Genomic DNA, 72,089 nt, shown 5'->3' on the forward strand with positions numbered 1-72,089 from the left:
TTCGCTGCTTTTGTGACTAGAGTTGACTAGAAAATTGTTTAGGCTTGGGCAGATTTTTATAATACAGCCTACTTGCAACTGTTTCCACCTCCAAAACTACAGTAAAAATGTCAACACACACATAAATCATGCGACAGCTCCCCCTTTTGGCCAGTGTAGATATTGCCACGCTAACTTCTCACTGACTCCTATTTTCTTTAGCAAAAAGGAACACTTGAATGCTTTTGAGATCATATTTTTTTATTTCAAAGATGAATACACTTCATAACAACACTAACAAATACACACGTAACCAAATACACACAGAAACACAAGGACATATATGCTTTTCATTTATAGTTTCAGAAGAATTAGCATAATCTCCACTCATCTCTTCCAGCTAATGTAATGAAATATTTATTCATTCATTCCTTTTTTTAGATTAGATTTCACACAACACCCCCAAGTGCTCCTCTGTGTTTTTAAAGTCCACGCAGCTTCAGCACGGGGGCGGTTGGATGGGGTGAAAGAAACGCATTCACTTTTTAGCCAAAAACGAGACTAAACCAAAGTTTATATTTCAGAAGGCTTGATTGCACTAAAATGTGTACAAATATACGTTTTTACAGTGAGTGCGCTCTCTTGCATCTTCGCAAACCTGACTTGTATTTGTTCCGGAGGAGCCTCTTCCTGCCCGTTTCCATGGAGATGTTGTTCTTTTAGCGATAATATTCCGCAGTATGACATTAAACCACCTCTAGAAAGACACATGCTGACTAGATAGTGAAATACTAACTCACTACTAAAAAAATCAACCTTCAATTTACGAAACCCAAAATGCGATTCAAAACTTAAAGTATTTGAACAAGTGCATAAAGCCCGACACTTTGAATAAGACAAACGGAGCAGCGAGGGAAGAGAATGTCCTGCAGTTTGCGCACACGAGGTCAACAATCCCACAGAGAATCTCCCTCTTCCTCGTACAACACAAGCACTTAACGGGAACGGGATACATATACTTTTTTACTTCAACAAAACTGCAGTAGTTTTGTCAGACTGTATAACAAACACTGTTAGCCCTGAACATGTGCAATACTGACTTAACCATGTGCAATTCTGACTTAACCATGTGCAATACGTCATATTCATGTGCATTTACTGTCGTACTCACATGCAATTAAGGCCATATTCATGTGCATATAACTGATGTAAATAAGAGTGTTTACTTATCTTTAGTATTAGTGTTATTTAGTCTTATGCTAGATATTTTTACTTTACTTTATTTTATTATCATCTTTTTTTCCCCCTAATTCCCTATTAAGATATGAGAGGAGTTTTGTTAATAAGAGTTTTTTGTTTTGTTAATAAGCGTTCTTATATTAAAGAAGTTTGTCCTATCTGTCCTTTCCCCCTGTATCTACGGCGTTGCAACAGTGAAATTTCCCCATGTGTGGACAATAAAGGATTATCTTATCTTATGTAACAAATGGCTCCATTTTATACAGCTTATGCACTGATTATACGGTAAATGGAAAGTGAAAGTAGTTTCTCTGCTGCTCCTGCCACTGTGCAGAGCAGTTAGCTCGATTGCTAACGGGGGAGACAAAGGACACTTCAACTTTACCTGCAACAATTCATTTCCTCAATAGACAAACATCTTATTTGTGGACAAAAGCGTAGCTGCAATGTTCCTGTTATATTTAGTTTTCTACAAGTGTTTACTTAGTTGGTACAAACTAAATACTTTGTGCTGTAGACTTGTGTGTTTGCGATAGACTGCAGTGGCGCTCGCACACGCTGAAGGTGTCAAATCTGGACTCAAACCAAGACTAGACCAAAACTAAGACTTTATGAGTAACACATTTGGTGCTCATGCGTCATACAGTTTTTTATGTTAAAGCAGCGGTTTGCACTCCAGACTCACAGCAAGAAGGTCCTGTGGCGACGTGGGGTTTTACTGAGTGGAGTTTGCATGTTCTACCTGTGTCCGCGTAGGTTTCCTCTACCACAGAACACATGTATACTGGGCCAGAGGTGGGACCAAGGCCTCGTTTTGGGGTTTGCAAGTCTTAAGTAAGTCTCAGGTGATTGGGCTCAAGCACAAGTCAAGTCCTAAGTCAATGGATCACAAGTACAAGTCAAGTCCTAACTCAATGGATCACAAGTACAAGTCAAGTCCTAAGTCAATGGATCACAAGTACAAGTCAAGTCCTAAGTCAATGGATCACAAGTACAAGTCAAGTCCTAAGTCAATGGATCACAAGTACAAGTCAAGTCCTAAGTCAATGGATCACAAGTACAAGTCAAGTCCTAAGTCAATGGATCACAAGTACAAGTCAAGTCCTAAGTCAATGGATCACAAGTAAAAGTCAAGTCATGGTCCTTTGCTGTTTAAAGTCAATCAATCAGTCAAAAAATATAGCAACGTTTGTACAAAACACAATACAAAGTGCTTTACAGACGGTGAAAATACATCAAACTCATAATTCGAATGCATTAAAATCACAACACAAGTGAGTCCTTTCAAGTCTTTTCAAGCTTGTATTTTTGTTAATTTTGAAACTTCTTCTACTTCAAAAAAAAAGTCTTGGTCACGAATGTAAAAGTGAGGAAGGACAGCACAATCGAGCACTGAAAGTTCACCAATCACCTGAGCAGAGAAGAGACGCACCGAGTCATCGCAAGTCCTGTCCCAAGTCACTGTCCTTTAAGTCCAAGTCCTGTCCCAAGTCACTGTCCTTTAAGTCCAAGTCCTGTCCCAAGTCACTGTCCTTCAAGTCCAAGTCCTGTCCCAAGTCACTGTCCTTCAAGTCCAAGTCCTGTCCCAAGTCACTGTCCTTCAAGTCCAAGTCCTGTCCCAAGTCACTGTCCTTCAAGTCCAAGTCGAGTCCCAAGTCTTAGTCCATTTTACCAAGTCGAGTCCCAAGTCCTAGTCCATTTTACCAAGTCGAGTCCCAAGTCTTAGTCCATTTTACCAAGTCGAGTCCCAAGTCATCAGAAGAGTGACTCAAGTTCACACCTCTGCACACTATCCTGGTAAAAAGCCCCACGGTGAAACTATTTTCCAGAGAATAGACTAAAATACGGAATGTTTTTATTTTGAACGGTTTTATTGCACCAAAAATGTATAAAAACCTGCGTCCTAACGTGAGCGGGCTTGCATCTACACAAACCTGACTCTTACTTGGCCTCCTCCTGCTTGTATCCATGGAAATGCTGTTCCTTTGGCTGTAACATAAGACTTATCCACCACGAATGTTCTGAAGCATTGTTTTAACTTTCTATTCCCAATGAATAATGCAGAAAGTCACACAAAGGTCAATAAAACGATATCAATGTTCTGAGCTAAAAATTGTTCACTACTGATGATCGACACCACCGATTTTCTATTTGATCCGATACCAAGACTCACTAAAATGCATTGAAACTCTTATTTTACGTTGCCCATCATTATTTTCGTTCAACCTCTGCTTGAAACAATCTGAAAAGTGAATAAATGTGCAAAAAACCGCATCGATGTATTTGCGTATTTGAGTATTAATACTTTTTGATACCTCGGTCAATATCGATCTATTGATATTTGGTTTCGATCGGCCCATCACTAATGGCTTTAATACATAACCGTACGATAACTATATTTTCATTGCTTTGAATAGACTTTTGACTTGTTTTTACACATTTTAAGGCTGTTTTATCTCAGTTATTATTAGCGTTAGTTTTATGGGAATAAATAGTCGTCGTGACACTTGGAAATGCGCATACTTTCCGCGTAGACCTCCTTCAGACGCTCCTGCTCGGGTCTTATCAGCGCCGGCCCAGTGTCTGTCGTTGTGCCACTCTTGAGCGCGCACTAACATGACTGATGGCCGCGGCTCCTCGGACGTTCTCTGCGCGATAAAAGCTGTGCATCTGGAGTCGATTACGGCGAGAGCAGCCGGCCCCTGGCTTCCTCCGCAGCTCCGCCCCCTTGAACGTACGGCCCGGCGGAGCGCGGGACCGAGCCTGCAGGGGGCGCTGGGCTGCGTCAAAGAAAACTGTAAGGGTTTGAGTTATGACGCGAGAAAGAGAGCGAAGAATTCAACCTTTGAGCGCTCTCAGCTAGCTTTTTTTTTTGTGAAATACAATTAAAGGACACATATTCTGCATTATTCGTATTTTTACTGAACATTAAACTTGCTCTTGTTCCTTTGCTTCGGCATCTCATGTTTTAGAACTTAAAATGATGTATCTACAGAAAGCACACTCTACTTTCTATCTATCGGGCGTTTCTACATCATCAACTGACTGAAGAAAGATATATCGTGCAGACATTTTAAAAAAGCTAGCTTCCCCCGGCATGCAAATGTGAGCACACAGTTGTAATTGACGTGATTTGAGGCACAACTGCTCAGAACTCTAAACCTTTGACGTCACAAATCTGGGACATTTGAAACTGAGGCTCAGCGGGAGAGGACTTACTAAACAAGCGTGAATGAAGCTAAACACAACTCCAGATAAGTGTTTGACGAGGAAACAAAGAGAAAATGAATCAAGCATATGTGTCTTTTCAGTTAAAGGAATTATGGAGGATTTTTTGACGCCAAATCTGAGTCTCATTTCCTCGTGGCGTGGACAGCCGAGTAGCTCATTCACATGTCAATCATAGGACGCAGCGTCTGCACACCTGCAGCCTCGTTCTGGCTCGTCCCCAGGAGAGCAGCACGTTTCCCTGGCTGCGCATGCGTGGTTGACATGCCGGTGTGTGTCTAAGCGCATGGATCTATCATAATATAGTTCCCTCAGTGTACAGGACAAAATGGAGACGGAGAAAGACAGTTCGAGCTCAGAAGAAGACGGAAATCTACGGGAGACGAAAGATGCGATATGATCCGTCGCGCTGGAAGTTTGAGTTCTCAAATCGGCGAAAAATCCTCCATTATTCCTTTAAGAGGTTTGCTACAAAGTCAGGACATGAGCTCGTTTTTGGTGAAAATGAGGTTGACAGGAACCGACAATCGAGGACTGGACACTGGACAACTTGGACAAAACAAATAATGACCAGACTTTGTGACAAATGGTACAAATATGCAGAAATAATGAACGTTTTATGACGCTATCTACGCTTTGTATTGTTTCGTTGTTTCGTGCTCTGTGCCCTGTTTTCTGTTTGTACTGTAAATATTCGGAAAAAAAGTAAAAAATCATAAAAAGGAGGGGAAAGAAAATTGCCCACGATGTTTCAGCGTCTCCTTCATTATTCTCAAATGGCGCTCATATTAGCCAGCGCTGGATGTTGTTGCTAATGTGAACCAGCGATACGGCGAAGGTCGCGTGGAAAAGATGAAGAAGACAAGGGGGCGGGGCTTTGGCAGCCTTTGAAACACAGGCCGGCAGGTCACGAGTGCTCGGCCCCAAACGGCTGTGTCTATGACGCAACATCAGACACGACCCGCTCTGGAAACAGATCCATCAAAAAGAAACTCCAAATGTGTTTCTCTCCGTTTTTAAAAAAGAAAAAGGGGATCTCTAGTCCTGGTTTAGTCTTGTTCTAGTCCTGGTTTAGTCTTGTTCTAGTCCTGGTTTAGTCTTGTTCTAGTCCTAGTTTAGTCTTGTTCTAGTCCTGGTTTAGTCTTGTTCTAGTCCTGGTTTAGTCTTGTTCTAGTCCTGGTTTAGTCTTATTCTAGTCCTGGTTTAGTCATGTTCTAGTCCTGGTTTAGTCTAGTTCTAGTCCTGGTTTAGTCTTGTTCTAGTCCTGGTTTAGTCTTGTTCTAGTCCTGGTTTAGTCTAGTTCTAGTCCTGGGGGGGGGAGCAAGCTTTTCCTGAACCTGCTGGGAACGGAGCACCCTGTAGCGCCTCCCGGAGGGGAGGAGGGCAAACAGTTGGTGGCTGGGGTGAGAGCTGTCTCTGACGATGCTGCGCGCCCTCCGCAGGCACCTCTTGCTCTGGACAGTCTCAATGGAGGGGAGTGAGGAACCTGTGATGCGTTGGGCGGTTTTCACCACCCTCTGGAGTGACTTCCGGTCCGCAGCAGTGCAGCTGCCATACCATACTGAGACACAGTTGGTAAGGATGCTCTCGATGGTGCAGCGGTAAAAGTTCACCAAGATCAGAGGAGACAGATGGGCCTTCTTCAACCTCCTCAGGAAGAAGAGACGCTGGTGTGCCTTCTTGACCAGGGTTGAGGTGTTGAGAGACCAAGAGAGATCCTCGGAGATGTGGACACCCAGGAACTTGAAGCTGGTGACACGCTCGACCTCCGTCCCGTCAATAAGGGGTGTGTGTGCAACTCTTCTTCCTGAAGTCCACGATGAGCTCTTTGGTCTTCTTGGTATTGAGAGCCAGGTTGTTGGCGGCGCACCACACTGCCAGATGCTGAACCTCTTCTCTATACGCCGTCTCATTGTTGTTGCTGATGAGGCCAACCACCGTTGTGTCGTCTGCAAACTTGACAATGGTGTTAGAACCATGTACAGGTGTGCAGTCGTGGGTGAAGAGGGAGTAGAGCACACAGCCCTGTGGGACGCCGGTGTTCTAATCCTGGTTTAGTCTTGTTCTAGTCCTGGTTTAGTCTAGTTCTAGTCCTGGTCATGGCGACGAGGGTGAATGTCATGGCGACGAGGGTGAACGTCATGGCGACGAGGGTGAACGGAGGGTGAATGTCATGGCGACGAGGGTGAACGTCATGGCGACGAGGGTGAACGGAGGGTGAATGCCATGGCGACGAGGGTGAATGTCATGGCGACGAGGGTGAATGTCATGGCGACGAGGGTGAATGTCATGGCGACGAGGGTGAACGTCATGGCGACGAGGGTGAACGTCAGGGCGACGAGGGTGAACGTCATGGCGACGAGGGTGAATGTCATGACGACGAGGATGAATGCCATGGCGACGAGGATGAATGCCATGGCGACGAGGATGAATGCCATGGCGACGAGGATGAACGTCATGGCGACGAGGGTGAACGTCATGGCGACGAGGATGAATGTCATGACGACGAGGGTGAATGTCATGGCGACGAGGGTGAATGTCATGGTGACGAGGATGAATGCCATGGCGACGAGGATGAACGTCATGGCGACGAGGGTGAACGTCATGGCGACGAGGATGAATGTCATGGTGACGAGGATGAATGCCATGGCGACGAGGATGAACGTCATGGCGACGAGGATGAACGTCATGGTGACGAGGATGAATGCCATGGCGACGAGGATGAACGTCATGGCGACGAGGGTGAACGTCATGGCAACGAGGATGAATGTCATGACGACGAGGGTGAATGCCATGGCGACGAGGGTGAATGTCATGGCGACGAGGGTGAACGTCATGGCGACGAGGGTGAACGTCATGGCAACGAGGATGAATGTCATGGCGACGAGGGTGAATGTCATGACGACGAGGGTGAATGCCATGGCGACGAGGGTGAATGTCATGACGACGAGGGTGAATGCCATGGCGACGAGGGTGAATGTCATGGCGACGAGGATGAACGTCATGGCGACGAGGGTGAACGTCATGGCAACGAGGATGAATGTCATGGCGACGAGGGTGAATGTCATGACGACGAGGGTGAATGCCATGGCGACGAGGGTGAATGTCATGATGACGAGGGTGAATGTCATGGCGACGAGGATGAACGTCATGGCGACGAGGGTGAATGTCATGGCGACGAGGGTGAATGTCATGGCGACGAGGATGAATGCCATGGCGACGAGGGTGAATGTCATGGCGACGAGGATGAACGTCATGGCGACGAGGGTGAACGTCATGGCAACGAGGATGAACGTCATGGCGACGAGGGTGAATGTCATGACGACGAGGGTGAATGTCATGACGACGAGGGTGAATGTCATGGCGACGAGGGCGAATGTCATGACGACGAAGGTGAATGTCATGACGACGAGGGTGAATGTCATGGCGACGCAGGCTGATTACACTGAGTCATGTGATTATTACTAGAAAAGCTAGTTTAGTAAATAAAACGGTGGCTAAGTAAAGACTCTGGTTTAAGAGAAAAATCCACTGAATCTAAAGAAAGGCTTTGATTAAAAAACGGGAGAATTCAATGTATCCTGGTGATGCACAGATACATAATTAAAAAATATGAGCATGATATCATATTCAATGCTTTAATTAGCCTTAATAAATATGAACAAATACTTACTTTATGACAAACAAATACACGGTCTGGTCAAAAAAATTGTAAAAAAGTTTTTAAAAATGTCGCCACTTGGATTAAAACTGTTGGATCGTCTTTCAGCTGCAACACAGTATTTCAACCCAACTTTCTGAAACAACCACGCGGAAAGACGAATCCCGCGGTCATGGAAACGGTCAGTGTGTTTTTTAGTGTATTTGTGATGTAACAGAGGCACAGCTCCAGCCCGACACGCATTCTCAGCTCGGTCTTTTATGGACTTTATTCTTTTCAAATCTTTTCTTTTTATTTACGTCCAAGTATTTACCCCCAACAGATTGAGGAATGGTACAAATGACACTTAATGATGCCACGTTCAGTCAGAATATCATGCAATGTGACAAATCAATGTGTTTGTGAAGAGAGTTTGGTTTAAAAACATTGACTTTTGTATTTTACATTGTCTGTTTATTTAAAAGGACATTTTGATGATTTTTGATGAAAGAAAAAAACAGTTTTTTAGGTTTAACAGAACAAACACTCACAGAAACTAGCTTTTAATTTTACCAACAGATATATCAAAGATTTTACCACAAATTACACTTTTATGTGAAGTTCGATTACAAAATTGAGGCAGGAAACGTGTACTTTTCCATCCTTTGCCATAGAAAAGCAAACTAACTGACATTTATATCCCGGAATATGGAAACGGTTGCTTATTTTTGTTGTTATAAAGAAGTAAAACCATCAGATCTGTCGTCAGTTTATGTTTGAAAATGTGTCTCAGGCGTCTACATTCTGGAATTCTGCGCTTTCTCACAGCATAACTCATTTTAAAGGTACTATTGTAAATGTGTACTTCAAACATGGCACTCTTAAAGATACTCTCACCATCAGTAGCTCGCCTTTGTACTCGTTCTGTCTCTTTGTGTTTGGAATAACGTGTCACACAAACGAAGACGACGTCCCCTGCACAGCTCTGGTCGAGACAGGAAGGGCATCTGGTGTGGACGGGGACATGGGCAGCAGACTTGGTGCCGTCCCGTAGTGGCGGAGGTGTGATTTACAGCCGCGGGGGCCGGTCGGTGGCTCTTTACGGGGCCCCGGACTCCTGCTCGGACCTCACACCTCTGGAACGTGGGTGGCCTCGTCCTCGTCCCTCGACCCGCCGCACTCGACGCTCAGACTGCTCACAAACCGGCCCCGGGGCCCCACTGCGTACTTTAGGGCCTCGGTCACACAGTGTGAGGGGGACAGGAGCGGGGCCGGTGGTGGAACGAGAAGGCTTCCTCTTTTACACGAGCGATAAAGAGTGGTTTAGGTTCACGTACGTTCGTTTTATTTGAGAACAAGTGTAGTACAAATACAAAAAGCGCAGTACAAATACAAAAAAGCGCAGTACAAATACAAAAAAAGCGTAGTACAAATACAAAAAAGCGCAGTACAAATACAAAAAAAGCGCAGTACAAATACAAAAAAAGCGTAGTACAAATACAAAAAACCGCAGTACAAATACAAAAAAAGCGCAGTACAAATACAAAAAAGCGCAGTACAAATACAAAAAAGCGTAGTACAAATACAAAAAAGCGCAGTACAAATACAAAAAAGTGCAGTACAAATAAAAAAAGGGCAGTACAAATACAAAAAAGTGCAGTACAAATATAAAAAAGCGCAGTACAAATACAAAAAAGCGCAGTACAAATACAAAAAAGCGCAGTACAAATACAAAAAAGCGCAGTACAAATACAAAAAAAGCGCAGTACAAATACAAAAAAGCGCAGTACAAATACAAAAAAAGCGCAGTACAAATACAAAAAAGCGCAGTACAAATACAAAAAAAGCGCAGTACAAATACAAAAAAAGTGCAGTACAAATACAAAAAAGCGCAGTACAAATACAAAAAAGCGTAGTACAAATACAAAAAAGCGCAGTACAAATACAAAAAAAGCGCAGTACAAATACAAAAAAGCGCAGTACAATACAAAAAAGCGCAGTACAAATACAAAAAAGCGTAGTACAAATACAAAAAAGCGCAGTACAAATACAAAAAAGTGCAGTACAAATACAAAAAAGTGCAGTACAAATACAAAAAAGTGCAGTACAAATACAAAAAAGCGCAGTACAAATACAAAAAAGCGCAGTACAAATACAAAAAAGTGCAGTACAAATACAAAAAAGCGCAGTACAAATACAAAAAAGCGCAGTACAAATACATTTAGAAAGCATCCTGGACGCGCTCGTCATTGGCAGATCTTTCCATTGGATTTGGTGGAATCTAATTATAAACCTGATTTATTCACGTTTTAACTCCAAAGATGAGGAAATCAAATCAGTCAAATCTATGCAATACTCAATAAATAAGAAATACAAAATCCCCTCTGTATTTTTTGTATTTAAAATGTCGACAAAATCAAGCAAGAAACTTGAAATTTCTTGCTTGATTTTGAAATTTCAATTTTGTTTTACACTTAAAAGGCCTTATTTCTATAAGAAAACATTACACGGTGTTAAACCTCCTTTATTTTTACATGTAGTAAACTACACCAGATGTTTCAAAGTGATTTCTAAATCATGTTTTACCCTGATCTCCTGCCACACGCCCTGGGGCAGAGTGTCAGAGTGCCACACACGCCCTGGGGCAGACTGTCAGAGTGCCACACACGCCCTGGGGCAGAGTGTCAGAGTGCCACACACGCCCTGGGGCAGAGTGTCAGAGTGCCACACACGCCCTGGGGCAGACTGTCAGAGTGCCACACACGCCCTGGGGCAGAGTGTCAGAGTGCCACACACGCCCTGGGGCAGACTGTCAGAGTGCCACACACGCCCTGGGGCAGACTGTCAGAGTGCCACACACGCCCTGGGGCAGACTGTCAGAGTGCCACACACGCCCTGGGGCAGACTGTCAGAGTGCCACACACGCCCTGGGGCAGACTGTCAGAGTGCCACACACGCCCTGGGGCAGACTGTCAGAGTGCCACACATGCCCTGGGGCAGACTGTCAGAGTGTGGCTGCTGTTCTCTCTGACCACAAACAAACACTTTAAGTCTGGAAATGAAATGAATTCAAAGTTAAAATGTCGTAGATGTAAATCTCTGGATTCATTGAAATAAAACACTTTTTTTGTTTTGTCTGTAACGTTTGGCCGTAAAGTGCTCGTCTCTAACTCTAGAATTATATATTTAAAAATACATGATATTTTTACTTGAAGAAATCGGATCACCACAACAACAAAAACATAACATTTCAAATTAGTTCTAAAATTCTGTCTATAAATGGTTTTAAACTAGTCAAAACTGAAATGTACAAATATAAGTCATTTATTCCTATTTTGCAGTGTTTATTAAAGGTGCACTATGTAACTTTCCTGCTTGTCTCCATGGAGATGTCATTGTTTTGCCTTGAGTATAGAAACAAACTTTTCTATCTAATATTTTTTTTTTGTTTTTATTGTTTATTGTTTTATTGTTTTTTCATTTTGCTTTATTTCCTCTCGGTTCATTTATTTGTTTGTCTTTGTTTTGCCGTGTTCTGTATATTTATTATTCCATTTATTCTTTATTATTTCTATTGACAAGGATCTGAAAATAATAACAAGAAATTCACATTAAAAAAATTAAAATAAATAGTCAATCACAAATGTGAAAGGAGTGGCCCTTGGTGAAATAGCACTGTTTTGGTTCAGGGCCCTGCATGCGAGGGCCCAAACAGCCACCGTGACTGCATCCAGGGCCCGAGGGTCTTTTCCTGTTGGCGGATCTCCCACCGCCTCAGCAAATGAAGCCCAGGTACCTCGGTCTGGGTCGGGAAGGGGCCCCCCGGTCTGCGTCGGGGGGCCCCTTCCCTCTCACCGCTCCCTGTGTGGTTCTCCTGCTGCCGGTGGTGATCCTATCATTACAACCATTATCATGTTTACACCCAAAAAAAAAAAAAACGCAGCCAACGCCATTTTGGCCCCCAACACCTCGGGCCCTCTGACACCTCATGTGGACCTCCATCTTTCCTCCGCCTCCTTCTGCAAAACCAAAAAAGCGGGTACAAATTGTCCGCGTCGCAACGTGGCGTGCAGTAAATCTTTTTGGGACCACCGTGCGCGGAAGGGGAAAGACCACCAGACCGGGCCCCTGGAGCGGCAGACCGAGGGCAGGGCTGGGCAGGGGGAGGCTCTCGGGGCAGGGGCCGGCGTGGCATGTTTTTGATCAGGGGACACACACATGAAAGCGGGTCAGAGCCGGACACATGGTCAGTAATAACGCGGCGTGGGGCTTTAAGTGCGTGTTTGCAGGCGCAGCTGCGGGGCCCTAACACCATTAGGGCGGCGTGTGACGGGACGGGGACTAATGGGCCGGCGCTGGCGGGAGGCTTGGGTGAGATTAAACGTGGAGGACAACACACCAGAGGCCTAAATCAGGACCGGGCCAATAAAATGAGAAGTGTTTTAAACTTAAAGGAGACGTATGAGGCTTTTCCCCAGGTTCTGAGCAGTGAAGTCCGACTTATATACGAATACACACGAATACACAGAAATACACAGAAATACACACGAATACACAGAAATACACAGAAATACACACAAATACACAGAAATACACAGAAATACACACGAATACACAGAAATACACAGAAATACACACGAATACACAGAAATACACAGAAATACACACGAATACACAGAAATACACAGAAATACACACGAATACACAGAAATACACAGAAATACACACGAATACGCAGAAATACACAGAAATACACACGAATACGCATGAATATACAGGAGAGACGAGACACTAAACCTCCATCAGGGGCCCGGAGGAGAGACGAGACACTAAACCTCCATCAGGGGCCCGGAGGAGAGACGAGACACTAAACCTCCATCAGGGGCCCGTAGGAGAGACGAGACACTAAACCTCCATCAGGGGCCCGGAGGAGAGACGAGACACTAAACCTCCATCAGGGGCCCGGAGGAGAGACGAGACACTAAACCTCCATCAGGGGCCCGGAGGAGAGACGAGACACTAAACCTCCATCAGGGGCCCACGAGCCAGGCCCCAGCAGCCACAGCCAACCTTCGCCCCTGGTACAGAGGGCCCCTCAGAGGAAACACTGGAAGATCCTAAAAGTAATATTAAAATAACAACAAATAAATATAATACAAAAACATAAACAACAGAACTTCAATCATCTAAAAATATTATCAAAAGATAATAATATAATATAATTATGTATTGACAGATTCTCACGTTCTCAATCCCACGACGAATACACACGAATACACAGAAATACACACGAATACACAGAAATACACACGAATACACAGAAATACACACGAATACACAGAAATACACACGAATACACAGAAATACACACGAATACACAGAAATACACACGAATACACAGAAATACACACGAATACACAGAAATACACAGAAATACACACGAATACACAGAAATACACACGAATACACAGAAACACACAGAAATACACACGAATACACACGAATACACACGAATACACACGAATACACAGAAATACACACGAATACACACTAATACACACGAATACACAGAAATACACACGAATACACACGAATACACACGAATACACACGAATACACACGAATACACAGAAATACACAGAAATACACACGAATACACAGAAATACACAGAAATACACAGAAATACACACGAATACACAGAAATACACACGAATACACACAAATACACACGAATACACACAAATACACACGAATACACAGAAATACACACGAATACACACGAATACACACAAATACACACGAATACACACGAATACACACGAATGCACACGAATACACACAAATACACACAAATACACATGAATACATACAAATACACACGAATACACACGAATACACAGAAATACACAGAAATACACACGAATACACATAAATACACAGAAATACACACGAATACACAGAAATACACAGAAATACACACGAATACACAGAAATACACAGAAATACACACGAATACACAGAAATACACAGAAATACACACGAATACACAGAAATACACAGAAATACACACGAATACGCATGAATATACAGGAGAGACAAGACACTAAACCTCCATCAGGGGCCCGGAGGAGAGACGAGACACTAAACCTCCATCAGGGGCCCGGAGGAGAGACGAGACACTAAACCTCCATCAGGGGCCCGGAGGAGAGACGAGACACTAAACCTCCATCAGGGGCCCGGAGGAGAGACGAGACACTAAACCTCCATCAGGGGCCCGGAGGAGAGACGAGACACTAAACCTCCATCAGGGGCCCACGAGCCAGGCCCCAGCAGCCACAGCCAACCTTCGCCCCTGGTACAGAGGGCCCCTCAGAGGAAACACTGGAAGATCCTAAAAGTAATATTAAAATAACAACAAATAAATATAATACAAAAACATAAACAACAGAACTTCAATCATCTAAAAATATTATCAAAAGATAATAATATAATATAATTATGTATTGACAGATTCTCACGTTCTCAATCCCACGACGAATACACACGAATACACAGAAATACACACGAATACACAGAAATACACACGAATACACAGAAATACACACGAATACACAGAAATACACACGAATACACAGAAATACACACGAATACACAGAAATACACACGAATACACAGAAATACACAGAAATACACACGAATACACAGAAATACACAGAAATACACACGAATACACAGAAATACACACGAATACACAGAAACACACAGAAATACACACGAATGCACACAAATACACACGAATACACAGAAACACACACGAATACACACGAATACACAGAAATACACACGAATACACACGAATACACACGAATACACAGAAATACACAGAAATACACACGAATACACAGAAATACACAGAAATACACAGAAATACACACGAATACACAGAAATACACACGAATACACACAAATACACACGAATACACACAAATACACACGAATACACACAAATACACACGAATACACAGAAATACACACGAATACACACGAATACACACAAATACACACGAATACACATGAATACACACAAATACACACAAATACACACGAATACACACGAATACACACGAATGCACACGAATGCACACAAATACACACAAATACACACGAATATACACGAATACACACGAATACACACAAATACACACGAATACACATGAATACATACAAATACACACAAATACACACGAATACACACAAATGCACACAAATACACACAAATACACACAAATACACACGAATACACACAAATATACACGAATACACACAAATATACACGAATACACACGAATACACACAAATACACACAAATACACACGAATACACATGAATACACACAAATACACACAAATACACACAAATAAACACGAATACACACAAATACACACAAATACAGGAACAGCAGCAGGAACAGGAACAGCAGCAGGAACAGGAACAGCAGCAGGAACAGGAACAGCAGCAGGAACAGCAGCAGGAAACCTCCTTTTCTAATGAGACTCGTGTATAATCCTCACACAGGGAGGGCTCACACTGACACCTAGCGGACAGATGGAGGTATTACACATGTTTATTTCTTCCTTGAAACGCTGTTCACACAAAACTGTTCGTTATCGGATTTCTGGATAAATCGGATATTTGAAATGTCATTTGAACAGTTACATCTGATTCTTTCCGATAAACTAATATGGACGAAAAAGACAAAAAATGAAAGAGAAAATGTTGAAGTTTGAAAGAGTTATTATAAAATGTATTCTACTTTTATCTGGACGAAATTACAAAATCACAAGGGACTGGAAAAACATCTTTGAGAACTGATTTGTCCCCACTGCTGTTGTACTTTTAAATAAGAGTCAATTATTTAATAACCGCTGACATCTCACAAGATAATGCTCTTTTTTTTGGAGCCTATCCCAGTGACTTCGGGCCTTAGGCGGGGTACATCCTGGACAGTGGCCAACTCGTCGCAGAGTATTTATTTATATTTTATTCATTTATATTTGTATTTATTTATATTTGTATTTATTTATTTAATATGGACATGGCATTTACATTGGACGAACCAGATGCAATGTTTTAAGTGTTATAGCAAAATAAGCTCATTTTCAACACCCGTCCATAGGAGACTTTTAGAATTAAAACAATACCAAAATGTACAGACTATATTCAATACTGATATAACAATAATAGTTTTTAATCTGATTAGTGCTCTCTCTTCTCTCTTGCCACATAAATATACCCACACTTGCTATGTTCACACACTCACCAAAATCTGAGTATGATCTGATTTGGACCGACATGCAAATGACGACCTCTGACGTGAATAAGCAGTTTAATTTAGTTATATATTTAATTTAGTTTATATAGGGTCTATACCTGATCAAAACAAAATCAGGCGATCGAGCTGCCATTTTGTCCTCATCTCATAACTCCAACAACATGACAGTAATGTGATCCTAATGATGGTAATTAGCTCCCTGAAATGACAGTGTTGGCTAATCCTAGTGCGGGAGCCTTAGTAAATCCTCTAAATTAAACTCCAAACTAATTCACACATTTGTTTTTTCATCTGGGTTTAGTGAGAACTTTGAAGAGCTTCCTTCTGTCCCAGGTGGAGGCCATTACTGAGCTCTTTATCTCTTCTGTGCACTGCCCCCTGCTGATTGTTTCTTCAATGTCTAAACCATTGCCACATTTGCTCCCAGCACAAGAGCCTCACCGCCCTGGACTAGAAGATTGCGCTGCTGATTACCCGAGCCTCTCCGTCTGATTCGATTGGGCGGTAAACACGGTGCGGTTGCTGAGGATTCTGAGGATTTCACTCCCACCAAACGCACATTGTTCCCAGACTTGTGAGAATGAAGCGTTGCAGGCCTCGTCCGCTCTAGTCTGGACCTCCCAAGTATCACAGGGAGACTTTAACTCCAGACCAGAGCCAGGTTCTTGGTCAGGATCTGAGGCTGGAGTGTTTAGTTTGGGAGAAGAGATGGAGAACATGCAAAATGTGGAGGGAAAGTGAGCGAAAAGGCCCAACGCCGGCAGTTCAGAGGCGTTTACTGCAGGAATCAACCAAATTCTATTGCATTTCTATTCTAAATTCTAAAATAATTATATTGCAGGAATTTAAGACATTTATTCTATTGCAGAAATGTATTATTTATTTATTATTTTTATTTTAGACATTCTAATGCAGGAATTTATTATTTATTAATTAATTTATTATTTTTATTTTATTTTAGACATTTATTCTATTGCGGGAATTTATCATTTATTTTTATTTTAGACATTTATTCTATTGCAGGAATTTATTATTCATTTATTAATTCATTATTTTAGACATTTATTCTATTGTAGGAATTTATTATTTATTTTATTTTAGACATTTATTCTATTACAGGAATTTATCATTCATTTATGCATTAACTTATTTTATTTTAGACATTTATTCTATTGCAGGAATTTATTATTTATTTATTAATTCATTATTTTAGACATTTATTCTGTTGTAGGAATTTATTATTTATTATTTTAGACATTTATTCTATTGCAGGAATTTAAGACATTTTACTTTTAGAATAGTTTTCAGTCTCTCGTCTTCTTCAGACTCTTGTTTTGAGTCTTTTGAGTAAAAGTGTTGGTGACACTTCCCACTGAAGCTTTACGTGTGCAACATTTGATCGTTTGTTTCATATGTCCTTTTTCTCATTTATGTGTCGATCCGTTGAAAATACCAGATGCTGTGTATTATTCTGTTTTGTTGTTCAAATGACTCAGGCTGAAACGACTAATAAGTCTTAATGTACTTATAAAAAACATAAAAACAAGACCTTTTTATAACAAAGACAGTGGTATTATTGAATAAAAACTTCAAAAAGGAATGAACACACTATTTTCATCAAGGAAACACTTAATTGTAAATATCCTCCATCTAGAAGCCTGTATTTGGTTTATTAAGCGTTCATAAAGTCTCAATGTGCAATAGAAAAAAACTTTAAGTCGACTAATCAAAAAATAATGCTGACAACTAAAATAAAGGTTAGATGCATTAACTTTAAATTATAAGTTTAATATTGCGTTCAGTTACTCAAGTATAGCAGTTTCCTCAAATACTTTTTACTACTGCTTTGTACTTCTACCACCGCCGCCATTTTCACCTTCATTTCCTCCCCCGTCCCTTGTATTTAGGCTAAATACATTCTTACTTCTAAATGTGTTGGTTTTTACTTTTACATATGCAAAATGTTACATCCGTTTGGCAAAAGATGGTACATTTTTGCACTTTCAGCAATTGTCGATTAATCAAAGGCCCGTTAAGATTGTTTAACCATTTTTGACCCAGACAAAGGACATTTTGAGTAGATTTGCAGACGATAGTTTTTAAATCAGACACTCCATCGTTTCCTGTCATTTTGATGTCGCTCTGGCTTTGTCCGAGTCATAAATCCTCTTCTTTCAGCACATGTTCTGAAGTCTGCATCGTCCAGATAATGAATATTCAACTACTCAATAAGTTGAGCTCAATTGTTTAGCAGCAATAGTTTCATTACGTTCAGCTCAACATTCAACACATTTGGGACTAAACATGGGGCGCGTTCACACTTTAGTCCTAAATTCAGCCCATTTTGGTCCCGATGCGGTCCTCCTTTGGTCCCGATGCGGTCCTCCTTTTGGTCCCGATCCGGTCCTCCTTTTGGTCCCGATCCGGTCCTCCTTTTGGTCCCGATCCGGTCCTCCTTTTGGTCCCGATCCGGTCCTCCTTTTGGTCCCGATCCGGTCCTCCTTTTGGTCCCGATGCGGTCCTCCTTTTGGTCCCGATGCGGTCCTCCTTTTGGTCCCGATGCGGTCCTCCTTTTGGTCCCGATGCGGTCCTCCTTTTGGTCCCGATGCGGTCCTCCTTTTGGTCCCGATGCGGTCCTCCTTTTGGTCCCGATGCGGTCCTCCTTTTGGTCCCGATGCGGTCCTCCTTTTGGTCCCGATGCGGTCCTCCTTTTGGTCCCGATGCGGTCCTCCTTTTGGTCCCGATCCGGTCCTCCTTTTGGTCCCGTATTAAGCCCCACGTTTGATGCAAATGTGAAATCTAAAAACAACTGAGCCAGGTCCACATCGGGACTAAAATGGGCTCAATTTAGGGCCAAACGCCAACAAAATGTGACTTCTTATGTGCGTCGGGGAAAAGCAAAGTCTTCAATTCTCAATCATTCAATAAAACACGACACGTAGTCTAGAAGTTTCAGTGTTTTATTGGTGACGACACGTTCTTTTACACGTGCGGCTCTCATCTACATGTCAGTGCTCGGCTCGGGGGCCGGTCGTGGTCGTTTACACAGGATTCACGTTGAAGCTAAAAAGGGGAAGAGGCCGGGCTCTCGCTGGGGTCTTCAGAGGCGCGAGGAGGCGGGGCTTTTGGGCTCGTCCCGGGCCAGTCACTGAGACAGGAAGTCCAGGGCCGTGTCGCGCTCCTCCACCAGCTCCGCCGCCGTGGCGTCCATCTTGGCCCGAGAGAAGTCGTTGACCGAGAGGCCGTCGACGATTTTCCAGCTCTTGTTCTGAACAGAGAAGAGTTGAGCATCAATTAAAAAAAACAACACTGTAAACTGTACCACTATTATGTGCCATTTCCTCGCTCAATGACTTTATTGTGAAGCTCTCGGGGTCAAAATGAGACCGCAGTGTGCCCTCTGTGTTTAATTCTAAAGGGTTTTTATCATCTGCGCATGCTAAATCGCTGCAGGGAAAGTTATTCACCGCGATGAGTTTGTGCGTTTAAGAATTAGAACGCTCAGAGCAGATTACGAAGGTTTTAAGACTGTAAATTAAGCCTTATTCACACATAATTCACAGTAAATGACCAAGTGCAGATTGCCAGAACTCTGACCTCTGACCCTCGTTCACACAGGCTGAATGAACATGGAACGTGACTGTACAGTGTCGTCATGGAAACCAAGCTGGTAAATGAAGAAACAAGCAGTGACACTGGCAATATTCTGGTTTTATTCATACGTCTTCACTGAATTGGTCCTGGCAATTTTTACAGTGATTATGAAAAGTAGCCCCGCCCCCAGACTTTTAATCAACTTTAAATCTTGGCTTGTTGTAATAAGTTCTAGGATAAACGAGTTATAAAATAATACATAAAACAGGGATTTGGTTGCCTGGAAGAGCTCTCAATATCAGCCTCGCCATCATTTTCATCTCAGTTCCGATGGGCGTGATTGACAGGCGGATTAACCAATCAGGGACAAGCAAAGCTCATCCGATAGAAAAAAGGGCAAAGAAACATCACAGGAGGTGGAAAAACACAGATTTCTGCAGGATCAAAGAAAGCGGCACTAAACTCCAAATATTTTGTTCTAAATGATGATGACCAATAAGTCCCCGTGTCCCAGCAGATGTAACAAAGCCGTGGATTTGTACATCGTCGTTTCAAAAATAGAGACAATCTGGCTTTAGAATAAACAAAAACACACAAAAAATGCACTTGCTTCCGCTGACAGAAGTCTCTCAGTCGATCCTGGCTACGCCGGACTAAAGCGGGACTAAAGCGGGGCTAAAGCGGGACTAAAGCAGGTCTAAAGCGGGGCTAAAGCGGGACTAAAGCGGGACTAAAGCGGGACTAAAGCGGGACTAAAGCGGGACTAAAGCGGGTCTAAAGCGGGTCTAAAGCAGGGCTAAAGCGGGACTAAAGCGGGTCTAAAGCAGGGCTAAAGCAGGTCTAAAGCGGGACTAAAGCGGGTCTAAAGCGGGTCTAAAGCGGGACTAAAGCGGGACTAAAGCAGGTCTAAAGCAGGACTAAAGCAGGTCTAAAGCAGGACTAAAGCAGGTCTAAAGCAGGACTAAAGCAGGGCTAAAGCAGGTCTAAAGCAGGGCTAAAGCAGGACTAAAGCAGGTCTAAAGCAGGACTAAAGCAGGTCTAAAGCAGGACTAAAGCAGGTCTAAAGCAGGACTAAAGCAGGGCTAAAGCAGGACTAAAGCAGGTCTAAAGCAGGACTAAAGCAGGGCTAAAGCAGGTCTAAAGCAGGGCTAAAGCAGGTCTAAAGCAGGGCTAAAGCAGGACTAAAGCAGGTCTAAAGCAGGACTAAAGCAGGTCTAAAGCAGGACTAAAGCAGGTCTAAAGCAGGACTAAAGCAGGTCTAAAGCAGGACTAAAGCAGGGCTAAAGCAGGTCTAAAGCAGGGCTAAAGCAGGTCTAAAGCAGGGCTAAAGCAGGACTAAAGCAGGTCTAAAGCAGGACTAAAGCAGGACTAAAGCAGGACTAAAGCAGGTCTAAAGCAGGACTAAAGCAGGTCTAAAGCAGGACTAAAGCAGGGCTAAAGCAGGTCTAAAGCAGGGCTAAAGCAGGACTAAAGCAGGTCTAAAGCGGGTCTAAAGCGGGACTAAAGCGGGACTAAAGCGGGACTAAAGCGGGGCTAAGGCGGGGCTAAAGCGGGTCTAAAGCGGGTCTAAAGCGGGTCTAAAGCGGGTCTAAAGCGGGTCTAAAGCAGGGCTAAAGCAGGACTAAAGCAGGACTAAAGCAGGTCTAAAGCAGGCCTAAAGCAGGGCTAAAGCAGGACTAAAGCAGGACTAAAGCAGGACTAAAGCAGGACTAAAGCAGGACTAAAGCAGGTCTAAAGCAGGGCTAAAGCAGGACTAAAGCAGGACTAAAGCAGGACTAAAGCAGGTCTAAAGCAGGTCTAAAGCAGGGCTAAAGCAGGACTAAAGCAGGACTAAAGCAGGACTAAAGCAGGACTAAAGCAGGTCTAAGATGTGTAAGAGGTGCGAATGAGCGTCAAAATAGTGAAGTACATGTTTATGAGGATCTGGTCACCCCAACAATGAGCTCATTTCTTTAACTGATTGCACGGTTCTGTCAGCGTTTGGCTGGAGGCGCGTGTTGTGCGCTCAGACTGACCTTGATCTGAATGGGGAAAGAGTAGATGAGGTCGTCGGGGATCCCGTAGGAGTTTCCAGCGGCGTGAACTCCCATCGAGATGAACTCGCCCTGAGGCAAGAGAAAAGAACATTTAACCTCAAGAGGGTCAAGTCTGTGGAACAAGTACAGCGACACGCGCTCGGCTGCGACGCGAGTATCATTACCGACCGACGAGTATCATCCCCCGAGTATCATCCCCGACCCCCGAGTATCATCCCCCGAGTATCATCCCCGACCCCCGAGTATCATCCCCCGAGTATCATCCCCGACCCCCGAGTATCATCCCCGAGTATCATCCCCGACCCCCGAGTATCGTCCCCGACCCCCGAGCATCGTCCCCGAGCATCGTCCCCAACCCCCGAGCATCGTCCCCGACCCCCGAGCATCGTCCCCGACCCCCGAGCATCGTCCCCGACCCCCGAGCATCGTCCCCGACCGAGTATCATCCCCCGAGTATCATCCCCCGAGTATCATCCCCGACCCCCGAGTATCATCCCCGACCCCCGAGTATCGTCCCCGACCCCCGAGTATCGTCCCCGACCCCCGAGTATCGTCCCCGACCCCCGAGTATCGTCCCCGACCCCCGAGTATCGTCCCCGACCCCCGAGCATCGTCCCCGACCCCCGAGCATCGTCCCCGACCCCCGAGCATCGTCCCCGACCCCCGAGCATCGTCCCCGACCCCCGAGTATCATCCCCCGAGTATCATCCCCCGAGTATCATCCCCCGAGTATCATCCCCGACCCCCGAGTATCATCCCGACCCCCGAGTATCATCCCGACCCCCGAGTATCATCCCCGACCCCCGAGTATCATCCCCGACCCCCGAGTATCATCCCCGACCCCCGAGTATCATCCCCCGAGTATCATCCCCCGAGTATCGACCCCCGAGTATCGACCCCCGAGTATCGACCCCCGAGTATCGACCCCCGAGTATCATCCCCGACCCCGGGTATCATCCCCGACCCCGGGTATCATCCCCGACCCCGGGTATCATCCCCGACCCCGGGTATCATCTGGAGGATTCAAGTGCAAGTTTCCTTTATTTAATTCTTTTTGCCTTTTAAACTCGGTTATATTCATTTATTGTACTTTTGGGGGTTCATTTTTTAATGTATTCACTATTTTTGCGCACGTTTCGATCGACTGCCATGATATTGTTTGAGACATACATTCTTGTCTGACTGAAGTGGGACTGACCTCTTTGGTTCCAAACCAGATGTCCCTCACGTGGTCGCAGATGGCTTTAGCGGCCGACATGGCGCTGGACAGTTTCCGGGCCTTGATCACGGCTGCACCGCGCAGCTGCACAGTCTGAAGAGGAGGGAAATAACACGTTAAAGAGGATTGTACCTCCATAAACACAAAGCATGAGGATCACACAGGCGCTTCAGGGACAATTCTGTTTTTTATTTTACTTTGAAGGCAAAAAAAAAAAGATCCAAATGTTGCCATTTTTTGATTCGGAGTGACCGCCAGGGGTCAGGAGGCTTCAACAGTCCAGGGGTCAGGAGGCTTCAACAGTCCAGGGGTCAAGAGGCTTCGACATTCCAGGGGTCAGGAGGCTTCAACAGTCCAGGGGTTGCAACCCGATCAGGAGACTAAATCTCACGACTTTAAGATATTTCAAATCGACCTTTTGTACGTCATTATCCTTTATTTTGGTAGCAAAGGCGAGCGGGGGGAACATGCGGGGGACACGGGCGCCGTCATGTTTGTTGTGATGACGCTGCTGGGGGTGTTTCAATCCCAGAATGCATTGCGCAAGTCAAATTTCACACCGTGTTAGAGCGTGACATGTACTATGGACACTTCAGTGGCGCAGACAGAGGCAAACTAACTTGTAAAAGGCGATATAACGACTCTTACGCACGTTCTGTTTCGTTACAGAAGCATGTGGAGGACTGAATATGAAGACGCACATGTGTTGCGCAATGCGTTTTCGGTCCTTTGGGATGAAAGATGGGCTTTATCAACGTGATAAAAATATTCGACACAGAGTTTAGGAAAGACCGGTCGGCAAAATAATTGAAAAATAAAAACATTTCAACAAAATGCTGATATTTTTTTTTCAGTCGGCTAGTTTCACACCGGGTCGGTCGGGTTACGGCAAACAGACATATTCTTTTGCTCAGCCTTACTACCATCGCTTTATTACATTTGAAGAGTCATGAGTCGCATTCTTAAAATCACGTTTGTAAAGTGTCACTCACAGAGATGAAGCTTCCCTTGAGCCAGGCGTCGTCCTTCACCGCTTCGTAGGCTGAGACCGCCGCCCCCTGGAGGTGGACTTTGGCGTGGTGCACGTCCGGATACTGAGTGGACGAGTGGTTTCCCCAAATGATCACGTTCTTTACGTGTTCAGAGGAGACGCCGCAGCGCATCGCCACCTGCAGGACAGCAACAGAAACTCACTCAGCACTAACGCTTCTAAAGGTCACAAGCTTTTTGGATTGTGAGGTGGAGTCTAATGCAGGGGGGTGGAGTTAACTGCAGGGCACCTTTAAAGTGCACTTCACCCTCAGCTCGCCGCTCGTCTGCTGCCAGATGTAGTTATTTCCTTCTTTTCCGTTTATCACTACACGTCATATACCTCCAGCTTTTACACGGAGCCAAGTAAGGCCCTAAGACCCATTTGTGTTGGCCCCCAGGCTTTCTGTTGAATTAGTCCAAATGAGCAAACCTTAAAAGGTTGAATGGACGATTTTTTGGGCATAAATCTGAGTCTTATTTCCTCGTGGCGTGGACTGCCGATTTGTCCTGCCACGTATCAATCATAAAACGCACCTACCGCTCACCTGCAGCCGCGTGCGGATCATCCCACATTTCCGCGTGCCTAAGCGCATTGATCTATCATAATATAGTTTCCTCAGTGTACGGGACAAAATGAAGACGGAGAAAGAGGGTTCAAGCCGTCTCTGAAAATCTACAGGAGACAAGGGATGCGATGCGCTCCGTCGCGCTAATAAACAAACACGTGTGTGTTGTATCAGTCCACACGGGGGAGTGGCATGTGCACTTCCACCTGAGTTCTCAAATCGACGAAAAATCGTCCATTGCGCCTTTAAGTTGTGGCTTGTCTGTCAAAAGCAACATTTTCAATCATTCCTTTTCATGTTTTCAATTCACTGTTTCACCATTTCTAGCGCTGGAGGTTTCAAACCCATTTTCTAAAATAAACCGATTTTGGATGTTTGAGGAGAACAAACTATGACACTGTTTGCCTGCAGATTAAAAACACAATTCTCCTTTTAATAAGACAGTAGAATGTATTCAAATGATTAAAGAGCAACAAATTACAAGACTTTACTCGTGACATGTTTTTTAAGTCTCCTTTAAGTTATGGTACATCATTTACACAATGCGGTCATGAAGGTGAATACGCCTGCGTTAGTACAATACTCCAATTAAATCCAGTACCACCAGGTCACACCACGTCTATAATAAGACTCTTTCAACGGTGCAGTCTTGTACAACAAGGATTTACCCGAGGACGACAGATGTGGCTAAAACGGACTTAAAATGAACCAAATATGAGAAAAAGAGGAGCTTTCACACAGAAACACGGCTTTAGAGGGCACGTCATCTACCCCAGAGCTTTTAAAAGTGTGATCATTTGTTTGTCAAAGTCACCTGAGAGCAGGCCCTGTTGTGGTCCAGGCGAGTCAGGCAGGAGAAGTTCTCTTTGGGGATGGAAGGTGCGGATTTGGACGCGATCAGACAGTTGGTGTTGGCAGGGTTTCCGACGACGACGACCTGAGGAAACGCATTTCAAACGCTGGTTGGAATGTGTTCGTTTGCTGGTTCATTTCCACAAAGATGCACATTAAAAACCTTCGGAATCGTTTGCGCCGTTATCGGTCTTTAAACTTGTTTTTGCATCTGTGCTTTGACATTTCCCGTTTTCAAACTCAATCAAAAAGGATCTATTGAAATCACACATTACTTTCTATGAGCGTAGTGTTCTCTAAATCAGGATGTGGATCAGGATGGTAACGTAATATCATGGGGTAATAAACAAAAGCTTGCCCGAGCTGCAAATACACTACTGATTTGAGGCATAATGCTTCATGCTAATAAAAATGGCTTAACAGCACAGAAGATCACAGAGTTCTACTTTTTAACGTCACACAACTGGGATATTTCAAAAGGAGACGACTTGCTGGACAACGGCTCTATAAAAACAACAAAAACACTTAAAAACTGCTACACACCATTATAAAGTTCTCCCTTTTTCCTGTCACAAATGTCACAAATAATCTTTCCTTTCCTCCTCAGACGCATCATGTGAGGCCTTGACCTTTGACCTCGTGCTGTGGACTTACAACACAAACGTCCACAGGAACTTTCATCAGCGCTTTTGGAGTAAAGGGAAATCCACTCGATCAAAGTGTTCACATTGACCAAGCGCTTTCATGTCCTTCAATTTGCTACTGCATGTTTAATAGAAAAAGCAGTTTCCAAAACACAGAAAGGTGTAAGTTACGTGTGCATTACAATCATCTACCGCTGCAGAGAACTACATATCCCTTCCTCATGAGTCTTACGTCTAAACCCTTTAAATCCAGTGAAAAGAAATGCTTTGGATTCCAGTTTTTCAGTGCTTGGGATCATAATTCAAACTTCTTTCAAAAGTCAGGAAGGAAGTGAAGTGCTTAAGGAACAAAGTATGTAAAATGTTCAGAAATTGGTCCTATATTTAAGTACAGACACCTGTTCACTTTACTGCAGTTAAAAGAGGCTGTACCTGATATTACGGATGTGAAACGTGAAAAAACAGAACTGAACTCACTATTGCATTCTGGGCATCCGAAATATTCACCATCATGAGTTTAATGAGCACTTTTCACGAGTGTGAGAGTTTTGCCGTCCCGGGTGAAGCTAACAAACTTTAGCATGCTAGCGGCGCACTTCCTGCTTCTCGGAGAACAAAACACTTTAGATTTAGATGTAGAGAAAGAATAGATGCGTTTACGATGCATCTGTTGGGGCAGATTTTACATACATATAGTTTTTTCTAAGTTTGAAAACAGTGAAAATCAGGTCCTTTAACTGTAAAGTCAAAAGTGTCCACTGTACTTCGACATCGTAAGGATTCCTGGCAAGACTCTGTCCATTTACAACAGACATAACCATTTGACAAGTCGACTACTACACAATGGTTTATTGCCCAAGTGTCTTGTCCAGACACAGACACTTCCTCCCCTTCACTCAGTGTGTCTTTCATAGCGTACCCTGACGGTCTTCTTGGCGTACTTGTCCAGCGCTGCTCCCTGGGTCTTGAAGATGGCGACGTTGGCCTTGAGCAGGTCCTTCCTCTCCATGCCCTCCTTCCTGGGCATGGAACCCACCAAGATGGCGGCGTCGATGTCTTTGAAGCCCACCTCCACCTTGTCTGTGGGGATCACCTCTGAGGGACGACACAGGAAAGGAGTTTAGGAGGCGCGAGGGACGACGGGGGACAGTAGTTTAGGAGGAGCGAGGGACGACGGGGGACAGTAGTTCAGGAGGAGCGAGGGACGACGGGGGACAGTAGTTTAGGAGGAGCGAGGGACGACGGGGGACAGTAGTTTAGGAGGAGCGAGGGACGACGGGGGACAGTAGTTTAGGAGGAGCGAGGGACGACGGGGGACAGTAGTTCAGGAGGAGCGAGGGACGACGGGGGACAGTAGTTTAGGAGGAGCGAGGGACGACGGGGGACAGTAGTTCAGGAGGAGCGAGGGACGACGGGGGACAGTAGTTTAGGAGGAGAGAGGGACGACGGGGGACAGTAGTTTAGGAGGAGCGAGGGACGACGGGGGACAGTAGTTTAGGAGGAGCGAGGGACGACGGGGGACAGTAGTTTAGGAGCGAGGGACGACGGGGGACAGTAGTTTAGGAGCGAGGGACGACGGGGGACAGTAGTTTAGGAGCGAGGGACGACGGGGGACAGTAGTTTAGGAGCGAGGGACGACGGGGGACAGTATTTGGGAAAAATATACATATAAAAAGTGGAATATTTGTTTTATTGGGCATTTGAGTCATTTAAAATACAAAAAGTAACTTCAAAGTAGCGACTCAAATGTGAAACTCTCCGGCAGGTCACAAAGGGTTTTAAACATCCACGACCTTTGCCCTTTGCTATCGCGGCGTTTCTCCAGGCCCAGTTTCACGTCTTTCACTGGTGCAGATAACGCTCTGAACTCGTCCTCGTATCGGACCGAACTTTACTCCTCGCATTGTTGTCCCGCCTCTGCTGCCATTGGCTGCTGCGCGACCTCAATAACGGACCAATCAGAGGGCTCGCACGCACCACACCTCCTCCCTCCCTCCCCCTCCTCATAAAGCAGGAGATAGAGACAGAGGCAGATGCATGTGAAGTATATTCATGGTTTTAACCGCGTTTGAGAGCTTTTTATTTAGTCATTTAAGCAGGTAAAACCCACGAGACTGAAGGCTCCTTTATCCAGGTTTACAAAAGACAAACTTCTGGAGTAAATGAGTCCGAGACCGTTTGTATATCTCACTTTACAGCTCTTCCAAACCACCAAAACCAGCTCAGTTATTAAAATGATATATTCTTGACAATCACCTGCATTAATCCAGCTAATGTGACTGTGTTTACACCGTTAAATGTTTTAATGCTTCACTTTGAGCTGAATCTTTTGTAGGATTTGTACTACGTGTAATTAATATTTGACCTTTTGTGTGCACCTGCTCAGATACATGAGTCATAAACTGTGCCCTGCCCCTTTAAAAATGATATATTCGTGACAATCACCCACATTGATCCAGCTAATGTGACTTGTTCTGTTAAATGACTGCTTCACTTTGTACTACGTGTAATATTCGACCCTTTCCGTGCACCTGCTCAGATACATGAGTCATAAACTGTCCGTGCGCCGCCCCTTTCAGCAGACGCGCACGCCTTTATTGGCCCGGTCATGACATGGGAGGCCTCACCCCGGAGCAGAGGGAGGGCGCAGTCCTGCAGCTCCATCACCACGCCGTCCAGCACCGGCAGCATGGGCGGGATGTCCAGCAGGATCAGGACAATCGGCTGCGGAAGAAACAACAACAACATGTTAAAGACGATGAGAGACGTAGAAAATGAAACATTAGTCATGCAAGAAGTGTCGTACTCGTTTTGAAGCCGCGGCGGTTACAATATGTCAACGACGTTTCAATCTAAAAAATCCTTGAATAAATTAATGAAGCAAAACCACTCCAGAAAAAAAAAAAAAAAAAAAAGGACAAAAGCTCAAGACTTTTAGTGTATTTATTTATAGTTTTGTAATACTATTATCCAGGAATCCCTCCCATTAAACCAGGACCGAAACTTGTATGGAGCACACACAACCCAATCGAATTTGAAAGTGAATTCTTCAAAATGTTGCATTTGACATAGTTTGGTTGAGCCTCCACACCTTTAATACCACTTGGAACATTAATAATAGTTTGTTATGACATCAAAATGCTTGAAGTCGTCCAAATTACAGTAAAAAGTACCACGTTTTGTTGTTTGGACGAAGCTGGAGGGCCGCCAAAAATTGGTCTGAGGGCCGCATTTGGCCCGCGGGCCGTAGTTTGGGCATGCCTACGCTGACTATTATAGCCTTAATTTTATAGCCTTGGTTTTGCATATTTATTAATTTCTCCATTTGTTTTTTTTTTAGTTCTCAAACGGACAGACAACGACAACAACAAATCTTTGTCTAAAGCAAGAACCATTCCACGCCAAGAGTCTGGACTTTGTGGCCAATGACGTCAGTTGATTTATGGCGAGTCGACGGCAGACACACACATGGTGCATTTTCATAACCTTTGACCTTCTACACTCTCGACATGTGGCACTGGCAGCTCAGCCTTGATCCACCGAGACCAAGAACTTCAATGTCTTCAATGTCCAGCGTGTGCATCTATTTACTCCCGTGACAAGAGGAGGAACTGTCAAGCAGGAGGAACTACTGTCAAGCAGAGGAGGAGGAGGAGCTTCTGTCAAAGCAGAGGAGGAGGAGGAGCTACTGTCAAGCAGAGGAAGAGGAGGAGGAGGAGGAGCTACTGTCAAAGCAGAGGAGGAGGAGCTACTGTCAAAGCAGAGGAGGAGGAGGAGCTACTGTCAAAGCAGAGGAGGAGGAGGAGCTACTGTCAAGCAGAGGAGGAACTACTGTCAAAGCAGAGGAGGAGGAGGAGCTACTGTCAAGCAGAGGAGGAACTACTGTCAAGCAGAGGAGGAACTACTGTCAAGCAGAGGAGGAACTACTGTCAAGCAGGGGAGGAGGAGGAGAAGGAGCTACTGTCAAAGCAGGGGAGGAGGAGGAGAAGGAGCTACTGTCAAAGCAGAGGAGGAGGAGGAGCTGCTACTGTCAAGCAGAGGAGGAACTACTGTCAAGCAGAGGAGGAACTACTGTCAAGCAGAGGAGGAGGAGGAACTGTCAAGCAGAGGAGGAACTACTGTCAAGCAGAGGAGGAGGAGGAGCTGCTACTGTCAAGCAGAGGAGGAGCTGCTGTCAAGCAGAGGAGGAACTACTGTCAAGCAGGGGAGGAGGAGGAGAAGGAGCTACTGTCAAGCAGAGGAGGAACTACTGTCAAGCAGAGGAGGAGGAGGAGGAACTGTCAAGCGGAAGAGGAGGAATTGTCAAGCAGAGGAGGAACTGTCAAGCAGAGGAGGAACTGTCAAGCAGAGGGGGAGGAGGAGGAACTGTCAAGCAGCAGAGGAGGAGGAACTGTCAAGCAGCAGAAGAGGAGGAACTGTCAAGCAGCAGAGGAGGAGGAACTGTCAAGCAGCAGAGGAGGAGGAGCTGTCAAGCAGAGGAGGAGGAGCTGTCAAGCAGAGGAGGAGGAGGAGGAGGAGGAGGAGGAGGAGGAGAAGGAACTGTCAAGCGGAAGAGGAGGAATTGTCAAGCAGAGGAGGAGGAGGAGGAGAAGGAACTGTCAAGCGGAAGAGGAGGAATTGTCAAGCAGAGGAGGAGGAGGAGGAGGAGGAGGAGGAGGAGAAGGAACTGTCAAGCAGAGGAGGAGGAGGAGGAGGAGGAGAAGGAACTGTCAAGCGGAAGAGGAGGAATTGTCAAGCAGAGGAGGAGGAGGAGGAACTGTCAAGCAACAGAGGAGGAGGAACTGTCAAGCAGCAGAGGAGGAGGAACTGTCAAGCAGCAGAGGAGGAGGAACTGTCAAGCAGCAGAGGAGGAGGAACTGTCAAGCAGCAGAGGAGGAGGAACTGTCAAGCAGCAGAGGAGGAGGAACTGTCAAGCAGAGTCCAGCCAAAAGTGGATTTAGATTCACTGCACATTCATCAGGTCCAACACTTATGAAACAATGGAGGCCACGCCCTGTCGCCAACGTAACGTTCCATTTACAGACGGAACGAGTGAGTAGCGTCGTAGCGTTTGGATCCCGGTTCTGGTTCCACGTTCTTGTCCCGACACACGTCGCACCATCAGGAAGAACCATTTGAATAAAACAGTTGAGCTGAAACATGAGACTGAACCAGATCCACTCGCGACATAAAACATGCATGACCCAGTTATGCAACGCCAGAGTAATTGCCCAGCATGCACTGCAGTGAAGAGGCTCAGCTGATGTTGTGTAAATGTTGGAGTCCTAATGAGCATTTAAATAGTCGACTAGTCAGACAATTATTATTAAATACAATATAAACCGAGTAAAGACAATCAACGGATTCTAGAGATTTACAGATGAAGCGTAGTATTGACATTTGGATTTTTGTGTTATAAAAGCCTCTTTTTGCATGCATTTTAGAATCCAGATAAAGGCCATCAAAATATGAATTATGACAAGGGTTGATACTAAATGTTTTTTTAAAGAGTATTGATACTTTTTCAAGAATAAAAAAAAATCATGTATATTTTTTGTTGAGAATATCAATTCTGTGGTCTAAACTGAAACTAAAAAAAAAGGAGGAAGAGGAGGAACTGTCAAGCAGAGGAGGAGGAGGAACAGTCAAGCAGCAGAGGAGGAACTGTCAAGCAGAAGAGGAGGAGGAACTGTCAAGCAGAAGAGGAGGAGGAACTGTCAAGCAGAAGAGGAGGAGGAACTGTCAAGCAGAAGAGGAGGAGGAACTGTCAAGCAGAAGAGGAGGAGGAACTGTCAAGCAGAAGAGGAGGAGGAACTGTCAAGCAGAAGAGGAACTGTCAAGCAGAGGAGGAGGAGGAACTGTCAAGCAGAGGAGGAGGAGGAACTGTCAAGCAGAGGAGGAGGAGGAACTGTCAAGCAGCAGAGGAGGAACTGTCAAGCAGAGCAGGAGCAACTGTCAAGCAGAAGAGGAGGAGGAACTGTCAAGCAGAGCAGGAGCAACTGTCAAGCAGAAGAGGAGGAGGAACTGTCAAGCAGAAGAGGAGGAGGAACTGTCAAGCAGAAGAGGAGGAGGAACTGTCAAGCAGAAGAGGAGGAGGAACTGTCAAGCAGAAGAGGAGGAGGAACTGTCAAGCAGAAGAGGAGGAGGAACTGTCAAGCAGAAGAGGAGGAGGAACTGTCAAGCAGAAGAGGAGGAGGAACTGTCAAGCAGAAGAGGAGGAGGAACTGTCAAGCAGAGGAGGAGGAGGAACTGTCAAGCAGAGGAGGAGGAGGAACAGTCAAGCAGCAGAGGAGGAACTGTCAAGCAGAGCAGGAGCAACTGTCAAGCAGAAGAGGAGGAGGAACTGTCAAGCAGAAGAGGAGGAGGAACTGTCAAGCAGAAGAGGAGGAGGAACTGTCAAGCAGAAGAGGAGGAGGAACTGTCAAGCAGAAGAGGAGGAGGAACTGTCAAGCAGAAGAGGAGGAGGAACTGTCAAGCAGAGGAGGAGGAGGAGGAACTATCAAGCAGCAGAGGAGGAACTGTCAAGCAGAAGAGGAGGAGGAACTGTCAAGCAGAGGAGGAGGAGGAACTGTCAAGCAGAGGAGGAACTGTCAAGCAGAGGAGGAGGAGGAACTGTCAAGCAGAGGAGGAACTGTCAAGCAGAGGAGGAGGAGGAACTGTCAAGCAGAGGAGGAGGAGGAACTGTCAAGCAGAGGAGGAGGAGGAACTGTCAAGCAGAGGAGGAGGAGGAACTGTCAAGCAGAGGAACTGTCAAGCAGAGGAGGAGGAGGAACTGTCAAGCAGCGGAGGAGGAGGAACTGTCAAGCAGCAGAGGAGGAACTGTCAAGCAGCAGAGGAGGAACTGTCAAGCAGAGCAGGAGCAACTGTCAAGCAGAAGAGGAGGAGGAACTGTCAAGCAGAAGAGGAGGAGGAACTGTCAAGCAGAAGAGGAGGAGGAACTGTCAAGCAGAAGAGGAGGAGGAACTGTCAAGCAGAAGAGGAGGAGGAACTGTCAAGCAGAAGAGGAGGAGGAACTGTCAAGCAGAAGAGGAGGAGGAACTGTCAAGCAGAGGAGGAGGAGGAGGAACTATCAAGCAGCAGAGGAGGAACTGTCAAGCAGAAGAGGAGGAGGAACTGTCAAGCAGAGGAGGAGGAGGAACTGTCAAGCAGAGGAGGAGGAGGAACTGTCAAGCAGAGGAGGAGGAGGAACTGTCAAGCAGAGGAGGAACTGTCAAGCAGAGGAGGAACTGTCAAGCAGAGGAGGAGGAGGAACTGTCAAGCAGAGGAGGAGGAGGAACTGTCAAGCAGAGGAGGAGGAGGAACTGTCAAGCAGAGGAGGAGGAGGAACTGTCAAGCAGAGGAGGAGGAGGAACTGTCAAGCAGAGGAGGAGGAGGAACTGTCAAGCAGAGGAGGAGGAGGAACTGTCAAGCAGCAGAGGAGGAACTGTCAAGCAGCAGAGGAGGAACTGTCAAGCAGCAGAGGAGGAACTGTCAAGCAGCAGAGGAGGAACTGTCAACCAGCAGAGGAGGAACTGTCAAGCAGAGGAACTGAAATCTAGTGTATTCCTTTAGTATGGAGAGTTTGACGTTTTGTTATCAGGACTACAATGATTTTTACACTCACTAAAGTGCCCTTGGCGTTCAACACAACACGCCTTAAGACTTTAAAACACACCTATTTGAAAACCCATCGCAAATCTCAAACAAAAATCACCCAAATTGGACGAGTTCGTCATCAAACGGTATCGATATCGTGGTTACTTTCATTCCCCACGTCCAGGCCTTCGCCGGGGACGAGAGTTTGAGTTCAGATGTGAGGTTTAGGGTGCTTTACCTGGTCCTGGCCGAACACATCTCCCTTGGCGATGCTGTAGAGCAGCGCGTAGGCGATTTGACCAGCAGCGCCGGTGACGACCACACGGATTGGTTCAGGCTGCGACACAAAAAACACAAACCGAATCACAGCGAGAGTTCAAAAACACCGGCAAGCAGCGGGTACAAACACAAGATATTTCAAATCGACCTTTTGTATAAAGACATCTATGTGTGTTCTGTTTTGTTACAGACGCATGTGGAGGACTGAATATGAAGTCGCACATGCGTTGGGCGGTGCGTTATCAGTCCTTTGGGGTGAAAGACAGGTTTGCCAACGTGATAAAAATATCCGACACGGCGGTTTAGGAAAGGCCGGTCGGTGAGTCGGCGAAATAATTGAAAAATAAAAGATTGATATTTTCTCAGTTGGCTAGTTTCATACCGGGTCGGTCGGGTTACGGCAAACCGACATATTACTTTGTTTAACCTTAATGATGCTTTTATACAGTCTTTATTAATATTCAACTTTGCGATACCCGACAGACTGTACGCTTTTTATATACGGCAAATTCACATTAAAACACTATGAAAATTATGTATTTACAAGACCAATAGGACAATTAAAATTACAATAGAGGAGAAAGTTGTATCGCTAAATTGATACCATTTCAATTGTTGTTTTGAAGACAGGCAAAAAATGTAATAAAGTTAACCCATATAAGAGACGTCTAGTGGACGGTCCCAAACAAGGGTTCAATGATATTTCTGTCGTTTGTGATTCATTTTTCATGGGATCGTTCACATTTTGCATGACACGTGACACTTGGGGCACGTTTTATCACATTTCTGACGCTTTGTGAAAATATCATCTGGATATCATTGGAGACTATGCAAATAAATATTTTAAGATCATACATTCTTATTGCCTGACGCGCCAGCCTCGCCCACATTCTGTTCGAGTGCGTAAGGGTTTGGAACCCGAGTCAGAGCCAATGAAGTCGTCTTTCATTCATTTACCCGTCCAATCCCAGGCGGAGGTTTTAACGCGTCACACTGAGATACGGAAGTAGCTCTTCACCCCCGTTCCAAAACATTCAAGATGGCAGAACCGGCCCCCTGACCCGGCCCCGTGACCGAGTGTTTACTTCTGCTCTGGCTTCGGTTTGAACGATCAGGAAAGTCCGCTCTACTCGCCGTGATGAACGTGCGTTAGATGCGGTTATACGAAGGGCGTCGTCACGATTCAGGAGACATTTTCTGCGTTCAGGACGGATAACGCGGGACACGCCTTGTTGACATGGGCTACGTAATATCCGGTTAAGCGTGTCGCGTTTTTTGCGTCACTTCTGTGGATTACATTTCATTATGGATGCCTTTGCTGACCATTTGAAAAAATATATATTAGATAGATATAGTGTCTTATGACCAGGACAAGTTTAACATCATCTGCAACTGTTTCTATTCTAAACTAATATTCAAATGTCAAATACCTGCAGCTCGATCTCTAAGCACCCGGCCTCCATCGACTGCACTTCAAATAAACACTACAACGACCTTGTGAGTGAAGGTTGAGGAAAGGACAGAGCAAATGCGACATGACTTGTTTAATTCACCGAGCACGAGACCAAAAAAAAGAGTTTAATCTTTTGTTTTCAGCCCAGGCGTTCAGCTAAAGACACCATATGCACCAAGAAGTTAAAAAAAAAGCAACATTTAAGCAGTCAGAGTACAATTAGTTTTGGCATTTATAGTGTTCAATTCAAAGGTCGATTAAAAGATACTGTGTTAAGGAGTTGAGAGTTGTTTTCAGATCGTAGATTATAAAAAGGGCAGAGGTCAATTGATTGCTTTATTCTGACCAAACATGCAAAAGGTTGATATTGTAGAAGACCAGGCCTGTAACAGCAATAACAGGGAAATTACAAAAAGCAAAAGGCCCATTAAAAATAGCAGGATTTGTGACAAAATTCCACTTAAAACTTGATTCTTTATGGTCAGTTTTCACCTGGAAACAACCAAAGTGTCCAATCTGCGCCTAAATAAGTCATATTCTTTCATTTAATCCACAGTCATCCTTAGAAAGGCATTTACACCTGCCTATATCAATTATTCAGATTTATAAGTCCCATTTATCCTCAATTTTTGACATTTTTACACCTAAAATGCATTAGTTTTGCATGAAAACATTGCACGATGAATCAACTTTTAATACAATTCAGCCTTACACTTATTTAATGCAATCTACAGAAGATTTCATATGATGATATTTGTAAATTCAACTCGTTTTCCTGTTCCCACTTGCATTTATAGTTTGTCCACATCCACACTCCAAACAATCACGCGCATCACGAGACGGCGACGACGTGATTTTGCACCATTTTATGACGTTTCACGGACTAATCCATCTGGAACGGTTTTTGCACGGCCTGCTCCGATTGGTCAATGCCCAGAGTCAGGACGATGATGACGCGCGTGCCACGCCACCCTGGTTAAAGATGGAGGCAAAAGAAACAATATGTACGTAGAGGAATCCCACGTAAAAACGACGCCAAAAAATGTCCCGTTCTTATTTTTTTCTTTAATTTTTTTTTGTGGCAACGTAGCGCAAAAAGTGCTTTAACGTCGTGGCTCAAAACTGCTCACGTGAGGCCCTCGCGCGTCACTCCTTTAATCACGGTCACCATCCTTAATGTTTGTCAATGTCACGCTGCGGGAAAGTCGACTCATCTCGTTTCGCAAAGGTTGATAAAATGCGTTTAAATGATTGTCGGCGCGTCTTACCATTGCAGTGATGCGGCGTGATGCGGCGTGGACGAGCGTGATGCGGCCGGTTGTTCCTGCGCGGACTCGGGGTGCACGAAGATGAGTCGCGCGCGGCGGAAGGGTTCACCTCTGCGCTGCCCTTGTACTCTGCCCAACGGTCCCAGTCACGCGCCGGAACCACGCCCACGCGCGCCTGTCGCTGGGTAATGTAGTCTTTTGTTGAGGCTTTTAACCTCACGCTCGCGGGGCAACGGACTCGTTCTCCCACAGTGCACTGCTCTGCGCTCAGGACACGCCCCCGGTGAGCCAAACGCGGATGGATTTGTGAGAAAACCGCCAGTCTTTGGCCGTCTTTGGCCTGATATTATAATAGATCCATGGTCTTTGGTCACATCTAGCGGTCACCAGCGGGACTGCACATCCAAGAAGAGGCGGTGAAATCACACGTATTGGAACGTGGTAGAGACGCGCACATGGTTGTGTCAGTTTATTCACCTTAAAAACTAAACAATATAGTTGAATTGTCATTTTCAGGGCGGGAAAACAAAGCTGGAGAGGCGGAAAATACAGGAAACACAAACTTTCCTGCGGCAGATCCGCTGCTGACGAAATATCTGCACTATTAGACACTTTTGTGGTACGTAAACCGTCCACCACACTAATTGTCCCCTATTTCGTATTACATCATTCAAATTTGTCTGTACATTTGTGTAAAAGGTGCACTTTGTAATTTTTCTGGTCAATAGTCTCCAGTGTTGGATAGCATTTCCAACAATTAACATTATTACGTGTAATTATGTAAACAGTAATGTAATAATGTTAATAATGTTCATTCACGCACAGTAAAACCCGAGTCTATATTTGGTTTGGAACTTTCTGCTCCGAGCACGAGGTGCCAGTACTGTTCTATAACACTTCTGAGGCCAAAAGAAACCGAACACAAGGGGGCGAGCCTGACGACAAACACAGTAACATAATCATTAAAATATCAATAAACAATCGGCTGACAGATCACCACAATACAAAGTCATACAATAAGCACGTGTCGGCCTCAAGCAATGAAAAACATCACTAAAACAAAAGTGGATTAGCAAGAGCACCGGCGCACAACAACAGACCGCGCTTGTTTTAGGCCTGTAGTTTATTCTAATCAAACTCTCAACACTTTTACTCTACATTTACTCCATTTACTACAAAATAGTGGTTATAACGAAGGAGGAGCTTTTCAAAACATGCATCTGAAGGTTTATTTGTCACTAGTCAAAAACAACAGGAAGATTGAATCTTAACCCTCCATTCCTTTAACGATGTTCTTTCTTTTTTTTAAATACAAAAACAGCCTCTTTTAACTCCTGTTTTTGAAGAGACTAAACGGCTTCTGCACAAGAGGCTCTATCAGCACAGAAGACATGCAAGTTCAGGACCACAGAGCGCCGTGCATCTTCATCTTAAAGCCTCTAATCGCTCGTTTGAAGACCGTGAGGTGAAGATTCTAAGCAGGGAGAAAACAGGATTTGAAAGTTAAAGAGGCTAATTTTGTTTTTTTTGTAAAAACGGAAGACCTTCTTTAAACAGGAATGGAGGGTTAAGGTTCAATCTTCCTGTGGTTTATAATGGAGTTTTGAACCCCAGGGCATTCGGATGCTAATCAGTTTCACAGGAAGGAGAGTGAGCCCGGGACAAAAGGGAGGCTAATAGCCCATTGAAGGACTGATAGTAAACAAGAAGCTAGCTTGATAGAAAACACTTCAGGAGGGCGGGGCTTACCACAGAATAGAATAAATATCTGAGTTCCCAGGTTGACAATGACTGAATATGGACTATTATTTCATGTGGTGGAGATAAACGTTATCACCCTGAAGTCACTCTGAATCCACAGTCTGTTCCTGGAGTCAAGGCTGTGTTTGTGGAATATGAGAAGGACCTGATTTCCTTCCATGATCTCGACTCTGGAGCTCTCATCTGCTCTTCTAACGGCTGCGACTTCAAGATAAGATAAGATAAGATAATCCTTTATTGTCCCACATTGGGAAATTTCATTGGTGCAACGCAGGTAGATACAGAGGTAGATACAGAAGAAAAGAACAGATCACATCGCTTATAGGAAGTCTGAAAAACACTTACAGTAGAAGATCTCCTATAAACAAAAACTCCCATAAATACCATTGCATGTGATCACGACAGTAATTGCACATGAATATGTGTCACGACAGCACATAGATTGCACATGAATTTCACAGTAATTGCACATGAATCACAACAGTAATTGCACATATGACGGAATTGCACATGGTTAGGTCAGTATTGCGAGTGTTCAGGACTAACAGTGTTTGTTATAAAGTCTGACAGCAGCAGGAAGGAAAGACCTACGAAACCTCTCCCTCCCACAGCGAGGGTGGATCAGTCTCTCACTGAAGCTGCTCTCCAGAGTGGACAGAGTGTCCTGCAGAGGGTGAGACTCATGGTCCAGCATAGATATGAATCTAGCCAGGACCCTTCTGTCCCCCACCTCCTGCACCGAGTCCAGAGCGCAGCCCAGGACAGAGCTGGACTTCTTGATGACTCTGTCCAGCTTCTTCCTCTCCCTCTCTGTGATGCTGCTGCTCCAGCAGGCCACACCGTACAGGAGGGCTGATGCCACCACAGAGTCATAGAAGGTCTTCAGGAGTGGCCCTGTCACTCCAAAAGACCTGAGTCTCCTCAGGAGGTAGAGCCGACTCTGGCTCTTCCTGTACAGTGCGTCTGTGTTATGAGTCCAGTCCAGTTTGTGGTTCAGATGAACACCCAGGTACTTGTATGAGTCCACTCTCTCAATGTCCCGTCCCTGGATGTTCACTGGTGAGGGGGCAGTGGGGTGGCGTCTGCGGAAATCCACCACCATCTCCTTGGTCTTCCCCGCGTTGATGAGGAGGTAGTTCCGCTGACACCAGTCCACAAAGTCCTGCGCCAGTCCCCTGTACTCCGCATCATCGTCTTCCGAGATGAGTCTGATGATGGCAGAGTCATCAGAGAACTTCTGCAGGACACAGCTGTCCGTGTCGTGTCTGAAGTCTGCAGTGTAAAGGGTGAAGAGAAAGGGCGCGAGGACAGTGCCCTGGGGCGCCCCCACACTGCAGGTCCGAGTGTCAGACACACAGTCCCGGGCTCTCACAAACTGGGGTCGGTCTGTGAGGTCGTCCAGGATCCACTCTGCCAGGTCATACTCCACACCAGCAGTCTCCAGCTTGTCCCTCAGGAGCAGCGGCTGATGGTGTTGAAGGCGCTGGAAAGATCGAAGAACAGGATCCTCACAGAGCTGCCAGGCTTTTCCAGGTGAGAGAGAGAGCGGTGCAGCAGGGAGATGACGGCGTCCTCCACTCCGATGCCAGGCCGATATGCAAACTGCAGCGGGTCCATGGCTGAGCTCACGATGGAGCGGAGGTGGTCCACGACCAGCCGCTCCAGTGTCTTCATCAGGTGGGACGTGAGAGCCACTGGCCTGAAGCTGTTGAAGTCCTTGGCGCGCGGTGTCTTAGGCACAGGTACCAGACAGGAGGTCTTCCAGACCTGTAGTACCACCCTCAGCTTCAGGCTCATGTTGAAGAGATGCTCCACAACTCCACACAGTTCATCTGCGCAGGACTTAAGGAGCCTGGGGCTGATGCCGTCAGGTCCTGCTGCCTTCCTCACTTTAATCTTCTTCAGCTCACTCCTCACCTGTGCTGCTGTAACAGTCAGTGGTTGGCAGGGGGACAGTGTGCTGGGGGGATGGGTGAGTCCAGGCGAAGTGGGGAGCTGATGGTCCGGGGCAGAGAAGCGAAGAGGAACAGATGCAGGGCATTGTCCAGCTGTGGAAGAGGGAGCATGCAGCTGTGCAGGGGGAGGGGCAGGTGACCGATCAAATCTCAAGAAGTGAGCATTTAAATCATTCACCCACTGTAGATCCCCCTCTGTCTGGGCAGGGGGGATTTTGAAGCCCGAGATGGTTTTCAGGCTCCTCCACACTCCCTGAATGTTCTTTTGCTGCAGCTCAGCTCCTCCTTGTTCCCTGACCTGAAGGCTCTCTTCTTCTCCTTCAGCAGAGCCTTCAGTTCACGGTTAATCCATGGCTTGTTGTTTGGAAAACACCGCACCGTCCGGGAGGGAACAATGTTCTCAAAACAGAAGTTGATGTAGTCCGTGATGCACTCTGTGATGGTGTTGATGTCCTTCCCATGTGGGCCATAGAGCTCAGTCCAGACAGTGGTGCTGAAGCAGTCCCTCAGAGCCTCCTCGCTCTCAACAGACCACATCCTACCTCACGGGACACCACAGGCTGCCTGCGCACGATGGGTTCAAACACAGGCCTCAGATGTACAAGGTTGTGGTCCGAGCTGCCCAGGGGAGGGAGGGGGGAAGAGGAATAAGCCTCCTTGGTGTTGGCAAAAACAAGTCCAATGTTCTATTCTCTCTGGTGGGGCAGGTAACATACTGGGTGTATGTTGGTAGAACAGAAGAGGGAGAAGCGTGGTTAAAGTCACCAGAGACAAGGAAGAGAGCCTGTGGGTGCTGTGTTTGCAGCCTGCAAGTGCAGGAGAGCAGTGCTTCACAAGCATTTTCAGCATTGGCAGACGGGGCCACATAGACTGCAATCAAAATCACATGTGAGAACTCCCGGGGCAGATAATATGGCCTCATGCCAATAGCCAATAGTTCAATATCCTTGTTACATAGCTGCTCCTTCACTGTGCAGTGTTCGGACCAGCTCGTGTTCACATACACAGCCAGACATCCACCTCTTTTCTTCCCGCATTCTCTCGTTCTGTCCGCCCGCAGCAGATGAAAATTGTCCAAACCTACAATAGAGTCTGGCATTTCTGCTGTTAACCAGGTCTCTGTGAAAATCAAGACCAGTGACCAACTCTATCCTTATTTCTGACTAGAATGAAGGACAAACTCTGCTCCTCGGGTCGTCGCTTGTGAGCCCAATCAACTCCAGATGTCACTTCTAATTACTTCATATTCTTTTACAGTTTTTCAGCTTTTCTTTTCAGTTTTCAAAGAATGAAAATCCACCATCTAAAATAATTGATGCTCATGCCTCTTTATGCAATAGTAACTGGCCTATACCATGAGTTTACCAAAGACATTTTGTTTTAACAGATCCTGTCATTAAAACAAGTTGATCAAATACAAAACAAACTCAAATGTCATCGTTTACATTTAGTTTTTATATGACTTGACTGCAGAACTTTAAATTAAAATATGTTCTTGAGATCAGCACAAAACATTTAAATAGGAAAGTTGATTAGTATATTTAAAGTCAACAATAACTTATTTTTTATTGTACAATACTTTCAAATTCATTTCCATGTATTTTTGGAATGCCCAAAATCACAAGAGCAGTCGCCTTGAAGAGCGACAATAGTGTGTTAAACCAAAAAGGACCTCATATATTGTTTGGTTTCCTTTATCTGAGGTTGTACAAAAGAACCGCGGCTGTAGTTCATGTTGTTGTTGTTGTTGTTGTTGTTGTTTTATGGCGGTTGGCATCCGAGTGTTGCATTACCGCCAGACTTTATTCCTCAGACGTTTCGTAGTCCTCAGACTCTGTCGTAGTCCGTAAAAGTACTCCTCCCATTGCTTTGGCGTTACAAAGCCCATGAGGTCATGATGTGTTTTTGTGACTAGAATAGTTGTTGTGTCAGAGACCAACCGGCTTTATTCCAGGGAGACTCTTCTTCACCTTCCTCGCCCTCTTTGACGGTCGGTGCTTTGGGAAGTACAAAGCCCATGAGCTCCACACTTGGAACCCATTCATATGACATATATACTTGTACCACTGTGTTTATGTGTCATTGTTTTCAAAGCCCATGGGATCAAAGCGGAAAGAATGAACTCGGCTCCACTCCAGGGAGACTCCTCCCCACCCTCCTCGCCCTCCTTGACGTTCGGCGCCCCGGAAGCACAAAGCCCATGAGATCATGGGACGTCTTTGTTGTTTTACAAAGCCCATGAGGTCATGGGACGTCTTTGTCGTTTTATCCCTTAGAAGTCCTTCTTCCATCACTTTGGCGTTTCTAGGCCCATGAAGTCCAAGCGCGTTAGAACATCCTCTTGCTCCTCATCCTCGGCTCAGTCTCCAACACCCCCCACCTCTATAAACGTTTACCCAGCCCTGTGCTACATAAGTAAGCAACCACAGCCTGACACAAACCCTGTGACTGGATCGCCAGAACGTTCCGCAGATTGAACTCCCGCCCATTATTCCGAAACCACAAGGCCAACCCGGCCCTTTCCCTATCATAAGCCTCACAGCAAATCAGCACATGCTCGACAGTCTCTGGCACCCGACAGTGACCACACAGACCGGTCGGATGTTTGCCTATCCTACTTAGTGACCAATTGAGTCCAGTATGGCCAATCCTCATGCGGGCGAAGGCCCTTTCCTCCCACGCGTTCCTGCCCATAGACCCGCAAGGACCCACACTACCCTGTATGTGATAGAGATGCCGTCCAGTAACACAGTGGCTCCAAAATTCCTGCCAAAGGCCGACCACATGACTCTTGATAACAGGCTTGATTTCAGATTTGCTTAACTCAACCGCCACATCAATTGATGGCCGCCGAAGGGAACGTTTAGCCAGTGCATCAGCCATTTCGTTACCATCCACCCCCACATGCGCAGGGACCCAAATGAAGGAAACCCTCACATCCTTCCTGGACAGGGAGAGCATCAGACAGAAGATGCCATTCAACACATCCTGTCTGCAATCCGATTTCCCAGATTTAATGCTTTGCAATGCAGAAAGGCTGTCAGAGGCCACCACAATGCCGCAACACTGCAAAGCAGATTCCGCCCATTCCAACGCCAACCGTATCGCTATAAGTTCCGACGTGAAAACAGAAAGGCGATCTGTCAACCGCTTCTTGACCGCTAGCCCCAGGTCAGGCACAAAATAAGCGGCGCCAGTACGCCCACTCTCAGGATCCCTAGACCCGTCGGTATAAATAAACACATCACCTGAGTGCTTATCGATGAGCGCTTGAACGGCAAACTGCGGTGCCCTCCCAGCGACTCCTCTAAGCTTGCCATGCAAGCTAACATCAACAGGAGCCGGGACAAACTTCCACGGAGCTATAGCAGACAAAGCCACCGACGGGCTCACACGCAGATCACCAACCCCCGCAAGCCGCGCCTTCGCATTTCCTACCTGGCTGAAAATCATACCGCCAGCCTCACTCTGCCCCCCATCAACCCTGAGAAAGTCCCTCACCGGGTGAGAGCTCGTATGACCTTGCACATTCACCCAGTAAGCCAACAGAAGTTCTAGCCTCCGGAGCCGTAACGGCAATTCCCCCAACTCAACCTGCAGCGCCGAGACAGGGGAGGTCCTAAAAGCCCTACAGCAGATGCGCAAGGCCTGGGCTTGCTCCACATCAAGCTTCTTTAAGTTAGTCTCAGCCGCAGACATGTAGGCTATACAGCCATAATCAATAGCCGCCCTCATGACGTCCCGATAAATACCCAGGAGCGACCTTCTGCTGGCCCCCCAGTCCTGGCCGGATAGACAACGAAGCAAGTTATTCACCCTTTTGCATTTACCACTGACCTCATCAATGTGCCGACGCCAACTAAGCCTCTCGTCAAAGGTGACCCCCAAGAACCTCACCTCCCTGACCTGTTCGAGCACCTGCCCATGCAGTCGAAGGGAGACGTCCCTATGTCCATTGAAGAAACAGATCACTTGAGACTTCCGTACGGACAGTTTAAACCCCCACTTCAGGGTCCACTGCTCCACCTGCTGTATTGCCCTTTGCAGTTTCGCCTCGTAAAACCGGAGATTCCTCCCTCTCACCCATAGAGCGCCATCGTCAGCATAAAGGCTCCTCCCAACAGACCCATGGGGTGACCACTAGAGGTGCTCCAGCACTGCAGGGTGCCTTATGACATCACTGCATTTCACCCTTTATTCTTCCCTCTCATCTCACCGGTGTTCCGCCTTTGTTCTTCCTTGGCTTTGTGACACAACATAGCAGCTACATTCCGGCTTTGTTCCTGGCAGGGTATATAACAGGGTAATATGCATTGTGTGTCGCCATAAAACAACAACAACAACATTGTAAGAACTTTACAACAGAGTGACGAGATGGGGGTGGGGGTGGTCTCCTGTCCTCGCCCAGTCTCGTAGACGCACGGCTACCAAGCAGCGACATCAGTGGAAATATTAAAGCCTATAGAATGAAGCCTAAAGAATAAAGCTGTACGGTGGAAGCACCGAACGTCAAAGAAGGAGAGGAAGATGAAGAAGAGTCTCCCTGGAATAAAGCCGGTTGGTCTCTGAAACAACAACAACTATTCTAGTCACAAAGACATATCATGACCTCATGGGCTTTGTAACACCAAAGCAATGGAAGGAGTTCTTTTACGGACTACGACAGTCTGAGGACTACGAAAAGTCTGAGGAATAAAGTCTGGCGGTAATGCAACAATTGGATGCCAACCGCCATAAAACAACAACAACAACAACAACATTGTAATGGTATTCTTCATCCTGTGTGTCGACCTGTGAGCCTGAACAAAACTTCCACCAGCACTTCGTCTCTTCTCGTCTTTCCGATCCTCATTCCTGGCCTCCAGTAGTGTTCTGACCGGTGACTTCTACAAACCAGAACCAGCACCCTACAGTCCACCCGGTCCGGAGTTACCGCTCCAACAGAGGTAATGACAAAATAACCCCACTTTAGAAAACACACTATATTTCATTTATTACTTCATTGTATTAATATAGAGCTTTTCCACCGTCAAGGCGCTCAAAGCGTTTTACTACAATTTGGGTGACGTGTCTTGCCTAAGGACACAAAGGCATTTCCTCTAGCGCCCCACTGTGGCACCTGGTGTTCCAGCAGTCTCACATCCAAGTACTAACCCTGCCCTGCGCAGCTGACCAGAGCTGACGAGACGTTATTTGCTGATTCAAAATATAATACACACCAAATATTATTATTATGGAAAGGGAAATTATTTGAGATATTGTTTCCAGATTTTAAAGATTGTTGTAGTACTTTCATGTGAAGGGCAGAATATTGTTAAATAATTGTCTGAAGGGAAAAAGAAAAAAAGAAAAAAGGGTTAGAAGCTGAAAGATGAATGCACAGTGGACCAATCAGAACAGGGAAGAGCAAGTAGCCAATCAAAGCTGCAGGGGAGGAGCGTTTGAAAAGTCCAGGAAACAGAAACAAAAGTGAAACTTCCCTCCAGCCGGAGCAGTGACGGTTGGCACTAGGTCATATAGGGAATTGGAAAGGAGGAAGTGACGACAATGCCCGTGACGACATGGCGAGGACGACATGGCGGGAGCCGGGCGGCAGTAAACAGGTGGTCGACCGTAGTAAACATGGCGAACGGTTCCGCTAATTCTGCTGATCCATCAATAATTTTCACTCTTGGGTCCAAACCTGAAGTTTACGATGCATTTGATGTGAACAAGGACCAAACAATGAGTTAGTTCCTGGTCTTGCTGAGAAACAATTTAAATGGGCGTGCATTGAATGTAAAACAAAGAATTGTGAAAATGTAAATCACATGGGTCTGGGTTTAACCCTAACCCTAACCCTAACCCTTAACCCTTAAACCTAACCCTAGGTTTTAGGTTTACTTCGTTTGGTTAAAACTAGTTTATACCATGACTTTGTATTAGCAAAAGTGAAGCTAACTCATCCTAAAACAAACTAGACTGCAAAAGTTTTTTTAAACTTGAGATAATAAAGCTCCGTGCAGGAATCGAATCCTCGAATGCTTTGCAGAAAGGCCGTGTCTCTAACCATCGGGCCAGCAAACTTGCTAAATCACACTTGCGAGACAGTAAACTTATTTCTCTCAGCACCAGGTGTACCAAAACCGTGTAGCAAAATGATGAACCGCAAGTGATTTGGGCCGTGAGAGCGGCGCCATCTTGGATTTCGTCACTTCCTTTCCAATTACCTATATGACCTAGTTCCAACCGAGCAGTGACAGAAACACTGTTTAAAGAGTTCAACTGGAAACATCTAAACAGTTTGGTAAGTGCTTTTCCATGGAAATAACTTTATTTGACCTCGATGCAGTGATATGACCAGGACACATGCGGTTATACCCAGACCGTCACCCCGATTCTGGTGGGATTTTCTGTCTCGCTGCATTTCATCTACAACACGTGTTGGCCCAACAGTTAGAGACGCAGACCCAGATGTAAGTCTAGTTTCTGGGCTCCAGAATCGAGGTGACGGTCTGTGTATAACTCCATGTGACCAGGACTAAACATAGTTTGCATTATTATTTTTACTTTATTTGGTAAAACAAGGTTCTCAATTGTTATGTGATAATGAAAGTACAGTTGGTATAAAGGACTCAACCATAGTTATAAGTATTCCTACTCTTCAGCTTATGTGTCTATATTAAAACAAATACTCACAGTTTGGGTTCAAAAGTAACAGTGACACAGCTGAATGCAGATCGCCCTGTGATCTTTAGAGAAGGTGCTGAGGAGGAGAAGGTCAACAAAAGTGAAAGTACACTGGCCTGGACTTGAAAACACGTGCACTATCTGTAAAAAGGTCCACAGCTTTCTGATGAGGTAATGCTCTTTTAACATTAGCACCATGCTAACATAGTTTTATGAGTCTGGTAACACCATCCTGTATGCAGTCACATGCTGAGGAGTGGCTAAAGGTGACTGACCAACAGCAGGCTCAATGAACTGATCTGAAAGGCCAGAGACGTGGTCTCTCTCATAGATGTGATGAACAGGGTCTTTGGGGTCTTAGGGGACCATCAGGTCCATTCTGAGGAGCTTCACCTTCTGAACAGAACACTGGACAGTCTGAGGAGCTCATTAGTGACAGACTACTGCAGCTCTAGTGTTTGTTTCTCTGAACAGCCATCAGACTGTAAACTCTTTCCTCTGAATGAAACCTTAACTATTTCACAATCAGAGAGGGGGTTATTGCCATTGTCCGTGAACAGAATTCACAAACGAGGAACTTGCTTTGGCATTAAGGTCCAACATAAAACTATGAATGATAAAAATAGCAAAATATATTTTTTCAAAAGGCACTCACACTCCAACTTGTCAAAACATTTTGGTCTCTAAATAATTCATTGTAGTGGCCCAGTATTTAACTTCTAAAGAGGTGTTTTTTGTTGTATTTTGTATATTTGTTGGAGCTGCTGCTACTGTATAACATTCCTTGAGGATCTTTTAAGTTTTATGATTCACTCACTTTCTGTTTCTTCCAGAAATGTCTGCTGTGCTCTTCACTGAGGAGCAGCTGCTCTGCAACATCTGCCTGGAGGTCTTCACAGAGTCCACTCCGTGTGGATACAACTTCTGTAAGAGTTGTATTACCACTCACTGGCAGCAGGGGGCGCCCTGGCTCTGTCCTTTGTGTATTCATGAGTTCAGCTCTCAGCCTGAGCTGCAGATCAACACTTTGCTCTCAGAGCTGGTGGCACAGTTCAAGAACAGGCCTGAGGAGGGCGCTGTGAGCTCAGACACAGCGGCCGCTGCAGGAGACGTCCCATGTGACGTGTGCAGTGAGCCCAAACAGAAGGCCGTCAGGTCCTGCCTGGTCTGTCTGCTGTCCTACTGCCAGAGCCACCTGCTGCCTCACCAGAGCCTGCCCCGGCTGAGCTCACACCCGCTCACGGAGCCTGATGGACAGCTGGAGGACAGGGTATGTCCCTCTCACCACAAGGTTCTGGAGCTCTTCTGTAGGAGCGACCAGGCCTGCATCTGCCTTGTGTCCCTGAGAGAGGAGTACGAGCAGCAGCAGAGGGCGCTGCAGAGCACACAGGCTGAAACCAAGCGTCTGATTGAGGAGAGGCAGAAGAAGATCCAGGAGGTGCGGGAATGGCTTCAGCTGACTGAAAGGCGTGTCCTCACAGAGATGGGGCGAGCCCAGCAGCATCACGGAGCTCTGATGGAGCTTGTCCAGAGCAGCCTGAGGAGGCTCACAGAGGAGCTGCAGGAGGAGCAGAGGAGCGCTCACACACAGGCCCAGGACTGGATCACACAACTGCAGCAGGAGCTGAAGGAACTGCAGAGGAGGAGCTCACAGGAGGAGACCCTCCAACACAACAACAACCACCTGATCTTCCTCCAGAGCCTGCCCCTGAAGACCACTGCAGGACTGACGGACTGGGCCCAGACCAGCCTCCAGGAGCCGGCCTTTGAGACCACAGTGGACCAGGCCATGGCTCAGCTCCACTCCACACTCACTACAGAGATGAAGAAACAGGCCAAAGCAGAACTTAGTAAACTAAAGAAGTGGGCAGTGGACGTGACCTTAGACCCAGACACAGCCTGTCCATGGCTGGTCCTGTCTGAGGATCTGAAACAGGTTTATACTGCAAATGTGAAGAAGGATCTCCCAGAAAACTCAGAGATTCACTGAGCTTTGTGTTTTAGGAAAGCAGAGTTTTTCCTCAAGGAAATTTTACTTTGAAGTTCAGGTCAAAGGGAAAACTAGGTGGGATTTAGGAGTGGCCAAAGAATCGATGAACAGAATAGAAAATGTACCACTTACACCAGAGAATGGAATATGGAGCATTAGTTTGAGAAAAGTAGATAAGTACAAAGCATGTGCTGGTCCAAATGTAACCCTCAGTCTACAGTCGGCCCCCGCTGTGATCTCTGTGTTTGTGGATTATGAGAAAGGCCTGGTTTCCTTCTATGACACAGACTCTGGAGCTCTCATTTACTCCTTCACCAAATGCACCTTCACTGAGAAACTATGTCCTTACTTTAGTCCCTGTGAGCTTGAGGAAGGAGAAAACTCTGCTCCTCTGGTCATCATGCCCTGTTTGGGAGGAGAGTAGACCGATCACTGTGTGCTCTGTCCACAATGTTAAAGAGGTATGTGGATTACATTTTGGAGAATATAAAAACTGGACCCACGCAAGAACAAACAAAGCATCTGTCCACCAAAGTGTGAATGTTGACCAAGCTATTGTTTACATATATATGTATGTAGCATGTAACATTTTTACTGTGTACTTTCTCATTATCTGTGAACTGGTACAAACAATCTTAAAGCTGACATCATGCCATTATATCAGACCCAAGCCACAGCTATATTCAACAGTTAAACTGTGGGAGGACGGACAACACAAAATGCTGCTGTTTTGCCTGTTTTCCTCTGTTTGCACCAAATGAAGACCTTGAGAACGAACCTCGCCTCTTCCTGTCTGTTATAAACTAAACATGAACAGAATTGGTGGCCTCTCATCGTGCTTGGAAAAGAAACACTTGAATTGTGCTCTAAACGATTCCCTATTGGATGTCGGCCAACGACGCATCGCGTCCAGTAACGGTTCAGCTGGGAATGGTGGGAGAGCAAGGACACCGAGCTGATTTATCTTTGACAGACCTACAATTGTGACTGGGACCATTCAACAAAAAGTAAGGCAGAAACCTCTTGTACTTATTACAAAAATCTGCACATTGAAAATACTAATTTGTTGAGGTTTGCCAAAACTTCAAACTTAAACTGAAATTTCAATATTGCATACAAATATGAATTTAGTGGATGTGAGCTAATTAGTTTAGACAATCAGTTGGACTGATTTAAAGGGGAGTAGGACTCCGAAAACACGACGAATGTGTAGAAATACGTACAATCAGTTAGACTGGTTTAAAAGGGATGTGGGACGTGTAGGTTAACTAAAGGTCACTAAGAAATCTACCTTTAATCTTCTGGCTAAATGCACTCTACTGCCAGGATTAACTAACCTCTGTTGTAGGTGAAATATGTATTCATTTTATTTTCAGATTTATCAATGTATTTATTATTATTATTATTTTTTTTTTTATTATTAGTATTATTTTCAATACAGAGCTAGATTAAAAAAAATAAAAAATACAATTAAATCCAATTAAAGAAACAATCTGCACGTTTGCTTTTTGGCACTCATGAATCATAACAAAAAAAATTGACCTTATGCCATTCAAAATTAATGATTTTTTAAAGGATCTCGAAAACACAATCTGCGCTAATGAACAAAACGCAAAGGAAGCAAAAAGGAAAACTACACAAATAAAGAACCTCTTCCAAAAATATGCAGACAAAAGATTTAATCGTCATGGTGATGAAGCAGTGGCTCCCACAGAAGAACAACGTAATCGTATTAATGCATATCATCAATCCAAGGTCCAGCATTATAAAACAAATCATATTTGGACAGTGAAAGGAAAAACTCTTGACAGAAAGATGTTGAAAGAACATGAGGAAAAAATCTTATTTTCAGTGAAACTACATAAAATGGCAAAAGACATTCTAATCAGAAGAGAGAGAATATTTCTGGACAATATTCAGGTGAAACCAAAAGAGCATCAAACAAGTACCATCTCTCCAATCAGAAAAAAACACTATGAAACAGAAAAACAGAGCCGATAAGCGCATCCCTTTTCGAGTGAAAAACAAAAACAAAGACTGGGGCTCCAGCACAGATGAAGAAAGCACTGAAGATGATATGATGATGATAACATTATAGTTATTGCCTGTGCATTGATTATGATTGGATGCTGTGTCGTCTTAGATCACTTGTAGAACGCATGATTGCACCTGCTCTTACTAAACAACATGCATATCTTTTGACTCTGATGACACACGCTATCTAACTCTGATAATTACAAGACTCCTATACATTAAGAGTTTTTTTTGTTTTTGTTCATAATCATTTGTGTGTTTTGAAACTTCCTATGATCTGTCCTTTCCTCCTGTTCTACAGCGTTGTTACAACGAAATTTCCCCTTGTGTGGATATTAAAGGATTATCTTATCTTATCTTATTTATCCTGAATCGGACTAATCTGCTTACTACATCCCACCATGTGTTTACGCTAACTGGGGATGCTCCCTGTCTCACACCATATAATATCCATGATGGGTTATTTTTATTAAATCTTTTCTTTTATGGATTTCCTGAAATATTATCATTATGAATGATTTAATTTGATTTTTAAGCATGTTATATGTTTTAGGGGGTTTACGTTCTATTGCTTTGTGAGGTTTGGCGCCTCTTTAGTTTTATCACACTTATATTTCTGTGTCGTATTTATCAAATGGCACACAACATTTTTACTGTGTACTTTCTCATTATCTGTGAACTGGTACAAACAATCTTAAAGCTGACATTATGCCATTATACCGAAATCTCTCCATTGTGTGGACAAATAAAGGCTATCTTATGTTATTATATCAGACCCAAGCAACAGCTAAATAAAACAGTTTTATTTAGCTTTATTTAGCTATAGGACAGACTCCGGAGCGAGACAATACAAAAAGCTGCTGTTATGACTGTTTTCCCTGTATGCTCCAAATGAAGACCTTGAGAACGATCCTCGCCTCTCAGTCTATTATAGACTCAACTTCAAAAATAGACACTACAGAAAACATTAAATTCACACACAAAGAAGAAACCAATAACGCAATAAACTTCTTGAACATGAACATCATAAAAATCTAAATACACAGGAAACCAACCCACATTCACCAATACTGTTATGGACATCCAAACACATAACAGCCCACAAACGTTCTGTCATGTAAACTCAGGGTGACATCATTACAGAAGAACAGGACAGAAAACAGGAGGAGCAACATCTCACAAAAACATGAGCAAAAATACCACACATGGGCAATAAACAAAGTCAGGCAGAAAGTCAGAGAAAAACTGACATTGTATTCTTATTGAGCAGAACGTAGATAGAAAACAGGAGCAGCACTACATTTTCTTTAACATTTGTGCTTACTGTGACTTAGTGTAAATGTTTCAAATGTTCAAAATAAAATATGCAAATGAACTATTCTTTCGAGTCGTCACTCTTTGATATTTCAGTGAATGGTAATGTTAGGCTGCACTAAAAATAATAATGCTTCACTTAATATTAATGTGGTATGTTTCAATATGAGAGTCAAATATAATAGTGAAACAATGAGACATCAAAATATTGTCAAATCCCTGTAGTTTAAAAAGGTAAAACTGAGCTAGCGACAGGTCAGAACAAGTCGCAGATTTATTTTTACCTGGTTTAGGTTTAATATCTGTATTTACTGGGCTTATCATGAAATTAAATTTTAAAAAAGCCTGTCAGACACAGCACAAATAAACAAATGTGACATATTGTTCTCATTATTCAAATCAAACTTTGTATATTAAGTAGAAAATGTAACACAAAGTGCTTTACAGTGCAATTATGTCACGAACGGCAGAACAGAGCCAATTACAGGCTGGAAACAGGCGAAGAATTAACAGTCTTTAATGACAAACGAAGAAAAATACAAAGTCTCTTGGTTTAGAGTGACGAAAACAAAAAATCTTTCCAGCGGTGGACAGCGCCAGCAACCGCGGTGTCAGAGGCAAACGAGAGGCGTAGTCAGGTCCATTCCAGGTTCGATACACTAGGCAAATACAGCGTGTCGGAGGAATCACGAGGAGTAGGCAGGAATCAGAGTCAAAAGTCAAAAAGGGGACTCAGGATCAAACCGCTCGAATGCTGGGGGCTAACAGGGCAACGCAGACAATCTCGCCCTGAGACAAAGAACACACACACACTAATATACTACACCCATTGATTAACAATCAGATACAGCTGTGAACCCACGCACAGGTGTGAGGAGCCTGAGAGACAAAGGGGCGGTAACCAGAGAGACAAGGGGGCGGTAACCAGGGAGGAGAACAAGAAGGGAGGGGGGAAACGAAGAGGAGCAGAGACAGAAACACCGTGAGTAAACAAGACAAACTATACATCGCCAGACAGACGGTGACCATGACACAATAAACGTTCCCACATCCCAACCATCCGCACAACTGCCTGACCCACAACCAAACAACCCAACGACAGACACTCATCCATGCAAAAATTCATGAGGCTGATTACAAATGAACCTGTTGAGAAAGCACCACCAAGAGCAAAGAGTGCCTATTCTACAATTTGACATCAGATATAGAGTTACGTAAGCTTTTTATTTGTTCATTTTAGTTTGTTCGAAATTTGGTTAAAAGTGTATTCATTGACATTGACCTTTAAGCTTCTCATTTTCTGCAATCTGATTGGACGGGAATAGGAACGGAGCAGGTGATTGGCTTTTCCTCTTGCTAAAGTGGAAGTTTCAACCTGAGCCGATCTGACTTCTGAAAACGAACAGATTCAATCAAATAAAACTATTTAAAATCATTTAACATAAAGATCATACGTTAGTTGTAGATATGTAATAATTGGAATCAAACCCATGATCTCTTCATTGGGAGGTGAACGCTCTAAATGTTCTCTAAATATTATGCTGTGCTCCGTGTTTGAGTGTATCATCCGTAGAAATGACAAGTTTGAATGATCTAATGATATTAACGGAATAATAATGAGCCAACGCACATATATGTTTCTATTTACCATTTGTAGCAATCATAGAAGTTTAATTCCCCCTAACTTACGTATATTTAGTTAATGCGAATGTATCAGCCATATGCAGCTCTGCCTCATAGTTGTTTGTTTAAAATACTGATCATTAAATTCACAAAAGCACTACAGACTCTTAAGAAACACCTCTAAACATGTACTTTTAAGCATAAAAATGTATACTATTTTAAGCTACATCATATTCTGCCCTTGCTGTGGCTCTGGATACAGCTATGCAGATAGAAACACTGTATTGTCCACTTTATTGACGTTGCCTTTGATTCTCGACAGAGTGACCAGTATTTAGGCTGTATACTTGCATGCAATAACACACATTTGACAGCTTACTCTTGCTAACATGGATGAAAAACTAGACACAGCAAAAGTACCATTTTTAGTGCAAATCTTCACAAATCATAAAAGTGCGCTGCATGTGTAACTCTTCAGCAATAACAAAGTGAAACAAACCACACGGCCTCCTGTTAGTGGAGGGGAAAACTACACCAACAACACCGGCTTGACAAATATAAAAATACTGTAGAAAATTATTAGAAGTGCTGCTTTTATAAGATACTTGATCATTATTTTGCTAATAAAATTGACCCCAAAAGTAGTCCTACTCGTTTAATTTGATTTTAGGCTTAAAATCAAATTCAAAAATTCAAAAATAAAAAATACAATAATAAATTAAATACATTAGATATGAAAATCTTTCCAAGCCATTTTAGTGCTTGTTTTTTCGTACATTTTTTTACATTTTATCCTTTGTTCTTGATGATTTGAGAGGCTTTAGACCCAGAATGCCCTTGGGTTCGAGGTGAGCTAAATATTGGTGAAGAGTTTAGCCAGATTTGACTTGTTTGTTTACTCGCCACTGCAAAGTCTTGACCGGCGCTCGAACTGGCACCGGGACAAGACTCTCACTCAATTATTGATGATAATCTGCCCAGCTCAATGTCTGCCACTCTGCTCAGGTTTCTGCTCGTCATGACGCCGTAAAACATCAAACTAATGTCTACAAATGTCTCGGGTTGACAAAAGTAACGACTGCAAAACTGCTTTCAAAACCCAATGGTCGATACTGAAAAAATTCACATAAACAGGGCGAATAAATGAATTGTAGTTATCAGTGCAAGATTATTACTACTATTCTGTATTATCCTTTATTATCCTCACTGGAAAAAATGAAGGTATCGGTGGTGCCCGTAGTGACCGGAGGAGTCGGGGCATAAGCTACTTCCTCTTATTGATGCAATTAGAGGACTTTTCACAACTAATTATTTTGAAATCTGATACACAGGACATTAGATCTTGTAAATAGGTATTATTACAATAATAAACATTAGCAAGCAAACAAGGTAAATACTCCAGCTGCTAAATATATCAACAGAAACAACTAAAATGCACAGTCATGCTCAAAATAACAGTATTGATGATAAGCACAAGTAAATGGAACAGATCATTTTCATTGTGGCCCATAAACAACCGCCGGAATGGGAACTGCGTGACTGTAACGCGACAGATTTGATCAGAATAGTTCAAACCTCAACATAAATTTACCACACATTTATTTGTATTTATGTGGGACATTGAGATGTGCAGGAGGACGATAAGATGATAATGTTTTAACAGACAAACCTGGAAGAGGCCCAGCACATAGTGGGGGAAATGGTTCCTCACGGTTCAAACAGACACACCCATGACTGGCCCAGATTTGGCACATACAGATCTGGGCCACATGAAGCCGCCCTCATCCGGCCCACCTCTGGCCCACCTCTGGCCCACCTCCGGCCCACCTCTGGAATGCTCCATGTGCCAGGCCTGGCCCGACATGCCAAAAGTCAGCCATTATTGCCAGATTGTTCTCCTGCAGTAAATCCATAAAGCTCTTTCTGCATAAAATCAAGGCCATAAACATGTTTGAACTCACCCCTGAGGCCACCGCGCGCACCAGCAGGTACATGGACGTCAGCAGCGTCAGCATGGTGCATCACTCACGTCTTTGTCCCGATGAAAAACCGACGCAGAGACACGGGGTCCCGGAGGCGGAGACGCGGGGACCCGGAGGCGGAGACGCGGGGACCCGGAGGCGGAGACGCGGGGACCCGGAGGCAGAGACACGGGACCGGAGTCTGCACTGCGACTGTCCCGGGATGACACTGCTCCGTGCTCCCGGGGCTGCTGCTGCTCACTCCCTCACGGTGACTGTCCCGCACGGGCGCGCACACACCGGGACACACGGGCGCGCACACACCGGGACACACGGGCGCGCACACACCGGGACACACGGGCGCGCACACACCGGGACACACGGGCGCGCACACACCGGGACACACGGGCGCGCACACACCGGGACACACGGGCGCGCGCTCCGTCTGGTCTTTAATGAGATTTCACGGACAGAAATAGCGCGTGTCTGAACCGATGAGCTTTACGTGCGGTGATTTTATACCTGGATAAATGAGCTAATATACAATAATGAGCCTTTTGAATATGGCGCCTTCATATATTTTGAATAGAGGCATTCATATTTTTGCTGTAAATGTAACTGTAAATGTAACTGTGTAAATGTAACTGTAAATATAACTGTAAATGTAACTGTAAATGTAACTGTGTAAATGTAACTGTAACTGTGTAAATGTAACTGTGTAAATGTAACTGTAAATGTAACTGTAAATGTAACTGTGTAAATGTAACTGTAAATATAACTGTAAATGTAACTGTAAATGTAACTGTGTAAATGTAACTGTAAATATAACTGTAAATGTAACTGTAAATGTAACTGTGTAAATGTAACTGTAACTGTGTAAATGTAACTGTGTAAATGTAACTGTAAATGTAACTGTAAATGTAACTGTGTAAATGTAACTGTAAATATAACTGTAAATGTAACTGTAAATGTAACTGTGTAAATGTAACTGTAAATATAACTGTAAATGTAACTGTAAATGTAACTGTGTAAATGTAACTGTAAATATAACTGTAAATGTAACTGTAAATGTAACTGTGTAAATGTAACTGTAACTGTGTAAATATAACTGTAAATGTAACTGTAAATGTAACTGTGTAAATGTAACTGTAAATATAACTGTAAATGTAACTGTAAATGTAACTGTGTAAATGTAACTGTGTAAATGTAACTGTAAATATAACTGTAAATGTAACTGTAAATGTAACTGTGTAAATGTAACTGTAACTGTGTAAATGTAACTGTGTAAATGTAACTGTAAATATAACTGTAAATGTAACTGTAAATGTAACTGTAAATGTAACTGTGTAAATGTAACTGTAAATATAACTGTAAATGTAACTGTAAATGTAACTGTGTAAATGTAACTGTAAATATAACTGTAAATGTAACTGTAAATGTAACTGTGTAAATGTAACTGTAACTGTGTAAATGTAACTGTGTAAATGTAACTGTAAATGTAACTGTAAATGTAACTGTGTAAATGTAACTGTAAATATAACTGTAAATGTAACTGTAAATGTAACTGTGTAAATGTAACTGTAAATATAACTGTAAATGTAACTGTAAATGTAACTGTGTAAATGTAACTGTGTAAATGTAACTGTAAATATAACTGTAAATGTAACTGTAAATGTAACTGTGTAAATGTAACTGTAACTGTGTAAATGTAACTGTGTAAATGTAACTGTAAATATAACTGTAAATGTAACTGTAAATGTAACTGTGTAAATGTAACTGTAACTGTGTAAATGTAACTGTGTAAATGTAACTGTAAATGTAACTGAGTAAATGTAACTGTGTAAGTGTAAATGTAACTGTGTAAATGTAACTGTAAATGTAACTGTAACTGTAAATGTAACTGTAAATGTAACTGTGTAAATGTAACTGTGTAAATGTAACTGTAAATGTAACTGAGTAAATGTAACTGAGTAAATGTAACTGTGTAAGTGTAAATGTAAATGTAACTGTAAATGTAACTGTAACTGTAAATGCAACTGAGTAAATGTAACTGTGTAAATGTAACTGTAAATGTCCCTCATCTGCCTGAAGAGTGGGTCCAGCTCGCCTCCGACGGTCCCTCTTCTGCCTGAAGAGTGGGTCCAGCTCGACTCTGATGGTCCCTCATCTGCCTGAAGAGTGGGTCCAGCTCGACTCAGTCGGTCCCTCATCTGCCTGAAGAGTGGGTCCAGCTCGACTCTGATGGTCCCTCATCTGCCTGAAGAGTGGGTCCAGCTCGACTCAGACGGTCCCTCATCTGCCTGAAGAGTGGGTCCAGCTCGACTCAGACGGTCCCTCTTCTGCCTGAAGAGTGGGTCCAGCTCCAGTCTCCCTCGTGTCCGTCTGTCCGTCTGTGAGAGTCGGATCTCTCCTTCACTGGAACTCCTCCAGGTTTCTACGCTTTTTTCTCAAAGAGGTTTTTTTTGTAGTTTTTCCTGGCCGAGAAGGAGAGTCTAAGGACAGAGGACCCTGGGACATCGTCCCTCGCCACCACAGACATTGTCTGACTTCATCGCCACCACAGACATTGTTGATTCATTTCTCCCTGTGGCCCTCAGAGGCAACTGTTCTTGTGATTTTGGGCCTTACAAAAATAAATTGATTTGATTTGATTTGATATGTAACTGTAAATGTAACTGTAAATGTGACTGGGTAAATGTAACTGTGTAAGTGTAACTGTAACTGTGTAAATGTAACTGTAAATGTAACTGAATTAATGTAATTGTGTAAATGTAGCTGAGTAAATGAAATTGAGTAAATGTAAATGTGTAAATGTAACTGAGTAAATGTAACTGTGTAAATGTAACTGTGTAAATGTAACTGAGTTACTGTGTAAATGTAACTGTAGGTTAATTCTCTGCTAGAATAGAATGTCTTTGTAAGTGCTGTGCTGTGTCACCAGCAGAGGGCGCTGTGGTCACGTGTGAATGACTCCCAGACTCACTGTACAAACGTTAGGGTCAGCACATGATTAAAGGTCAGCACATGATTAAAGGTCAGCACATGGGTCAGCACATGATTAAAGGTGCACTATGTCACTTTTCTGGTGGAGGACGCTTAATTGTACAACAATTCAATTAAAACATGATTTCAGACTCAAAAGTGGGCCATATAATAATGCATAACACTCAAAGATGAGATGTTTCCATGGAGATGTTAAAGCGTTACACTTTTCTGTTTAACGTGTGTATCATTACAAACTGTTCGCAGATTCACCAAGATCTGATCCGTAATGTGCTGGCTTGTTTCCACGGAGACAGATACATTTAATGCCATACTCAGTGTCTGTTTAAGTCTGTTTAACATACTGTACATGTTGATACTTTTAACTTTTACTTCATTACACCTGAGTCGGTACTTTCTGTTCCGTAAATGTTTGAAACACACTAAAAACGTAGAATGTACTTTTTCTGTTATTTTTAGCACTAGAAACATCAAGATATGAATAAAATTTGTTCCTGCTGGGCAAAAAATCTGCACAAGTCTTTCAAAATCGCTACATTTAACACGTAAATAGTTCTCACAATCCGTGTGAAATACTTTATTCTCAAAGTCACAGTTTGAAGTCGACTGAACAGCTGAAAGTGCTCAAGTCTCAGCCTGTTCCACTTTTACTCTGACAACTTTAGAGTGCAGCTTTTCCCTGAACCCGAGCCTCTGTGTCACTCAAACTCAACATGTCCGTCGTCTGAAGAAGAGATGCTCTGATATGGACTCTTACTGAGCATGTGCCAATATCTAATATTTGTTTTGTTGCTGAATAATTCATATTTTTCAATCTTAAGGTTTTAAAATCCATAGAAAGGCCTCTGCAGGTGAGTGTGTTAAGTCTCTCAACACATTTTTATTCCGTCTTTTAACACCGCGCAGGTTGTGTTGCTTTTGTTGTGTTGCTTTTGTTGTGTTGCTTTTGTTGTGTTGCTTTTGTTGTGTTGCTTTTGTTGTGTTGCTTTTGTTGTTCTTTTTTGACAATATTGATCACGTTTTTGTATTGTTTTTATTCAAATGCTTTTATTTATTTGTATTGTTCTGATCGATTATATTAGACCAGTTCTGTTTGTTATATACAGTATGTTTAACTTAGAGCTAAATGTCCATTTTGTATTACTATTACTATTACGTGCAGCAGCAGTGTCACGGCTCAGACATTTGGACTCAGAAGTGGACAAAAGTCAAGGCAAGTATTAATTAGAACACTAGAAGGGACAAGGCACGGAGCACATCTGTGCAGGAGCACGAAGAGACTGAAGCTGGACACTCGACTGGAGAAAACAGGAGAATCAGGTCAATACTTGAAACTCTTTATCGGATCAGAATAAAAAATATTGTTGTTGTTGTTGTTGTTGTTGTTGTTGTTGTTGTTGTTGTTGTTGTTATTGTTGTTGTTTTATGGCGGTTGGTATCCAAGTGTTACATTACCGCCAGACTTTATTTCTTAGACTTTGTGAAAGGCCGACTGCAAAAACCACCATAAACTGATAGAACCATAGGCAGTGATTGGCTGCAGACCAGGGTCACAAAGGGAAGGGGAGGAGCCAAACAGCAGCGTGTCAAGTATAAAGTGTACCTCAGCAACAACAGTCTAAGGAATAAAGTCTGGCGGTAATGCAACACTCGGATGCCAACCGCCATAAAACAACAACAACAACAACAACAACAACACGTGAGGAGACCTTGCTCAACACCCGGTCTGGAGAGACGGGAGATGGCGGAGGAGAGTGGATCGGGGATGGAAGACATTCTGGACGGCGTGGAGGAGCAGCCTTTTCTGCCTGCACGTGCCCGGAAACGTAAAAAGTCCCTTAGCTCGTCCGAGGGTTCTGGGAATGAGCAGCAGGATGAGGCTGAAGCTATTGATATCCGGGGTGAGAGCAGAGACTGTAAGGTGATCATAAAGCTTGCACAGGATAGTGCATCCTTTAAGGAGTGGAATTCAGTGACATTGTCAAAGAGCCTAACTGTAGCTGTGGGAGTGATCAAGAGTGCGAGTGTCCTTAGAGATGGCTCACTGCTGGTCGTGTGCAAGGACGCGGCTCAGCAACGGAAGGCGATTGGAACTAAACGTCTGGGTGGAAAGGACATTCTTGTGTCTGATGCTGAAAGAAACACGGTCAGAGGAGTTATCGTAGGTGTCCCTACGGCGACGTCTGTGGATGAAGTTAAGGAGAATTTGACTGGAGTTACGGTGGTGGACGCTAGGCGTTTGAAGGTGACCCGGTTTGGGGTAAGATGTGACAGCTTGTCGGTAATGGTAACACTTGAAGGGAGGTGCCTGCCTAGTAAGGTGTTCATTGGGTACATGTGCTATAGCGTCAGGCCATATGTTCCGCCGCCCCTGCGTTGCTTTAAGTGCCAGCGCTTTGGGCATATTGCAGCGGTCTGTAGAGGGAAGCAAAGATGTGGTAAATGTGCAGGAGATCATGAGTATGGGAAGTGTGACGTGGGTGCAAAACTGAAGTGCTGTAACTGTGGGGAAGAACATAGCTCTGCCTACGGGGATGCAGGTTTAGCAAAAGAGCTGCTGAGGTGCAGAAAATAAAGGTCTCTCAAGATATATCCTATGCAGATGCAGTCAAGAAAGTTTCAAGTAACGAGTTTAGAGTAAATACAGAGAGAGGAGCCAGCGCTGCTCCCAGCCAGGGCGAAATGAGAAAGGCCAGCGTGGCTCCCAAGAAGTGTGAAGGTTTCAAGAGTGGAGGTCCCAAGTGTGCAGGTTCCAGAATTAATGAGAATACCCTGGTTGTGGATAGAGAGGATTTTGTACTCTTTATGGTGGATGTTGTAAACTGTGCTGCTCAGACTCAAAGCAGAACTGAAAGGATCAGGATCATTGCTAAAGCTGCAGGGAGATTCCTTGGAACAAAGGAGCTTGATTGGGCAGATATAGAAAACAGGCTAAAGGCGCTAAATGGGAGTCGGAGTGATGGGGGTCTGCTTTTGGGGAGTCAGAGTGATCAGAGTGACGAGATGGGGGTGGGGGTGGTCTCCTGTCCTCGCCCAGTCTCGTAGACGCACGGCTACCAAGCAGCGACATCAGTGGAAATATTAAAGCCTGTAGAATGAAGCCTAAAGAATAAAGCTGTACGGTGGAAGCACCGAACGTCAAAGAAGGAGAGGAAGATGAAGAAGAGTCTCCCTGGAATAAAGCCGGTTGGTCTCTGAAACAACAACAACTATTCTAGTCACAAAGACATATCATGACCTCATGGGCTTTGTAACACCAAAGCAATGGAAGGAGTTCTTTTACGGACTACGACAGTCTGAGGACTACGAAAAGTCTGAGGAATAAAGTCTGGCGGTAATGCAACAATTGGATGCCAACCGCCATAAAACAACAACAACAACAACAACACAGCACAACACAACACTGTTACACAACACAACACTGTTACACAACACAACACTGTTACACATTAGACATTGTAGAATGTGCTTTACACATAAAGTTGGAATTGAAGGCCCACAAAAAGATGTTAAAGTTAAGTTTACAAATTAAATTCACTTTTGTAAAAAAGGAAATGTATTTAAAATATCCGATAAATAAGAACTGATATGTAACGCCCATCACAGTGTGTTGTGTAACAGTGTTGTGTTGTGTAACAGTGTTGGCCTGTGTAACAGTGTTGTGTTGTGCAACAGTGTTGGCCTGTGTAACAGTGTTGTGTTGTGCAACAGTGTTGTGTTGTGTAACAGTGTTGTGTAACAGTGTTGTGTTGTGTAACAGTATTGTGTTGTGTAACAGTGTTGTGTTGTGTAACACTGTTGTGTTGTGTAACACTGTTGTGTTATCTAATAGTGTTGTGTTGTGCTGTGTAACAGTGTTGTGTTGTGCTGTGTAACAGTGTTGTGTTGTCTAACAGTGTTGTGTTATGTAATAGTGTTGTGTTGTGCTGTGTAACAGTGTTATGTTGTGTAACAGTGTTGTGTAACAGTGTTGTGTTGTGTAAAAGTGTTGTGTTGTGTAACAGTGTTATGTTGTGTAACAGTGTTGGCCTGTGTGACAGTGTTATGTTGTGTAACAGTGTTGTGTTGTGTAACAGTGTTGTGTTGTGTAACAGTGTTGTGTAATAGTGTTGTGTTGTGCTGTGTAACAGTGTTGTGTTGTGTAACAGTGTTGGCCTGTGTAACAGTGTTGTGTTGTGTAACAGTGTTGTGTTGTGCAAAAGTGTTGTGCTGTGTAACAGTGTTGTGTAACAGTGTTATGTTGTGTAACAGTGTTGTGTTGTGTAACAGTGTTGTGTTGTGTTGCATTGTGTAACAGTGTTATGTTGTGTAACAGTGTTGGCCTGTGTAACAGTGTTGTGTTGTGTAACAGTGTTGTGTTGTGTAACAGTATTGTGTTGTGTAAAAGTGTTGTGTTGTGTAACAGTGTTGTGTTGTGTAACAGTGTTGTGTTGTGTAACAGTGTTGGCCTGTGTAACAGTGTTGTGTTGTGTAACAGTGTTGTGTTGTGTAACAGTGTTGTGTTGTGTAACAGTGTTGTGTAACAGTGTTGTGTTGTGTAACAGTGTTGTGTAACAGTGTTGTGTTGTGCTGTGTAACAGTGTTGTGTTGTGTAAAAGTGTTATGTTGTGTAACAGTGTTGTGTTGTGTGACAGTGTTATGTAATAGTGTTGTGTTGTGCTGTGTAACAGTGTTGTGCTGTGTAACAGTGTTGTGTAACAGTGTTGTGTTGTGTAAAAGTGTTGTGCTGTGTAACAGTGTTGTGTAACAGTGTTATGTTGTGTAACAGTGTTGGCCTGTGTAACAGTGTTGTGTTGTGTAACAGTGTTGTGTTGTGTAACAGTGTTGTGTAATAGTGTTGTGTTGTGCTGTGTAACAGTGTTGTGTTGTGTAACAGTGTTGGCCTGTGTAACAGTGTTGTGTTGTGTAACAGTGTTGTGTTGTGTAATAGTGTTGTGTTGTGCTGTGTAACAGTGTTGTGCTGTGTAACAGTGTTGTGTAACAGTGTTGTGTTGTGTAAAAGTGTTGTGCTGTGTAACAGTGTTATGTAACAGTGTTATGTTGTGTAACAGTGTTGGCCTGTGTAACAGTGTTGTGTTGTGTAACAGTGTTGTGTTGTGTAACAGTGTTGTGTAATAGTGTTGTGTTGTGCTGTGTAACAGTGTTGTGTTGTGTAACAGTGTTGGCCTGTGTAACAGTGTTGTGTTGTGTAACAGTGTTGTGTTGTGTAATAGTGTTGTGTTGTGCTGTATAACAGTGTTGTGCTGTGTAACAGTGTTGTGTTGTGTAACAGTGTTGGCCTGTGTAACAGTGTTGTGTTGTGTAACAGTGTTGTGTTGTGTAATAGTGTTGTGTTGTGCTGTGTAACAGTGTTGTGCTGTGTAACAGTGTTGTGTAACAGTGTTGTGTTGTGTAAAAGTGTTGTGCTGTGTAACAGTGTTATGTAACAGTGTTATGTTGTGTAACAGTGTTGGCCTGTGTAACAGTGTTGTGTTGTGTAACAGTGTTGTGTTGTGTAACAGTGTTGTGTAATAGTGTTGTGTTGTGCTGTGTAACAGTGTTGTGTAACAGTGTTGGCCTGTGTAACAGTGTTGTGTAACAGTGTTGTGTTGTGTAACAGTGTTGTGTTGTGTAAAAGTGTTGTGCTGTGTAACAGTGTTGTGTAACAGTGTTATGTTGTGTAACAGTGTTGGCCTGTGTAACAGTGTTGTGTTATGTAATAGTGTTGTGTTGTGCTGTGTAACAGTGTTGTGTTGTGTAACAGTGTTGTGTTGTGTAACAGTGTTGTGTTGTGTAACAGTGTTGTGTTGTGTAACAGTGTTGACCTGTGTAACAGTGTTGTGTTGTGTAACAGTGTTGTATAGTAGTGTTGTGTTGTGCTGTGTAACAGTGTTGTGTTGTGTAAAAGTGTTGTGTTGTGTTAAAGTGTTGTGTTGTGTAAAAGTGTTGTGTTACAGCGTTGTGGTGTGTAAAAGTGTTGTGTTGTGTAACAGTGTTGTGGTGTGTAAAAGTGTTGTGTAACAGTGTTGTGTTGTGTAACAGTGTTGTGTTGTGTAACAGTGTTGTGTTGTGCTGTGTAACAGTGTTGTGTTGTGCTGTGTAGCAGTGTTGTGTTGTGTAAAAGTGTTGTGTTGTGTAAAAGTGTTGTGTTGTGTAACAGTGTTGTGTTGTGTAACAGTGTTGTGTTGTGCTGTGTAACAGTGTTGTGTTGTGCTGTGTAGCAGTGTTGTGTTGTGTAAAAGTGTTGTGTTGTGTTAAAGTGTTGTGTTGTGTAAAAGTGTTGTGTTACAGCGTTGTGGTGTGTAAAAGTGTTGTGTTGTGTAACAGTGTTGTGGTGTGTAAAAGTGTTGTGTAACAGTGTTGTGTTGTGTAACAGTGTTGTGTTGTGCTGTGTAACAGTGTTGTGTTGTGCTGTGTAGCAGTGTTGTGTTGTGTAAAGTGTTGTGTTGTGTAAAAGTGTTGTGTTGTGTAACTTTACTAATGTTTGTTGAAAATGTGGTTCAAGTAAGAGCAACATTTATGAGACTTTAGTCAGTGATATTTCATGTTTTAATAACTTTCCCTTTGATTTTGACATGAATGTAAAACTGAATAACATGCTCTTAATGAGTATCCACAGAGACTAAACAGGGGCTAAACCAGCAACAAACCAGCAATGAATCAGTACTAAACCAGGACTAAACCGGGACTAAATCAGTACTAAACCAGGACTAAATCAGTACTAAACCAGGACTAAACCAGGACTAAACCGGGACTAAATCAGTACTAAACCAGGACTAAATCAGCACTAAACCAGGACTAAACCAGGACTAAACCGGGACTAAATCAGTACTAAACCAGGACTAAACCGGGACTAAATCAGTACTAAACCAGGACTAAATCAGCACTAAACCAGGACTAAACCAGGACTAAATCAGCACTAAACCAGGACTAAACCTGGACTAAACCAGCACTAAACCAGGACTAAACCTGGACTAAATCAGCACTAAACCAGGACTAAACCAGGACTAAACCTGGACTAAACCAGCACTAAACCAGGACTAAACCGGAACTAAACCAGGCTAAACCAGTGCCAAACCAGGAGTAAATCAGCACTAAATCAGCACTAAAACCAGGACTAAACCAGCACTAAACCGGGACTAAACCAGGAACTATATGGGAACTTGCTAGTGTTGATGTAATCTGCCTTTTCCACCCAGGTTACTAGGGTAAATTAAGGCTGTTTCCTGAGTTTTCCTTAGTAAAGTAAACAATACTAATCAGAATTTACAGTCACCAAATATGTTTTACATCCAGACCAAGTACAGCAGTTATAATTATCGACTGATGTCAGGTTTTTCAGCTGACATGAAGAGCCAATCATTTTTCCAAGATATGATTTGAAATGACTCCTGACTTAATAACTCTCTATACTTTTCACTCCTCTGCAATATAAAAGCAAAATAAGTCATTTCTTATAGACATCCACATCCCTGTTTTACCACTGAACCATAGTGGGCCAGCCTGGTCAAATGTGTATTAGGTTTTTACATATCTGATACACCTTTTACACCTCTGTTCATTTTTAAATGTACATTATTCACTATTGCTTTCATATTTAGACTAGACTTTAACCCTGAAAGTCATCTTCAGACAGTGACCTCAAGGATTTTTTTGTCACGTCTTGATTTACAAAAAACGTTGTTATGTCTAAGCTCAACTGCAGACTTATGACAACCATCTACGATCAAAACCGTTTCAACGAACAACGTCTCTCGGCCTGTTGCCGTGGATTCTGACCGGGAAGTACTTACGAGAATTACGAAGATTGCACTGTTTAGTTCAACTGTATCGGCTCTTAAATCTGTCCGTTTGGCGCCATCTTGGCTCCAAATCACGTCCGCCGGGTTCAGCTTCAGTCCAAACCGGCCTCCCATCATGCACCGGGGCTCAACCCGCAGTCCAGTTTGTGTGTGGAAAATATTCACTAATCCCCGCATCGTCCTCGCGTCAGACAAAACAAGCGCAGACAGGCTGACGCCGACAAAACGTTTGACAGGTTTCACATTGTTACATGTTTCTGATCGAACCACGAGTGGAATCAAATGTCATCGGCCATTTTGTGTTGGGCAAGAACTCAGAATCAGAATCAGAATCAGTTTATTGCCATTTATCAATGAACAGGATTCACGGATATAGGAAATTGTCCTGGCGGTTCGGTGCAACACAAACATAACACTGTACAATAAATACAAAGACAATGGACAATAAATAACTACCGGGTATTAAAATGGGTAAGTAGAGTTAAAAATAGAATATGTGGTGCAATAAAAGTGAACAGTGCAGTGAGTGCACGGTGCTCAGGCCGTGTTCATGAGTCCAACAGCAGAGGGAAAGAAACTGTTTTTATGACGGGAGGTTCTGATCCGGATGGACCGTAGCCTCCTGCCTGAGGGGAGTGGCCTCCTGCCTGAGGGGAGTGGCCTCCTGCCTGAGGGGAGTGGCCTCCTGCCTGAGGGGAGTGGCTTCCTGCCTGAGGGGAGTGGCCTCCTGCCTGAGGGGAGTGGCTTCCTGCCTGAGGGGAGTGGCCTCCTGCCTGAGGGGAGTGGCCTCCTGCCTGAGGGGAGTGGCCTCCTGCCTGAGGGGAGTGGCCTCCTGCCTGAGGGGAGTGGCTCAAATAGTCCGTGTGCCGGGTGAGAAGGGTCGGCTGTGATTCGACCTGCACGTCCTAGAGTCCTGCAGAGTCCAAGCCGATCTCCTTCTCAGCAGAGGCACAATGCTCTGTAGTCTCTGTTTGTCCCTGGCTGTGGCTCCAGCGTTCCACACGGTGATGGAGGAGGTGATGGAGGAGGTGATGGGGGAGGTGATGGAAGAGGTGATGGGGGAGGTGATGGAGGAAGTGAAGGAGGAGGTGATGGAGGAGGTGATGGAGGAGGTGATGGGGGAGGTGATGGAGGAGGTGATGGAGGAAGTGATGGAGGAAGTGAAGGAGGAGGTGATGGAGGAGGTGATGGAGGAGGTGATGGAGGAAGTGATGGGGGAGGTGATGGAGGAGGTGATGGAGGAGGTGATGGAGGAGGTGATGGAGGAGGTGATGGGGGAGGTGATGGAGGAGGTGATGGAGGAAGTGAAGGAGGAGGTGATGGAGGAGGTGATGGAGGAGGTGATGGAGGAGGTGATGGGGGAGGTGATGGAGGAGGTGATGGAGGAGGTGATGGAGGAGGTGATGGGGGAGGTGATGGGGGAGGTGATGGAGGAAGTGAAGGAGGAGGTGATGGAGGAGGTGATGGAGGAAGTGAAGGAGGAGGTGATGGAGGAGGTGAGGATGGACTCAGTGATGGCCGTGTAGAACTGCACCATCATGCACTCACCTGAGGGTCATCCAGAGCCGAAGATGGCACGAGGGTTAGAAGCAACAATCTGGTCCAAAATGGGAGCAAATCTCGACAAATACTTTTAAAAAAATATAGTATGCTCCCTGATTAATACTTGTCTTGCCTGACCTGAGTCAATAAACTCGAAATAGACACTTGGAATGTGCCCTTTATGAATGGATTGGCTGTAAAGGATAGTTTTAAAGAGGGAGCAGAACTGGACATACACTTTGCCTGTCAAAATATACACTTTTTATAAATAAATGGTGTTGTAGCGCATAACTTGACACTGAAAATTGCTTGTCAAAGTTTCAATAAAGTTATATGGAGTTTTCAGATGAATAACGTACATTTAAAATGTCACGAGTCTTTTAAAAGAGGCTGATCAGTTCGTTAGTTTAACACAAAGTGAAGGGAGACATTACTCTATAGTCAGAACTGTTGTCAGACATAACAAGATATTCATATTTTCTTGTTTACGTGTTTATTTCTGGCTTAGTACTAGTTTAGGTCTGATTTGGTCTTTGTTTTGTTCTTGTTTAATTTGACTTTTGTAAGTTTATTCTGAGTTAGTCCTGGTTCTGACCCGGTTGGTATCGATCTCGTCTTGTCCTAGTTTAATTCTGGTTCAGTGCTGGATTTGAAATTATTTTTGTGTTTGATTTCAGGTATTTTATCCATTTTGAAACAGATCTGTGTTGATCTAGTGTCAGTAATATTAAGCTCAAGGGCCCATTCACGCAGGAACTGTATTGGTGGCCCTCAAGGTAGTGTTTGCTCGCCTGGGAACTTCACGTCTTTACCAAGAGTGAGTCTGGTCACCGTTGCCTCGAGTCAAACCCGAACAATCAGATTTGTTTGATTCCACGAAGCATTAAAAAGAAGCTCACACAGAACTAAAGGAAACTCCTCCCACCTCAGATTAAGAGCATTTTATGCTTCGCTCATGGATTCTGCAGAAATACCTCATGTTTTTCAGTCCACTCTAAGGCCAACAAAAGTATCTCAAATCAGAAGTATCGAAACTGGATAATCGTGTGAACAAGTACATGCAGCCGCAAAACTGTGAACTATGTACGTTCTTTTATGTGATTTTTCAACGTCACAAAGCTTTTTTCAACAATAAAACAAGTCAAAATCAGCGACTTGTTAGATGTTGAAGTGTATTAAAACAAGGTCCATGCAAAGTTAGGCACGTCACTTAAACCGTTTTGGATCCATACTGCTTTTTACACTGAGCAAATTATGAAATTACGATATATAATAATAGGTTTAGAGTTTTTCTCCCTGTCGGCGATGGAAAGAATACTTTGGAAAATATTTTTATCACTGAATACTGAACGCTTGGATTAGTAACTTATTATTAAATGTACTGTATTTTTACGTGGTCCGTTCAGAGCACTGGGTTCTGAATACTTACTATAAAGCTCCTGCACAATGGGTCAAGGGGTCAAATTCCAGTCCCAAAATGACTTTAACACCCCGATCTAAACCCTTTAAAATCACATTCAAACCAGGTGAGGGTCGCTAAAGCTTAATCTGATTACATTTTAAGATATTTGGCTGTTTACAACTTCATTGAATGACAAAGATAAGCTACATTTCAGTCTGGTTGTCGTTCATCACTGCAGTTTCTTCCCTGCCGTGACGTCGTCCTCTTCAGACTCAGTCACGTGACGTCGTCCTCTTCAGACTCAGTCACGTGACGTCGTCCTCTTCAGACTCAGTCACGTGACGTCGTCCTCTTCAGATTCAGTCACGTGACGTCGTCCTCTTCAGACTCAGTCACGTGACGTCGTCCTCTTCAGACTCAGTCACGCGACGTCGTCCTCTTCAGACTCAGTCACGTGACGTCGTCCTCTTCAGACTCAGTCACGTGACGTCGTCCTCTTCAGACTCAGTCACGTGACGTCGTCCTCTTCAGACTCAGTCACGTGACGTCGTCCTCTTCAGATTCAGTCACGTGACGTCGTCCTCTTCAGATTCAGTCACGCGACGTCGTCCTCTTCAGACTCAGTCACGTGACGTCGTCCTCTTCAGATTCAGTCACGCGACGTCGTCCTCTTCAGATTCAGTCACTCGACGTCGTCCTCTTCAGACTCAGTCACGTGACGTCGTCCTCTTCAGACTCAGTCACGTGACGTCGTCCTCTTCAGACTCAGTCACGTGACGTCGTCCTCTTCAGATTCAGTCACGCGACGTCGTCCTCTTCAGACTCAGTCACGTGACGTCGTCCTCTTCAGATTCAGTCACGCGACGTCGTCCTCTTCAGATTCAGTCACTCGACGTCGTCCTCTTCAGACTCAGTCACGCGACGTCGTCCTCTTCAGATTCAGTCACGTGACGTCGTCCTCTTCAGACTCAGTCACGTGACGTCGTCCTCTTCAGACTCAGTCACGCGACGTCGTCCTCTTCAGATTCAGTCACGCGACGTCGTCCTCTTCAGACTCAGTCACGCGACGTCGTCCTCTTCAGATTCAGTCACGTGCCGTCGTCCTCTTCAGATTCAGTCACGTGACGTCGTCCTCTTCAGATTCAGTCACGCGACGTCGTCCTCTTCAGACTCAGTCACGCGACGTCGACCTCTTCAGACTCAGTCACGCGACGTCGTCCTCTTCAGATTCAGTCACGTGACGTCGTCCTCTTCAGACTCAGTCACGTGACGTCGTCCTCTTCAGATTCAGTCACGTGACGTCGTCCTCTTCAGATTCAGTCACGCAACGTCGTCCTCTTCAGATTCAGTCACGCGACGTCGTCCTCTTCAGACTCAGTCACGCGACGTCGTCCTCTTCAGATTCAGTCACGTGCCGTCGTCCTCTTCAGATTCAGTCACGTGACGTCGTCCTCTTCAGATTCAGTCACGTGCCGTCGTCCTCTTCAGATTCAGTCACGTGACGTCGTCCTCTTCAGATTCAGTCACGTGCCGTCGTCCTCTTCAGATTCAGTCACGTGACGTCGTCCTCTTCAGATTCAGTCAGGCGCAGGAGCTTTCATTACATTTGACGTTTCATTTGAAGGTGTTTTATCAGTTTGAAGTGTAAAAGCGCGACAACAGCTTTCCAAAAGAAAAACAGCTCGACCATTTCTAATTTGCCGTAAAACATCCCCCTTTGGCGTCGGGTCACGCAGCGGTTACTTTACGCTGAGGGGGTGTCACATGACCAGCAGGCGCCGGGCTGTCCTGCTCGGCCCGGGACACTTGTGTGAAACGCCCTCGCACAGACGCACAGGTACGCGGCCCGCGGGGGGGAAGCGCCGAGGAGCGAAACCTGAAACGTGGAATTAGCTCGGCGCAAATTGGGGTGAGATGGCAGAGACAACATGGCCGCCGGGGACAGGCTTCGGACGGGACAAAGAGAGTTACACGGACGAACACGCAGCGGGACAATGACACGGGAAGAACACGCCACAAACTCGACCTGCGCGGTTTAGAAAGGAAAGAAACAACACGTGTGATGGTTTCGGAGATAACTTACTTTACAACACTTTACAATAACTACCAATAAAACTGACATAAAATGTAGGAATCAA

At 44.4% G+C, this 72,089-nt stretch overlaps 1 protein-coding gene and 1 pseudogene across 2 annotated transcripts; one reads left to right on the forward strand and one right to left on the reverse strand.

The window, feature by feature from the left end:
* Positions 1–19,363: 19,363 nt before the first annotated feature.
* Positions 19,364–56,242, reverse strand: LOC140377313 (malate dehydrogenase, cytoplasmic-like). 2 transcript variants are annotated; one of them, XM_072462680.1, is made up of 9 exons: positions 56,224–56,242; positions 34,155–34,253; positions 28,990–29,086; positions 27,282–27,457; positions 25,681–25,803; positions 24,261–24,437; positions 23,248–23,361; positions 22,029–22,118; positions 19,364–19,687 (listed from the first exon to the last, which is right to left on the reverse strand). In XM_072462680.1, the coding sequence occupies exons 3-9, from the start codon at positions 29,051–29,053 to the stop codon at positions 19,565–19,567; spliced, it is 867 nt and encodes a 288-aa protein (XP_072318781.1). In that variant the 5' UTR covers positions 29,054–29,086; positions 34,155–34,253; positions 56,224–56,242; the 3' UTR covers positions 19,364–19,564. The 2 variants fall into 2 exon arrangements, with proteins under 2 accessions (XP_072318781.1, XP_072318782.1); XM_072462681.1 differs by lacking the exon at positions 56,224–56,242 and adding an exon at positions 36,917–36,996.
* On the forward strand, positions 48,137–49,715 carry LOC140377356 (E3 ubiquitin-protein ligase TRIM21-like; annotated as a pseudogene).
* Positions 56,243–72,089: the final 15,847 nt, after the last annotated feature.

The sequence above is a fragment of the Eucyclogobius newberryi genome, unplaced genomic scaffold (assembly GCF_026437365.1).
Source record: "Eucyclogobius newberryi isolate DKJ021-1_F unplaced genomic scaffold, fEucNew1.0.hap1 SCAF_4, whole genome shotgun sequence".
Taxonomy (NCBI): Eukaryota; Metazoa; Chordata; class Actinopteri; order Gobiiformes; family Gobiidae; genus Eucyclogobius; species Eucyclogobius newberryi.

Excerpts from the sequence above, each read along its gene's own strand:
- LOC140377313 (XM_072462681.1), bottom strand. Across the intron at positions 25,804-27,281 it reads ACGCCAAGAAGACCGTCAGG|GTCGTCGTCGTCGGAAACCC; the intron begins GTACGCTATGAA and ends GCGTTTCCTCAG. Across the intron at positions 22,119-23,247 it reads TCTGGTTTGGAACCAAAGAG|GGCGAGTTCATCTCGATGGG; the intron begins GTCAGTCCCACT and ends CTCTTGCCTCAG.